The sequence below is a fragment of the Bubalus kerabau genome, chromosome 3 (genome assembly GCF_029407905.1).
Source record: "Bubalus kerabau isolate K-KA32 ecotype Philippines breed swamp buffalo chromosome 3, PCC_UOA_SB_1v2, whole genome shotgun sequence".
NCBI lineage: Eukaryota > Metazoa > Chordata > Mammalia > Artiodactyla > Bovidae > Bubalus > Bubalus kerabau.
In genome coordinates, this window is record NC_073626.1 from 182,620,101 (window position 1) to 182,691,399 (window position 71,299).

The 71,299-nt window shown below is 47.0% G+C and overlaps 2 protein-coding genes across 2 annotated transcripts in view; both read left to right on the top strand.

The window, feature by feature from the left end:
* The first annotated feature begins 12,825 nt into the window (after positions 1 to 12,825).
* IFNLR1 (interferon lambda receptor 1) lies at positions 12,826 to 36,906 on the top strand. Its single transcript, XM_055574127.1, has 7 exons — positions 12,826 to 12,946; positions 17,692 to 17,815; positions 23,970 to 24,154; positions 29,406 to 29,548; positions 31,335 to 31,494; positions 32,126 to 32,259; positions 33,454 to 36,906. The coding sequence occupies exons 1-7, from the start codon at positions 12,889 to 12,891 to the stop codon at positions 34,222 to 34,224; spliced, it is 1,575 nt and encodes a 524-aa protein (XP_055430102.1). The 5' UTR covers positions 12,826 to 12,888; the 3' UTR covers positions 34,225 to 36,906.
* An 11,039-nt stretch (positions 36,907 to 47,945) lies between these two features.
* IL22RA1 (interleukin 22 receptor subunit alpha 1) overlaps positions 47,946 to 71,299 on the top strand; it is a 25,473-nt gene continuing 2,119 nt past the window's right edge. Inside the window, exons 1-5 of the mRNA XM_055574851.1 lie at positions 47,946 to 47,988; positions 52,052 to 52,184; positions 53,325 to 53,503; positions 55,455 to 55,630; positions 67,461 to 67,599. Of these exons, the coding sequence (XP_055430826.1) occupies positions 47,946 to 47,988; positions 52,052 to 52,184; positions 53,325 to 53,503; positions 55,455 to 55,630; positions 67,461 to 67,599 (670 nt within the window). The remainder of the gene's footprint in view (positions 47,989 to 52,051; positions 52,185 to 53,324; positions 53,504 to 55,454; positions 55,631 to 67,460; positions 67,600 to 71,299) is intronic.

The window sequence follows — 71,299 nt, forward strand, 5'->3', positions numbered from 1 at the left end:
AGTCGTGTCCGACTCTTTGCAACCCCATGGAATTCTCCAGGCCAGAATACTGGAGTGGGTAGCCTTTCCCTTTCCCAGAGTATCTTCCCAACCCAGGGATCAAACCCAGGTCTCCTGCATTGCAGGCAGACTCTCTACAAGGGAAGTACGTGACAATCCTAGACAGCATATTAAAAAGCAGAGATGTCACTTTGCTGACAAAGGTACGTATACTCAAAACTACAGTTTTTTCGTTAGTCATGTACAGTTATGAAAATTGGACCATACAGAAGGCTGAGCGCCAAAGAACTGATGCTTTTGAACTGTGGTGTTGAAGAAGACTCTTGAAAGTCTCTTGGACTGCAAAGAGATCAAACTAGTCAATCCCTAAAGGAAATCAACCCTGAATATTCATTGGAGGGACTCATGCTGAAGCTTTAATACTTTGGCCACCTGATGCGAAAAGTCAACTCATTGGAAAAGACCTCAACGCTGGGAAAGATTGAGGGCAGGAAGAGAGGGGGCGAGATGGCATCACCAACTCAATGCACATGAGTTTGAGCAAACTCCAAAAATAGGGAAGGATAGGGAAGTCTAGTGTGCTGCAGTCCATGGGGCCGCAGACATGACTTAGAGACTGAAAAACAGCAATGTAGTGAAATTTTACAAAAGGAAAAAATAAAGCCCTTTCTATCTGGCGTCCTGCCCCTGTTGTCTGCTGAAAGCCGGTCAGAATTCAGCGAGCAATGGACAAGTTGAAGATTTGTCCACTGGTGGGCACATATGTGCATTCTAACAAGAACTTCTGGACACTGTGCCTTACCCATGCATTTCAGAGTCTGGTAGAGAGAAGAAAGGGAAGAATGGGCTCCTTGGGGACCAAGAAACCTTGGATCCCAGAGACAAAGAAACAGGGAACCCAAAAGAAAACTCATAACCAAGTTTCTCAGGCAGCAGAAGAAATACAGATTGCAGAGAGATGGTGTATGTGAGCATGCCTGGACCAGAGAGGTGACTGGCATGCTCAAAGTCACACAGCAGATGATGACGCAGTGGGTCTAGCATTCAGGCCACCGAATCCCGATTCCTGAGTTCTTCCCCCACACTGGCAACCTGGACTTTCAAAATAACCTCCATGCAAATGCAAATTAGCACCACAGTAAGAAAACACTATTGGCAAAAAAAAAAATTTTCTTGATGAAAGCAAAGATTGACAAAGATGTTAGGGAGAGGATAATCTCATGTATACTCCAGGTGGGGAATAGATTGGTTCAGCCTTGTGAAGAGCAATTTGCCATATCTGTTAAATTATGAAATGTACACGCTCTTCGACCCAGCAGATATATAACTCTGTGTTATCTATTCCCAGGGAACATGTGCCCAAGCATGTGTGGTGTATAAATGTGTTGTCAAGGCGTTTTGTCAACATGAATAATTTCAGTTCAGTTCAGTTCAGTTCAGTCGCTCAGTCATGTCCGACTCTTTGTGACCCCATGAATCGCAGCATGCCAGTCCTTCCTGTCCATCACCAACTCCTGGAGTTCACTCAGACTCACGTCCATCAAGTCAGTGATGCCATCCAGCCATCTCATCCTCTGTCGTCCCCTTCTCCTCCTGCCCCCAATCCCTCCCAGCATCATAGTTTTTCCAATGAGTCAACTCTTCGCATGAGGTGGCCAAAGTACTGGAGTTTCAGCTTTAGCATCATTCCTTCCAAAGAAATCCCAGGGCTGATCTCCTTCAGAATGGACTGCTTGGATCTCCTTGCAGTCCAAGGGACTCTCAAGAGTCTTCTCCAACACTACAGTTCAAAAGCATCAATTCTTCGGCACTCAGCTTTCTTCACAGTCCAACTCTCATATCCATACATGACCACAGGAAAAACCATAGCCTTAACTAGACGGACCTTTGTTGGCAAAGTAATGTCTCTGCTTTTGAATATGCTATCTAGGTTGGTCATAACTTTTCTTCCAAGGAGTAAGCGTCTTTTAATTTCATGGCTGCAGTCACCATCTGCAGTGATTTTGGAGCCCAAGAAAATAAAGTCTAACACTGTTTCCACTGTTTCCCCATCTATTTGCCATGAAGTGATGGGACTGGATGCCATGATCTTCGTTTTCTGAATGTTGAGCTTTAAGCCAACTTTTTCACTCTCCACTTTCACTTTCATCAAGAGGCTTTTTAGTTCCTCTTCACTTTCTGCCAAAAGGGTGGTGTCATCTGCATATCTGAGGTTATTGATATTTCTCCCAGCAATCTTGATTCCAGCCCAGCATTTCTCATGTTGTACTCTGCATATAAGCTAAATAAGCAGGGTGACAATATACAACCTTGACGCACTCCTTTTCCAAAACACCCTAAATATCCAACAATTAGAGATCAGTTAAATAAAACATGGCACATCCAGACCATAAAATTCTTTGTTGTTGTTCATTGGCTAAGTCATGTCCGACTCTTTGGGACTCCACAGACTGCAGCATGACAGGCTTCCTTGTCCTTCGCTGTCTCCCAGAGTTTACTCAAACTCAAGTCCATTGAATCAGTAATACCATCCAACCGTCTCATCCTCTGCCGTCCCCTTCTCCTCCCGCCTTCAATCTTTTCCAGCATCAGGGTCTCTTCCAATGAGTCAGTTCTTTGTATCGGGTGGCCAAAGTATTAGAGCTTCAGCTTCAACATCAGTCCTTCCAATGAATATTCAGGGTTGATTTCCTTTAGAATTGACTGGTTGGATCTCCTTGCAGTCCAAGGGATTCTCAAGAGTCTTCTCCAGCACCACAATTCGAAAGCATCAATTCTTATGGTTCAACTCTCACATCCAAACATGACTACTGGAAAAACCATAACTTTGTTTATAGGTGCCTTTGTCAGCAAAGTGATGTCTCCATTTTTTAATATGCTGTCAAGGTTTGTCATAGCTTTTCTTCCAAGGATCAAGCGTCTTTTAATTTTATTGTTGCAGTTGCCATCCGCCTGAAATATGAAATACTTTCAACAGTGAGAAAAAAAGAAGGTCTCTATGTAACAATGTGCAAAGTTCTCAACAAAGTCTTGTTGAGAGAAAAATGCCAGAAGCAAGCAGAGTAGGACAATTTATGGAAAACAATATATATTAAAAACCATACACAGAGACACACAATATCATATTTCTATGGGTTCATAAAAAATCACACCCGAACTGTCCAGTTACTCTATGTGTGGAGGGGTGGGGAGGTGAGGAGAAAGGACAGAGGATTATGCATTAAAAGGAAAACGTATCATCTATTGCGGGTGTAATTAAAACTTCATTATTAAGAAGAGAAACAAGATAGAGGAAAAGGGAAGGAAAGGATTAAGTAATTAAGGAAGAGAGGGAGGGAGGAGGCCCCAGGAGGACGGAGCGCACAGTCTGTCGGCCAGGACAAGCAGACGGGAAAGGGGGCGGACGGAGGAAACCGCTGGAAGCAGAGGCTCGGGCTGAGACCCGCAAATCGGGGCCGCAGGTGTCGGCCTGGCAGGCCGCCTGCACTTTCCCGGAAGGAGCAGGCAGGCCGCCGGGTCTCGGCAGGCGCAGCGTTGGGCGTGGGCAGACGCAGCGTTGGCCCTTACACGCCCCCGGAGCCCAGCACACCTGGGAACCGCAGCCGGGAAAGAGCGTTACCGGCAGGTTTGGAAGGAGCCAGGCTGTTCTTACAGGAAAAGGGAGGGGGTTCTGGGAAGAGAGCGGTCCTGCCCGTTCTCCCCCACTCCCTCTGTGCCCCCCGCAGCCGCCCGGGCGGTCCAATGAGGCAGCCCCACACTTGCAGTCCAAGGGACTGGACTGGACTCCCTTGGACAGCAAGGAGATCCAACCAGTCATCCTAAAGGAAATCGGTCCTGAATATTCATTGGCAGGACTGATGCTGAAGCTGAAACTCCAATACTTTGGCCACCTGATGCGAAGAACTAACTCCTTGGAAAAGACCTTGATGATGGGAAAGATTGAAGGCAGGGGAGGAGAAGGGGACAACAGAGGATGAGATGGTTGGATGGTATCATTGATACAGTGGACTTGAGTTTAAGTAAGCTCTGGGAGTTGATGATGGACACGGAGGCCTGGCGTGGTGCAGTACAGGGGGTTGCAAAGAGTCAGACACGACTGAGCGACTGAACTGAACTGACACTTAGAGTCTTCTCTCCTCAGGCCCCTGCGGGATCCCACCCATCTCACCCTGCTGCAGAGGAGGTTGAGGTCAGAAGGGATGAAGGAGGGGCCTTACCTAAGTTTAATGGTTGATCCAAGATCCTTAGCCATGGGCTCCTTCCAGGTTGCCATAACCCCCTGTGTTCAATTCCCAACTTCACCTCTTTCTAACTGTGTACCCTTAGGAACCCTGCTGCTGCTGCTAAGTCGAATTCACCTACCATAAAATTCACCCTTTTAAAGTGTACAGTATTTAATATATTCACAAAGTCCTTGCACATCACCACTAATTCCAGAACATTTTCATTACCTGGGAAAGAAACGCCTGGACCCACCACGAAAGTCACTCCTGTATTCTCCTGCCCTCCCCCAGCCCCTGGCAATCACTAATATACTTAATGTCTCTATAGATTTGCCTATTTGGGACATTTCGTATAAATGGAATATACAAGTAGAAACAACACGTGGCCTTTGTGTCTGGCTTCTTTTGCTTAGCATAATGTTTGCAAAGTTCACCCTTGTAGTTTGTATCAATATGCAATTCCTTTTTATTACTGGATAGTATTCTGCTGTATGGATATAGCACATTTTGTTTATACTTCCACCAGTTGTTGGAAAGTTGGGCTGCTTCCACTTTTTGGTGACTACAGATAAATGCTGTTCTGAACATTCGTATGCAGTGTTTGAGTGGAAACGTTTTCAGTTCTCTTGGCTGTATACCCCAGAGTGAAATTGCCGAGTCATATCATCGCTCTATACATAATGTTTTGAGGAACCACCAGAATGTGTTCCACAGCAGCTGAACCTTACTACACACGCATTAGCTCAGATTCTTAACCTTTCTGAACCTCAGTTTCTCACTGGCAAAGCATCAGTATTGATACTTACCTTATAGACTGGCTGTAAGAAGTAGATTTGATAAAGTAGCGAAGGCAGTTGATACATAGTAGGTGATCAATAAGTGGAATTATCATACTCAGAAAACCTGTAAGATTCTGAGCCTGTTCCTTTTGTTTCTCTTCAAAGATGAGCATCAGCTCCACATTATCCCCATTTGTTTATCTACTTCTTGAATTTCCCTCCAATTAATTTTATTGTAGAGCAAAATTCCTGCTGACTGTTCCCTCCCTCCTCTCTCTCTCTCTCTCTCTCTCTCACCATTTTAAAAGGACTGTGTGTGTCCTAAGTCACTTCAGTCGTGTCCGACTCTTGTGACCCCATGGACTGCAGCCCACCAGGCTCCTCTGTCCATGGGATTCTCCAGGCAAGAATACTGGAGTGGGTTGTCATGCCATCCTCCATAAAGAGGATTAAGCTAAGCTAAATGGAAAGGAAAAAATTCTCCCACCCTGCAACCTGTATGTTAGAGCTGGAATCCATTACTACGGTGGTTCTCAAAGTGTGGAATCCAGACTGGCAGCACCTGGGAACTTGTTAAAATGCAAATCCTCAGGCCCCACCCCAGAAACACAGAATCAGGGACTCTGGGAATGAGCCCCAGCAATCTGTGGTTTAACAAACCCTCAGGGTGATTCTATTGCACACTAATGTTCCCAAATTACAGATGAGAAAACTGAGACCCAGAGAAAGGATGTAACTTGTGTAAGCCCATGGACTGATTAAAACTGGAACCTTTGGAATCATGTGGTCCTGGCTGAAGATTGCAGCTTCCCCATTTCCAACTGTGGGACCTTGGGCCTGCCTCTCCCTACTTCAGTATCTGTCTTAGTCAGTTCAGGCTGCTATAACAGAATACCACAGATTGGATGACTTAAACAACATTTATTTCTCACAGTTCTGGAGGCTGGGAAGTTCCAAGTGAAAGTCGCTCAGTCATGTCCAATTCTTTGCAACCCCATGGACTACACAGTCCATGGAATTCTCCAGGCCAGAATACTGGAGTGAGTAGCCATTCCCTTCTCCAGCGGATCTTCCTGACCCAGGAATCGGACTGGGTCTCCTGTGTTGCAGGCAGATTCTTTACCAGCTGAGCTACCAGAGGTTAGTTCAAGATGTCAGCCAATTTGTCAGCCAATTCTGTTCCTGCTGAGAGTGCTCTTCACAGTCTGCTGACAGCAGAAGTCTTCTCCTCTTACCCCCACATGGCCAAGAGGAAAATGATCTCTCTTGTGTCTCTTCTTCTTAGGGTGCTAATCCCATTCATGAGGGCTCCATCCTCATGAACTTATTACCTCCTAAAGGCCCCATCTCACAACTGCATCACTTTGGGGGTCAGGATTTAAACATATGAATTTGGGGTACAATCATCTATTACATGGGAACAGTGTACACCTGCTCCCAAGATGGCCACGATTCTGTGTTAAAGGCAGAACGGGGGCTGGAACTCAGGCCCTCAGATTTCCAGACTGATGCTTTTACCCCTAGAAAACTAGCTGTCACCCCAACACCATCCAATAAGAAGGTTCCAGAGATAACATTTGAAAAGTTGACATGGAAAGGAGGGCTTTGTTTTATTTTGAGAGGCCCCAAAAGGAAGAGCCAGAGGACGAGTGAAAAATTACAAGGTGGTAGATCAATTTAAGAGAAAATTTCCTACATGGAACTGTTCAGAAACAGAATTGGCAGCCCCAAAGGATTCATCACTGGAGAATTCCAAGCCACATCTGAATGCCTACATTTCCAGGGTAGGAAGTTGCTGTGGATGATCTCTGAGGTCTCCTCACATGTAACCCTCTGTACTGGATATGCGCTATCTCCTCCACATCCATTCTTTGGGGAAATGCCCATTCACCACCTCCACGTGGTTGGACGGGCTGTCAATCAGGGTGTTCCATTCATGCCTCACACCCCACGGGAGGGCACACTACCCAGACTAGTCAATTAGACTGCCCCACGAGCCCCATTCCCAACCACCACCCCATTCCTATTGTTTTGTAGCTGTGTGCCGAAGAATTGATGCTTTTGAACTGTGGTTGGAGAAGACTCTTGAGAGTCCCTTGGACTGTAAGGAGATCCAACCAGTCCATGCTAAAGGAGATCAGTCCTGAGTGTTCATTGGAAGGACTGATGTTGAAGTTGAAACTCCAATACTTTGGCCACCTGACGTGAAGAGTTGACTCATTTGAAAAGACCCTGATGCTGGGAAAGATTGAGGGCAGGAGAAGGGGATGACAGAGGATGAGATTGTTGGATGGCATCACTGACTCAATGGACATGAGTTTGAGCAAGCTCCAGGAGTTGGTGATGGACAGGGAAGCCTGGCGTGCTGCAGTCCATGGGATTGCAGAGTCGGACATGATTGAGTGACTGAACTGATCCTGACCACACTGGTTGGCTCAGGGAATAGCACCTGACCCAAGCCAATCCAATCAGAATCTTTTTCTGCCAGAGCCTTCTCAAAGCCACATCCATTCTTGAATTTCCCAATCTGGTGAGCCTGCAGAATTCCCTTTTGGCTTAAGATAGTTTGGGGTTTCTGTTCCTACCATTGAAAAAATTTTAAGTAATACTACCATTAAAAGACGCTTATTCCTTGGAAGGAAAGTTATGACCAACCTAGATAGCATATTCAAAAGCAGAGACATTACTTTGCCAACAAAGTTCCATCTAGTCAAGGCTATGGTTTTTCTAGTAGTCATGTATGGATGTGAGAGTTGGACTGTGAAGAAAGCTGAGTGCCGAAGAATTGATGCTTTTGAACTGAGGTGTTGGAGAAGACTCTTGAGAGTCCCTTGGACTGCAAGGGAATCCAACCAGTCCATTCTAAAGGAGATCAGTCCTGGGTGTTCTTTGGAAGGAATGATGCTAAAGCTGAAACTCCAGTACTTTGGCCACCTGATGCAAAGAGTTGACTCATTGGAAAAGACTCTGATGCTGGGAGGGATTGGGGGCAGGAGGAGAAGGGGACAACAGAGGATAAGATGGCTGGATGGCATCACTGACTTGATGGACGTGAGTTTGAGTGAACTCTGGGAATTGGTGATGGACAGGGAGGCCTGGCGTGCTGCGATTCATGGGGTCACAAAGAGTCGGACATGACTGAGTGACTGAACTGAACTGAACTGAATACTACCATATAAAAAAATGGACTTTCTGTCCTTGTTTTGAGGCCTGCCTGGAATTGCATTAAAAAAGCAAGAGCAACAAAAACAACAGACAAAACAACAATAGTTTCAAACATTTAATATCTTTAGTCTCTTTGAAAATGCCAAAAGATATTCCAGTCCCAACACAGAACAAAAAGTTTTAAAATCTATTTTCTCCATCTCTCTCATCTCATAGTCACCACGACTGGCTCCTAAATTTGCTTCTTTCTTCTCCAAACACCTAAGCCCAGTTGGCTCTTAGCTTTTTCCTCCTCATCAGCATTTTCCAATGTCCACAGATCCTGATCCAACCTTGCTGGATCCTGGAAGCAGGAAGGAAAGAAGAAAGGTGTAACTCCTTGTACAGTAATGTGGATTTATGCAAATCAGCGTCAGAGTCAATAGAAGAGGTGTGATTATAAAATCCCATCTATGGAGCAAGGCATGACTGTGAAATCATACTTTCAGAAGAGATACTGAGGTCTTTCAATTATGAGTCATATGCCAAGTACAGCTTAATGAACATTTATAGAGTAACTATCATGTGCCAGCTAAGAGCCAGGAGTGGGGCTGAATTGTCTCAGGCATCTGGAAATGTGTTGCCTGAACTCCAGACATTAAAAGTCTGTTTGTGAACAAACTTATGGTTGCTGAGTGGGGAAAAATGGGGGGAAGGGATAGTTAGGAAGTTTGAGATAGACATGAACACACTGCTCTATTTAAAATGGATGACTAGCAAGGACCTACTGTATAGAACAGGGAACTCCACTCAATGTTATCTGGCAGCCTGGGATGGAAGGGGAATTTGGGGGGAAATGGATACACGTATATGCATGGCTGAGTCCATTTGCTGTCCACCTGAAATGATCACAACATTGTTATAAGCTATACTCCAATATAAGATAAAAAGTTAAGAAAAAATAAAGCCTGTTACTCATCATTGAATACCTACTATGTGCTAAGCTGTGAGGATATATCCAGGCAGAGAAATATTAAAGGTAGAAAAATGATTTCTATGAAATGGTGATTAGTACTGCCAAAGGAAACACGTTTGAGGACAGAACAAATCAAAGTCAGGGGTTAAGGAAAGTTCCCTGAGAAAGTGACTCATAAGCTGAGACAGGAAGCAAGAATAGGAACTGGCTAAAAGAAGACTAGAAGACTCTAGGGGAGATAAGCTGGGGAAGGGAATCCTGGGCACAGTATTTGAAAGATGAGAGAGAGTGAGAATGAGAGTGAGAGCGAGAGGAGGAAGGAGAGAGAGAGACAGAGAGAGGCTCCAGGAGGACTCTCTGTGTGGGTGGAGAACAGAGAACCTGAGGGAGGTTCAAAAGATCAGTGGAAGCTCCCGCTGTAAAAGCGTTTGACTGCCACGTAAGGGATCATGAGTCTGGAGCAGAGACTTCAACACGATCCCTATGGGCCACTTAGGTCTTGAAATATGGTTTGTTCAAACCATGGAGAAGCTCAGTTCTTGTTCTTCCACCCACCCTGTGTTGTGTAGAAGCTGGCTACCACAGACTCAGGAGAGCCCACAGTGTGCATTTCTTCCCAACTTTGTATTCAGCGACGTCAAACTGAAATTGACCATGATGGAGGTATTTATACCACAGAAACTGGCAAGTGCTACCAAGCAGGGCTTTCCCCTGTCCCAAGAGACCCAGTCCTTAAACATTTACCAGCACCTCTGCTTTCACCAAAGAGGAAGCTGGTATCCCAGCACTGGTAAGTTTAGTGCTAATGATCTTTGCAAATCAGGAAGTGACCAAGATCAGGGCATTTTATTTTCGTCTGCCCTTAACCACCAGGAGGCTGAGTAGAAGAAGTTTTAAACCCACAGGTCAGACTGAGATCCAAATGCCAGCCCCATCACTAATCCGCTGTGTGACCTTGGGCAAGCAGTGCAAGCTCTCAGTTTCATCAGTTAAGAGAGATATTGACACCCACCTCATGGGATTGCTGTGTGTACTAAAGACTATAATACATGTAGACTGAAGTGCCTCCTGCATAATAAGGACTCCAATATAGTAATGCTATTGAATGCTGTTTTAGGTAAAGAGATCTCGATAGAGACACACTCAGTTTACTCCAGAATGGACTTATAATCAATGTTTGAGATACTGGAAAGACACGGAAGCAGCTCCCTGAGGACCTACATAGAGGCTAGGTCGTGGTAACTAGCTGAGATTTTCTCTTTCATCTTTCTTTTTTCTCAAGATGAGGTCTTTTAACATTTTGAGAGATGCAACTTACCCGACCTCTGTGGTCACAAAATGTCCTTTCGAACAGTTGCAGCAAGGCATTCAGACACACAACTTCCTAATTTGAAATTATGGGGTGGGGAGAAAGAGAACAAGGGAAAGCAAGCATGTGGCAGGTTTTGTCAAAAATAACAGGTGCCAGATTCAGATGAGCCACACATGTGGAACAGGTGGCAAAGGAAGACACTTCTGTGCCCTCTGCTAAACTGCTTCCAGTTCAGTGGGGTTCTGGGTCTGAAAGAACTGCAGTTGGTCAGATGAAGCCACAGTTCCAGGGACAATTCAAAGATACTTAAGTATGCTCCCAGATGAGACTGCTTCTATCTTGCTCACCTTTGAGGTCTGGACATGGCTTCTGTGAACCCATGTTAAGAAGTACTGATTGAATTCAATGCATGATGCAAATCCCAGAAGTCTCCTGAAATGTCTGAACATCTGCACCCAGGGACAAATACAGGGCAACCAAGTCCCCAGAAGATGCATTCTCTCTCCCAAGAACTGCTGGAACACAATCAAATGAGCCCCAGAATTCTCTGTGCAACGTCATTGGTTCTAGTTCATGGGCTTGGTCACAACTGATCAACAGTTACCAGGCCCCTTACTGAGACCCAGAGAATGAACAAAGCAGTTACCCAGAAGCAGTATAGCCATGGAGTCAGACAGGCCTGGGACTGAATCCGGAGTTCAGCACCTGTGTGAGCTCTCGGGGTTCTCAGAATGGCAGATTCCTCATCTGTAAAGAGGAAACAAAACCTCCTTTATTTATGGAAGAACAGAAAACAACAGAGTTCATAAAGGAGAGGTATGGTTTTTCTTTAGAATACAAGTGACTTTTCTTGTTGGAAAAGCAATATATATTAATTAGAAATTTGTTTTGGATTAATTTAATTACTTAACTTTAGAAGTTAGACATAAACAGAAAGAAGAAAACTTAAAAAAAAAAATCCTCACCATTGAGAGATAACAAAGGCTAACATATTGGTGCTCAGTACAGTTCAGTTCAGTTGCTCAGTCCTGTCCAACTTTTTGTGACCCCATGGACTGCAGCACACCAGGCTTCCCTGTCCTTCACCATCTCCCAGAGCTTGGTCAAACTCATGTCCATTGAGTCAGTGATGCCATCCAACCATCTCATCCTCTGTCATCCCCTTCTCCTGCCTTCAATCTTTCCCAGCATCAGGGTCTTTTCCAACGAGGTGGCCAAAGTACTGGAGTTTCAGTTTTAGCATCATTCCTTCCAAAGAACACCCAGGACTGACCTCCTTTAGAATAGACTGGTTGGATCTCCTTGCAGTCCAAGGGACTCTCAAGAGTCTTCTCCAATACCACAGTTCAAAAGCATCAATTCTTCGGTGCTCAGCTTTCTTTATAGTCCAACTCTCACATCTATACATGACTACTGGAACATATTGGTGTTATACCCTTCCAAATCTCTCTATGCCTATGTGTGTATTCCTGCTCAGTCATATCCGACTGTTTGCAAACTCATGGACTGTAGCCCGCTAGGGTCCTCTGTCCATGGAATTTTCCAGGCAATAATACCAGAGCGGGCCATTATTTCCTACTCTAGGGGATCCTCCCGATCCACGGGTTGAACCTGAGTCTCGTGCATCTCCTGCGTGGGCAGGCAGATACTTTACCACTCGTGCCACCTGGGAAGCCCACAAATGCTTACAGGCACACAGTTTTTTAAAGCACTCATATTTTGGTACTTGCTTTTCTGCTACTGAGTAAACATCGCCGAGTGACTACATATGTCTTGGCAACATCTTTTTTAATGACTGTAGACTCTTCTGTGGTGAGGCTTGTTCCATTGTCTTGAAGCGATTACTGTTCCAGTGACAGGTACCACGCCACAGGCTTTGGCATCAGAGGGACCAGTGTTCCCGGGAACATGCCCAGGAAGCTCTGGAAGCTGTCACTCCCGCGTGAAGGATGTAGAGAATAACAGAACAGACCCCGCTCCCCCCCCACCCCCGATTGTCGCTGGAATTAAAGTAAATAACCGGCCAAAGTGCTTGACCTGGAACCTGGCACTTGGTACGCGCCCGGATACAGCCAGTGGTGTCTGAGGCTACGTTCTTAAACTGGCCCTGAACTAGTTCGTCCTGTTTCAAGTCCCGTGTTGAAATTCCTGTGGTTATTAACTATGAACAGTTTTCCTCTTCTCCCGACCCTCCATAGGCGGATTTACTGATAGCCCCTCCCAACTCCAACCCCTCTCCCGGATCGGGTAGAGGCTTTAAGGAGCTCCTGGAGGGTTTGAGCGGGGCGGCCCCAGGGGAAGCCCCTAGAGCCTCCCAGGCTCCGCCCCCGGAGGGGCGGGCCCGCGGCTCGGCCTCCTATTGGCTGCCGGTCGCATCACCTGCCGGGTGTGAACCAGGAGGCCAGAGGAGTGGGAGGCCTACCCGGTCCCACCCGGGGCCGCGGGAGGACCGGCATGACGGGGGCCCGACGCTGGGCCCCCCTGCTCCTGTGTCTGCTGCAGTCCGCTCCAGGTAAGGGCGGGGGGCCGCCGGGCAGGCGCGGGGCCGCGGGAGCGCTCCATCCGGTCTGCACCCACCTTCAGACCGACCCAGGGAGGGAGTGGCCGGGCAGAGGTCTGTGCGGGGTAACCCTGGTCGTGCGAATCGGCAGAGCCTATTCTCCCCGCCTCCCCCAACCCGCCACCACCAGTTTTCTTCTAACCGGGGACTGAACTCGAGTCTGAAATTCCTTTACGGGAAGGACTTGATCCAGTTTCCTAGTGCCAGTGAAGCCCCAGGTGAACAGAGAAAAACAGATACAGTTCAAAAGTCAGCCGCATTTGTTTATAAAGCGCTTTTTAAGGTTTCCTAAAAGCCCTGTCCCCTGCGTGAATACCACCACACTTGACCCTCATTGGACAGGAAACCAAGCAGAAGGGCCCTGCCCTCGCTGGCGGGGGGACAGGCGTCGGGGGTGGTGGGGGGGGTGTTGGGGGCTGTGGAGGGGTTGGGGGGGTTCCCTCCCCTCCCCTTCCTCCCAACTCAGGGTGTCAAAAGTTCCACCCAAGCCTGAGGGGAAGGACCACCCGCTTAGTCTAAGCTGTGCTACCGTTTTAACAAGTCACCTTTTTTTCCTGCACCCTCGCTAGTAAATAAGGTGACAGGGTACAAAGTACCTTGGGTGGTTGGGATCCAACCACCAAACCCCAGCCAATCCAGGGAGAAGGACCCCAGATTGGCCCCAGGATATCGCCCTGATCTTAGACTAATAGTTTAAGAGCTTAGAAGGGCCCTTGGACATCATCTAACATTAATGTTAAAAGCCAACATTTGTCTGAGCATCTTCTTTGTGCTGGGCACCACATTATTCTACTTAAGCGCCACAACCCAACTGTCCTACAATGTAGGTAGTATTTTCTCCCTTTTCAGATGGGGAAACTGAGGCTCAGAGCAATTAAGGGAATTACCCCAGAAGGGAGGCATTGGTGAGACACACAGAACAGAGAAGCCTGAGGCTGAAGTGGGCATGGCCAGCTTTGGCTGTGGGGCAGGCGGCTGGTCTTTCTACCCGGGTCAGTTCAGGGACGCCCCAGCTCCTGGTTTCTTCACAGCGGTGTTACGGCAGCTGATGAGGAATAGGGTACCTACGTGGTGGGAGCGGAGGGGGTCCTCTGTACTCCCCTTTTCACCACCAAACTCAATAGTTCTGCTGTCTAGCCCTAGCTCTCCTTACACTCGATGAATATTTAATGTACAGAACACAAGCTGTGGTGTGAAGGTTTAGGGTGAAGCAAAGCTGAATCCAGGTTCGAATCCTGGCTCCTACACATAATGGGTGTGTAGTCTCAGGCAATTGGGTCGTGACACTTAACTAGAATAATGTGGTGCCCAGCACAAGGAAGTTGCTCAGACAAATGTTGGCTTTTAACATTAATATTAGATTATATCCAAGGGCCCTTCTAGCTCTTAAATTATTACCGTGTAATGGGTGTATAGCCCCTTCTGTCTCAATGGGTGTATAGCCTCTTCTGTCTCTATGGAAGGGGAATGACGCTTACACCACAGAATAGTTTGTCCTGAGGACTGAATGAGGTTTTCATTGAATGAGGTTTTGATTGAATGGGGATTTGACTGAACTCCACCCTTGTGCCTGGCACCCTTTGAAGGCTCAGTAGAGGGCAACTGGGATTGCCAGGGGCTCAGTGGTAAAGAATCTGCCTTCCAGTGCAGGAGACACAGGTTTGATCCCTGGGTCGGGAAGATCCCCCAGAGAAGGAAATGGCAACCCACCTCCGTATTCTTGCCTGGGAAATCCATGGACAGAGGAGTCTGGCAGGCTACAGTCCAGGGTCACAAAGAGTCAGACACCATGGAGCGATGGAGCCACTCAAGGGCAACTACTGGCTGCTATTTCTCCACTGTGGCCAAGCTCAGACGTGAGGCCTGTTCTCAAATAAGCCACTTGTAGACAGATTTTGGCCTCCTGTGGGCCACCTGCTGGAAAGTCCAGAAACTGGGAGCACTGTCTGCATCAGCATCCTGGTGATACAGTTCCAATGAGAGGACGCAGGTTGGGGTGAGAGCAGGAACCCAAAAGGGCGGGGGCATGGAGCTGAACCGAGGGCCATCAGCAGAATGGGTCCCTCCCTCCCTGCTGCCCTTCTGTAAACTGTGTGGATTTCTATCACGGCGCATGTGACCCTTTGGGTCACTGAATTCTCCATGGGCCCATGAGCACCTAAACGGCAGGCCCTCTGTGAAACCTCTGGCATGCAGCGATCGAGAGATGTTCTTGACCAGTAATGAGCCACAGATGTTGGAAGAATAATGCTGAACGTAGATGAAAACAGTGGAAACAGTGGCAGATTTTATTTTCTTGGGCTCCAAAATCACTGCAGATGGTGACTGCAGCCACAAAATTAATAGACGCTTACCTCTTAGAAGAAAAGCTCTGAAAAACCTAGACAGCATATTAAAAAGCAGAGACATCACTTTGCCAACAAAGGTCCGTCTAGTCAAAGCTATGGTTTTCCCAGTAGTTATGTACAGATATGAGAGTTGAGCTCACATAAAGAAGGCTGAGCGCCAAAGAATTGATGTTTTTGAATTGTGGTGCTGGAGGACTGTTGAGACTCCCTTAGACAGCAAGGAGATCAAACCAGTCAATCCTAAAGGAAATCAACCCTGAATATTCACTGGAGGGACTGATGCTGAAGCTGAAGCTCCAATACCTTAGCCACCTGATGCGAAGAACTGACTCATTTTTCAGATAAGACCCTGATGCTGGGAAAAACTGAGGGTGGTAGGGAAAAAAAAACAACAGAGGATGAGATTGGATGGCATCACTGACTCAGTGGACATGAGTTTGTGCAAACCTCGGGAGATATGACAGGGAAGCTGGGCATGCTGCAATCCATGGAATCGCAAAGAGCTGAACATGACTTCGTGGCTGAAGAACAACAGGCCCCATGAGAACCTAGGGGAGGAAGTGTGATCAAGAGCTCAGACTTTGGGGGTTTCCCTGGTGGTCCAGTGGTTAACAATCCACCTGCCAGTGCAGGGCACATGGGTTCAATCTCTGGTTGGGGAAGATTCCACATGCTTCGGAGCGACTGGGCCAGTGCACCTCCACTGAAGCCTTCGTGCCCTAGAGCCAGTTTGCCGCAACAAGAGAAGCCAAGGCAATGAGAAGCCCGCTCACCACAGCAAAGAGCCCAGCCCCCACAACTACAGAAAGCCCTCCCAGAGCAATGAAGACCTCAGCCAAAAATAAAAATAAATTAAAAAAAAAAAGAGCTCAGACTTTGGGATTGACTAGGCCTGGATGGATTTGAATTCCATTTCTGCAACTTATTAGCTGAGGGGGCCTCAGTTTCCTCATCTGTAATGTGATGCTCACAATTAGTACCTGCCTCCTGGAGATGTGGGGCGGATTGAAGGAGAAAGTGCAGATAAGATAGTTTTCATCGTGCCTGGCACACAGTTAGGACACGGTACACATTAGCTGCTGTCCCTAGCAGCAGCAGCGTCGCCACCACTTCTGAAAGATGTCAGGAAGACTGCCCGGAGGAAGTGACACTTGAATCAAGTGTTGAAAAGATTAGATGGCGAATATCACGCTGTCAAGGACGCTTGGGTTCAAGGACACACAGAGGAATGGAGTGGTTTGAGAAGGGCAGGAAGGAAGATTGGTTGCAGCCTGGTGAGGTGTGTTGGTGAGCTGTCAGGAAGATGTCAACGAGATGGCCAGGCCAACCTAGGCAGGGCTTCACACACCCTGATAAGGAACATGGACTTTATTCTGAGAGCAAGGGAAGGGCAGGAACTGGGCAGCTGTGTAAGCAGATGCATATTTCAGAAGATGAGCAGTGAGAAGGAAGAAGTGCCAAGGAGGGAAGTTAGGGGCAAGTTAGAGGCAATCAGGGAAAGAGCCACTGGGACAGTGACATCTGAGTAGAGATGTGAAGGAAGCAAAGAAGTGAGCCAGATGGAATAATCAGGGGGAGAACAGTCTAGGCAGAAGGAACAGCTTGTGAAAAGGCCTGGAGGTGAGTGCAGGCCCATCACGCTCTAGGAACAGGAAGGGGCCAGTGTGGCTGGAGGGGACAGAGTCCTGGGGCGTCCTGGGTCGGACTGGGTAGGGTCCTGTGGGTGACGGCAAAGACTTTGGTTTTACCTTGAGTGAAACAGAAGCCACTGAGGCTTTAAAGCAAAAGGGTGACATGATCTGACTTTCATTTTAACCCTTGCTGCCATATGCCATATGGATTGAGGGGACAAGGCTGGAAGCAGAGACAGCAGTTAGGCGGCCTTAGGGATAATCCAAGTCATCACAGTATTCATTCATTCACTCAACAGATTTTCACTGTGCACCTACTATGTGCATAGGGACCTTTGCAGGCACACGCTGGGGACATGGCTGAGGACAGGACAGAGCCTCCATTCCATGACACCCTCAGGGCCATTCCCTCCTGAAGTCCAGGGATCTATCAGATGGTCCTGCTCTGTGCTGTTTTGCTGGAACCCTCAAGTGCCAGGGTGGGCTTTGCAACCTGGCACAGATGGGCTGCTGAGGTCTAAGGAGGGGAAGGGGCTGTAGGTCACACAGTTATAACTGGAATCATGCCCCCTGGGTCCCCAGCCTACATCACATCCCGTCTGCTTCAGCCACCCCAGATAATGCCTGGTTCTTAAACTGAGCAAGCACCCGATTGCCTGCCATGCCACTCTTCAGCTCAGAAGGGCTCCAGGCTTCATGACCTCTTTCTTCTCCACAGGGCGGCCCCTCCTGGCCCCTCCCCAGAATGTGACACTGCTCTCCCGGGACTTCAGTGTGTACCTGACGTGGCTCCCGGGGCCTGGAAACCCCCAGAACGTGACCTATTTTGTGGCCTATCAAAGGTGGAGGGGTGCCTCTGGGCTGGTGGGGTGGAGGGTGGGCCTGAAGAGGTGGGCAGGGGCCGGAGGGGCTTCTCTGCAATAAATAGCTGCCTTCAGTGTGGACAGTACCCGCTGATTCTCTGAGTCCCACAGGTGACAGCATGAGGCAGGTATTGGGAGAGGGTATCATGAAAGTTCTGGAGGTGGGGGTGATGCTGAATGGAGAACAGTGCCCAAGTGATGGGCCTGCCAGGAGCGAGGCAGCATCTTTGAGAAAAGTCAGAGCAGGGCATGGATGGAGCTGTGAGGGCCCAACAATGGAATTCTTGAGGGCCTGGGTAAAGTGCTTGACACTATAGCAGGTAAAGGAGGCAGAGATATCTCTTGCAGAGCTGTGTTAGGCATGGTGAAATGACCACCCTTTTCCCCACGGAGCCTGCACAGAGCCTTGGGGTCCTCCTCATGTTGGCAGCCCAGGCATCCATCGCTGATGCAGAGGAGTCTAAAAGTCTAAAAGTCAAAGCAGATTTGTCATCTTTGCACATAGGTGGAAGTCATCTGAAGATCTTTCATTAGAGAGTAAGCTAATAAAAGCAGCTACTCAGCAGCATTAATCTAGAATTGGTGGGAAGGAGAAGGCAGGAAGGAGAAGAACTGCCATATACTCAGGACTCTTCCTGTGCCAGGCTGAGTGCAAAGAGCCTAGCTTGAGTACCTCCCTTCTGCCTCCCTGTATTGCCAGGCAGGCTCTGCATTTACCCTGCGTTAGAGGTGAGGAATAACTCAGGCCGTGACTTGAGTAAGGAAGTCAGTGATGGAAGCAGAAGAAAAACCCACATTTGTCCGACCCCAAAGCTTGTGCTCTTCCTGTTCTATCACGGTGCCTCCATCTGTAGCCTCCAGATGTGAATGGTGGGGGCCTGGCTTGGGAAAGGACAGACTGTAGAGAGCTTTCCAAAGAAAGAATGGGAACTGCCCTGGTGGTCCAGTGGTTAAGAATCCGCCCGCCAATGCAGGGAACATAGGTTCGATCCCTGGTCCGGGAAGATCCCACATACTGCAGGGCAGCTAAGCCCGTGGGCCACAACTATTGAGCCTGTGCACCCTAGAGCCCATGCTTCACAACGTAGAAAACCACCAAAACTGAGAAGTAGCCCCAGCTCATCACAACTGGAGGAAGTCCACACGCAGCAACGAAAACCCAGTGCGGCCAAAAGAAAGAAAGAAAGAAAAGAAAAAGAGAGAATGACGCAGAACTGTATCAGGAGGCAGAAAATACCCAGCGTGTTCTGCGTGTTGGCTGTGTGTCTGCACGTGTCCGCACAGGAAACATATTTATTCTCACACTGCGCTGCGAGGAAGGATTCAGGGACTCTGCTCTACCGGGGAGGGAATTGAAGCACTAGGGGGGTGTTTTGCTCAAAACCACACAGCTAGGCATGGTGGAGGTGGGATAAAGTGATTAAAGAATTGAAAGCCTAACCTCAGACCTTTATGATATTTTCCTGTCCTTTTACACTTTTGAAACACCTGTGCGGATTCCAAAACTGTGATGTTCTCATGGTACTATTTTTTCATTTATTAGCTAGAATTATTTTACAAAGAGATGCTTCCTTTCAGGTAGTATTTGATATTCAGTGGTACTGTTCATACAGGCAAGACAGAATAAATGCTTGAAATTTTTTTCTTTACCAGTTTGGAAGATAATGAATTGGTTCCCTATCATGTCCCAAAGGTGATTGCCTTGTTTTTTTTTTATTATCACCAACTCAAGTAGTTAAACATATCTAATGGTTTAGTTCATTGCAATTGATTCTACTCATTGAAGCTTGAATTGTCTCATCTTTGGCCAACGAAAGTCTCTTCAGGTTGGCTCCTGAGTCCTTTGAACTTGACCCTAGTAAGTCTTGATATCTTTATTGTCCTTTGCTGCAAACAGATGTTCCAGACTCCTTTGCACAATTCCTGACCTAAAACCTGAAATCAACCATGTCTCCATTTGGTAAAAAATGGTTTTAAAGAACACTGCGTAGCTGTCTGATCACTACTGCCCTATTGCTTAGAGATTTTTTCAGTGAACAGAACTGGGTGATATGTATAAAAAATCCCATCTCTATTTCTGGCTTCTACTGAGATGGCTGATTAAATCCGCAAGTCACACTCATGATCTCTTTATCAAATGATTTTCCAGCCACAACTTTGGTGTTCTCGCCAGAACATGCTTTCTTATTTTTTTGCAATATCCATAGGCTGAGAATTTTCCTAATCTTCAAGTTCTGGTTCCTTTCAGCTTAGCAATTCCTTCTATCTGTCTCTCTCTCTCTCTCCTCTCTCATTTTACTGTAAGGAGTAAGAAGAAATCAGGTTACATCTGCAGCACATTGCTTAGAAATCTCTACAGCTAAGTAACCAAGTTTATCACTTTCCACTTCTGATTTTCCATAAAAACACTAGGATGTAATTCAGCCACACTCATTGCCACTCTATAACAAGGACCAATTTTCTTCCAGTTTCCAATAAGATATTCCTCCTTTCCATCTGATCACTCCCAGAATCACATGTTGTTATAGCTCTTAACCATGATTCATCCATCTTAGGTGACCCTGCATGGCATGGCTCATAGCTTCGTTGAGTTACATAAGCCCCTTCACCACGACAAGGCTGTAATCCATGAAGGGGATCTATATTCTTACCAATAGTCTTTTCAAGGCAATTTAGGCTTTTGCTCACATGAACTTCAAAACCCTTGCAGCTTCTACCCATAACCCAACTGCAAAGCCACTAACTCATTTTTAGGTATTTGTTACATTAGCACCCCTGAGGCCTTTCTCAGAAGATGGTCACCTCCCTTCTCTCTGTGTCCTCATCTGGCCTTTTTTCCGTGTGAGAGCAGCCATGGTGTCCCTTCCTCTTCTCCTAAAGGTGCTAGTCTTACTGGCTTAGGGCCTCACCCTTAGGACTGTGTTTAATCTTGCTGCTGCTGCTGCTGCTGCGTCGCTTCAGTCATGTCCGACTCTGTGTGACCCCATAGATGGCAGCCCACCAGGCTCCCCCATCCCTGGGATCCTCCAGGCAAGAACACTGGAGTGGGTTGCCATTTCCTTCTCCAATGCATGAAAGTGAAAAGTGAAAGTGAAGTCGCTCAGTTGTGTCTGACTTGTAGTGACCCCATGGACTACAGCCTACCAGGCTCCTCCATCCATGGGATTTTCTAGGCAAAAGTACTGGAGTGGGGTGCCATCACCTTCTCCTGTGTTTAATCTTAATTACCTCTTTAAAGGCCCCGTCTCCAAATACAGTCACACTGGGGTGTTAGGGCTTCAACATATGAACTGGGACGGGGTGGGGGGGGTGCCGTACAATTTAGCCAATGATACTGATAAACTGGATTTCAGTAAATTTAAAACTTTTGTTCTTTAAAAAAATAAAATAAAACCCCAAAGAAAATGAAAAAGTCAGTCATTGAGAAGTTATATTCACAATACATACACTGACAAAGAACTTATATCCAAAATAGACAAAGAACTCCTACATCTCAGAAATAAGAAGATGAATCACCCCAAAATATTTGAATGGTCACTTAACAAAAGAAGATATGTAAATGGCCAAAAAGCATATGAAGAGATGTTCAACATCATTAGTCTTTAGGGAAATGCAAATTAAAGCTACAAGGAAATACACACGCCACTAGAATGGTTAAAATTAAAAGATGTGACAGTACTAAATGTGGACAAGCGCGTGGAGGGCATTTCGTTGTTCAGTTGCTAAGTTGTGTCGACTCTTCACAACCCCAGGGGTTGTAGCCCACTGGCTCCTCTGTCCCTGAGATTTCCCAGGCAAGAATACTGGAGTGGGTATGGAGGGCATATGGCCCTCCGTATTTGGAGGTTTTGCAGCCACAGGTTCAACCAACCATGGAACAAAAATATTAAAAAAAAAAAAAAATTCAGACAGCTCCAAAAGACAAACTTGAATTTTCCACACAGTAGCAAATATTTATGTAGCATTTGCATCATATTTACAATTATTTACATAGTGTTTGCATTTATGTTTAATATCATAAGTGATCTAGAGATGATTTAAAGTATATGAGAGAATGTACAGGTGTTGTATGCAGATACAAAGCCCCTTATGTAAGGAAACTTAACTGCAGATTTCTGTATCAGTGAGGGGGCACTAGAACCAATCCCTTGTGGATACTGATCCACAACCAATCCCTTGTGGATATATATTGTTGGCGGGAACTACAATGATACAGTCACTTTGGAAAACAGCTTTACAGTTTCTGGTAAAGTTACACATTCAGTGACCATGTTTCCCAGATTTCACTCCTAGATCTATATCCAAGAGATGTGAAAACATATGTCCATATGAAGACTTGTATGTGAACTTTCATAGCAGCTTAATTCATAATTCCCTGTTACAGACTGAATGAATTGTGTTCCACCCCTTAGTCACTCATGTGTTAAAGCTCTAACACCCTTGGGACTGTATTTGGAGACAGAGTCACAAGTATACCGCATTTAGGATGTAAGAGGCAGTTAAGATTAAATGCAGTCCTAAGGGTGAGGCTCTTAGCCAATAGGATTAGCACCTTTATGAGAAGAGGAAGGGACACCAAGGCTGCTCTCACACAGAGAAAAGGCCAGGTGAGTACACGGGGAGAAGGAAGGTGACCATCTCCTGAGAGAGGCCTCAGAAGACAGCAAATCTGCTGACACCTTGATCTTGGATTTCTCGTCTCCAGAACCGGGAGAAATCAGTGTATTTGTATCATTTAAGATTACACATATAAGTGACTTCATATGATATTTGTCTTTCTCTGTCTGGCTTAATTCACTTAGTATGACAATCTCTAGGCCCATCCATGTTGCTGCAGATGACAACTACCACCACCATATTTCATAAATGAAGAATAAATTAGAAGAAATATAAGAGCAAATCAAAACAGCAGGTAATGCCTTAAAAGAAACAGAAGGTGAAAAGAGAGAAACTTTTAAAAATCAAAGAGAACTGGAATGTAAATGCTCAAGTTATAAGACTCACATAAGTAAGCACAGGAAAGGATCTTCATGGCCTCGAGTCAGGCTCACATTTCTTAGGACACCGAAAGAAAAGAAAGCTGAAGTCTTAGTCTGCCAGGGCTGCCGCAACAAAATGCCAGACTAGGGGCCTAAACTCAGTTTAAACACTGGCTTATCACAGTGATATTTTAAAAACATAAACTGGATAACCTCAGTTCCCCTGTTCAGAACCTTCCGGCGGTTTCCTATGACATACGGAATAAAATCCAAACTCCAAACCAAGACGGTGAGACTCCGCCTGCTCTGCCCATCCACCTCCCTCCTCATCTCCTGTCTGCCCACCCTCTCTGTTCCTTGTCCACTGGGCTTTGGCCACCCTGGTCTTGCTTTTTTCCTGGACTAATCAAGTCGCTTCCCATCGCAAGGCTTTTGCTTTTGTGATTTCCTTCCCCCCACCCCATCTCCTGGCTCCCTTCTCAGCATCCCAGCCTCAGCTTCAGCACTGTCTTCCCGGCCTTTCCTGAGCTGCCTTCAGAAAGTAGTCACCCCACCTTCCCCTGTTATCACTGCACTTACCAGCTCCTGGATTTATCTTGTCGATGTGCCGATGGTGGGAAAGCCCCTCCCTCCAGAGCATCAGTTCCTGAGGGCGAGACCTGTCTGCCATGAATTGTAGATTCCCCAAGAACAATGCCCAGCAAGCGGGTCCCTCCTTTGCACCTCAGTGTTCTCAGGAAGTTGGAGGCATGGACTTGGGTGTCCCCTCTGACATCCACGTAGCACCCAGCACTGAGTGGAACACACAGCAGGGGGCCTGTAATGGCCTGAATGAATAAACGTGGTGGAGAATGGTTACTAGCAGAACGACCCTTCGAGGGAGACATCACAAATGAGGATACTCAGCCTTAGGGGCGTTAAGGTCCCAGAGCTAGTGACGGGCAGAGCCCGGGTCCCACCCTCATCTGTCATTCTTGAGCCCAAGCTCCTAACAGGATGGTCCTTCTTCTTTCTCAGCCGATGGCTGGCTGGCTGGACAGATAGATGGATGGATAATCAGGTGGGATGGAGGGGCAAGTAATCATGTATTCTCCAAGTTTCCTCACCCCAAGAAGCCGAATCCATGACCCACACTCTTCTGTCTCCTCCCTCAGCTTTGCACCCCCCAGACGGTGGCGGAGAGTGAAAAAGTGTGCAGGAACCAAAGAGCTGGTGTGTTCTCTGATGTGCCTGGAGAAGCAAGACCTGTGCAACAAGTTCAAGGGGCGTGTGCAAGCAGTTTCACCCAGCGCCAGGTCCCCCTGGGTAGAGTCCAAGTTCATGGATTACTTCTTTGAAGGTAGGGAAGGGACCTGTGAGAGGGAGGCTGTCTGCCCAGGAGCTCAGCTCAGTGGCACTGCTGTCTGTCCTAGCCATCTGCCCTCCACTTCCCCAAAGCAGTGGACAGCTCTGGAGTCATCCACCATGGGCCCCAGCCTGTAGTCCAAGTAGTCTGACTTTGCAATCAGGCATCAGAGTTCGCCAGCCCCAGCAGTTCAGTCTGTGTGTGTGTGAGAGAGAGTCGCTCAGTGGTGTCTGACTCTTTGTGACTGAATGGACTGTAGCCCACCAGGTTCCTCTGAGCATGGAATTCTCCAGGCAAGAATCCTGGAGTGGGTAGCCTATCCCTTTTTCAGGGGATCTTCCCAACCCAGGGATCAAACCCAGATCTCCTGCATTGCAGGCAGATTCTTTACCATCTGAGCCACCAGGGAAACCCAGTTCCGCTTCTACCTCCAACTAATGAGGTTCATGGTCTTCTACTGTGTACAGCCTTGGTTATGAACTACACAAGGCATTTTATGTATTCCTATTTTTGTTAATGTTCAGTCTCTCTTTTTCAGAAACAATTTTTAAAAAATTTTAGTTGTAAAAATAACTTGTGTACACCACAGAAATTTCAGGGGAGAGAGAGATAAGAATAGGGAGGAAAACATTCCCCATGCTTATAACCTTCAGGAACCACCACTGTTAACATTGAGTGAAGAGGGCAGTGTTTTCTACAGTGTATTTTATTTCTGATCCTCACAATAGGCCTGTGAGGTTCATTTTAATCCACCCATGTTTTTAAAAAATTAAACAATTAAAACTCAAAAAAGTTAAGAAACTTACTGGCTAGTAAGTGATAGAGATGTGATGTGAAATGGCTCTTTCTGATCTTGGACAAGATGCTGGATTGGGTTGAGAGTAAGAAAGGGAGTATAAATACTCACACAATAGCTTCATGGAACTACAATCTGTAATTTATCACTCAGGCTTCTCAAAATGTTTGAGGACAAAATAGGGCTTGAAGGGAGGGGAGGAAAGGATTGAATGAAGGATGGCAGGAAATAATGACAGAGAAGGAAGAAGCGGTGATTGGGATGGGAGGAAGCTGGCAGGGTGGCTGGACAAATGGACAAAAGGATGGATGGATGGATGAGAAGAAAGGAAGTGTGGAAACGATAGGGAGGAAGCGATGGATGCGTGGAAAGGAAGAGGTTAGAAGGATGGAGAGATGCTTACAGTGAAGGAGCTAGTATGGGTGGAGAAGTAACAGGATACGAACGAAACTCAGATGGCTGGGTCAGTGGCTAGAGAGCATAGAAGGAAGGCTGGGTGCCTGGCAAGGGAGGGAAGGGGGAGAGGGAAGGAGAGGCAAAGGAGAAAGGAAAAGCAAGAAGAAAAGATACATGGAAAGAAAAAATAGATGGATAGGAAGGAGGGGGGATAGCAAAGAAGGCTGACCGGCTAGATGAAAGGAAGAAAGAAAGTATAAATGATTAGGAAGACAGGATGGATAGGAAGGAAGAAATGTCAGCTGGAAAGAAAGCAAGGTAGGAAAATTAGGAAGAAGGAAGGATGGCTGAGAAGGATGTGTGGGTGGGAAGGAAAAGAAGCATAGTCACGAAAGATGGATAGGTGGATGGAAAGGAAAAGAAATCTGGGAAGGCAGACAGAGAGACTGTCTGCCTAGAAGAACGATGGATGAATAGGAATAAGAATTAGAACAATAAAGGGACAGATACAGAGAGGTGCTTACTTTTTTATTTTTTTAATTATTTTTGTTGTTGTTGTTTCTTCCTCCCTAAAGCTCTTCTGATTCTCTTAGACCACACCTCAAGCTTGAATGATCCTTCCTGCCTTTTTCTGCCCTCAACTGTGACCCTGGTCACTTTCTCTCTTGAGTTTTTTTAGTTTGAATATTTCATTTCCCTCTAATTTCCTCCAACTCCTTGAGGTCAAAATTTATGGGGGCCTCGTCTCCCCAGTTCTCTCAGCTCCCTGCCCAAGGCTTAATACATATCAGAGTCCAGTGGGTGTTTCCTGAACACATAAGTGGTGGCACCTTGCAGAAGCCCCATGCTTTCCCTGAGCACAAACACAGAGCAGGGAAGACCAGTGTGGTCAGGGCTCCTGCCGTTTGGTACTCAGGGAAGGCTGCACGGAAATAGTGGCATTTCAGCTGGACCTGGAACAATGGTATATTAATTTTCTCTTGTTGCTTTATTCCTTGTCACTGCCCCCTCCATCTTCAAACCATCAGTCAAACCTAGATAACCTTGATCAGACTGTCCGTAGAAATGGACATTAAAGATTCTGCCAGTGAGGGCTCAGAAGGAAGTGAAGAGCATCACAGAGGAAACCTACATCCCCTTCAGGTATGTGTGTGTGCTCAGTCACTCAGTCATGTCCGACTGTTTGAGACCCCTTGGGCTGAAATCCACCAGACTCTTCTGTCCATGGGATTTTCAAGGCAAGGATACTGGAATGGATTGCTATTTCCTCCTCCAGGAGATCTCCCCAACCCAGGGATCGAACTCTCGTCTCCTGCCTCTCCTGCGTTGACAGACAGATTCTTTACCACTGAGCCATCTAGGAAGCCATAAATCTCTTTTAAGAATAGTTAAATCATCATGAGCAGACTGTTAGTAGAAGTATGGATACTAAAGGTAATGCCTCACAGAAGGAAGTGAGGAATATGTTACTGAAAATTTCGGGAAGGGGGATGCCTCTTATATACTGGAAAACTATGAGCAAAATTGTGTCTTGCATGTACATGGAAAACAGAACTTATAAATGATTAATTTGGTCATTTATCAAGGAGATTTCCAAGCAAAATACTGAAGGCATGATCTGGTTTATCATTGGCAACTATAGCAAAAGGCAAGGAGGAAAGAGAGAAACTGAGGAAAGAGCCTAAACAAAAAGGAACCAGGACTCGAACGTCTGGAAAATTCTCAGCCTATCCAGATGGCAAAAGATACTAAAATTAAGAGTGTGACTCAGAGAAATAGCCAAGGATGTGATTGTACACCTGGACTTCCTGGAGGCGCTAGTGATAAAGAACCCGCCTGCCAAGGCAGGAGACATAGGTGATGTGGGTTTGATCCCTGGGTGGGGAAGATTCCCTGGTTGAGGGCACAGTAACCCACTCCAGCATTCTTCCCTGGAGAATCCCCAGGGGCAGAGGAGCCTGGCGGGCTACAGTCCACAGGGTAGCAAAGAGTTGGAAGTGACTGAAGCAACTGTGCACTCACACACCCACACGATTGTACAACCATTTACTAAAACCTCAGAAAGATCCAAGTGTTCGGTCCAGAAAAAAAGGCTCTTTGAAGAGATTTAAGGGTATGACATACAGTTCCCTTTAATCAAGAAAGCTGAAGTGTTATCCCTCAGCCAGCTCAGCTAAAGCCAAAAATAGAAACGGCTCTTCTCAAAAAGATATGTGGAACTGGCTTCTGTCGAATGCAGTAGGTCCCCGTGACATCTGTAGGAGATCCATAAGCTTCTTGAGAATTTTATATCAGCAGAAACAGTGTCAGTTTGGATGAAAAGGAGCAGAGAGAATATGAAATGAAAGAAAGTTATTGGTCCTCCAATTTCTACTGGAAAGAAGCAGACTGTAAACTATTTACCTGCAAATATCTTTCATGAAAAAGAAGGATTATTCAGAGAGTGGAACCAAGATCCCAGAGGGCAGTGTTGAAAGCCAAGGAGATGTAGTTCCCAGGCCCAAAAATCTAACACAGTTTGTGTAGCTAGATTTCAAAACTGCTTGGGCTCAGTGAGTTTTTTACCTCCTGTTTCCCCCTATTTGCACCAAAATGTCCGTGATTATTGTCCGCTGCCTATCCCACCTCCTTATATTGGGAGCAGATAACTTGTACTTTATTTGCACTGGTCCACAAGTGGACAGGAATTGAGTCCAGGAGTCAAGCCGAATGCATTGTACCCAGACTCTCACCTGAACCTGATTTAGATACTTTAGAAGATGAGATTTTGAAATTTGAGTTGATGCTGTAATGGGATGAGACCCTGGGGGCCTTGGGATGGGGTGAGATGGCTCAATGGTAAAGAATCTGCCTACCAGTGTGGGAGATGCAGGAAATGCAGGTTTGATCCCTGGGTTGGGAAGATCCCCTGGAGAAGGAAATGGCAATCCCCTCTAGTATTTTTGCCTGGAGAATCCCGCGGACAGAGGAGCCTGGTGGGCTACAGTCCATGGGGGTCACAAAGAGTCGGACACAGAGGAGTGACTGAGCCTGCACGCACAGGATGGGGTGAATGTATGTTGCCCTTGAGAGAGACAGGAATTTCAGTCTGTCTCTCAGGAGTCAGACGGAGGACCACGATAGGCAGAATGACTCCCCCCAAAGATGTTCATGCTTTAATCCCTGAACCTCTGAGTATGTTAAAAGTTAATATTAGATGGCAAAAGGTATTTTAATTAAGTTTATGGGTGTTAAAATAGTGAGATTATCTTGGATTATCCAAATGGGCCCAGTCTAGTCCCTTGAGTCCTTAAAAGCAGAGACTTTTCTCCAGCTGGAGGCAGAAGAGGTATAGAAGAAGGGGAAAATCAGAGAGTTGAAATGTGAGAAGGATTCAATGTGGTGTTTCTGCTTTGAAGATGAAGGGGAAACATGATTAGAAATGCAGGTGCTGGGACTTCCCTAGCAGTCCAGTGGTTAAGACTCCATGTTTCAACTACAGGGGACATGGGTTCAGTCTCGGGTCAGGGATCTAAGATTCCCACAATGCTATGCAGTGTGGCCAAAAATTTTTAAAAGAAGAAAGAAGCGCAGGTGTCTTCAGGAGCTCAGAAAGGCTCCCAGCTAACAAACAGCATGGAAATAAACCTCAGCCTCATAGCTACAGGGAACTGAAATCTGCTAACAACAATAATGAGTATGGGAGTGAATTCTGCCCCCAAAGATCCCAGAGGAGAGCCCAGGCCGGCTGACACCTTGATTTCCACCTAGCGTTGAGAACCCCATCAAGCCCACCCAGACTCTTACCTCTAGAACTGTGACATGATAAATCTGTGTTGACATGAGCCACTAAGGTTGTGGCAATGTTACGGCAGCAACAGAGTACTGATACAGACGGGCAGGATGCTGGCAGACCAGTGACAGGCGAAGGGCACCCAGGGGGAAGGGACAACGCGAGTCAAGGCAGGTGAACTGTCTCCGCGCTGGGTGAGGAGCAGGCCTGCCTGGAGGCAGGGGCATGCGTGCTCTGTGGCCTGCGGAAGGTCCTGACAGGTCCCGTTCTGTTTCCTCCAGTGGAGCCAGCCCCACCTGTCCTGGTGTTCAACCAGACAGAGGAGATTCTGATTGTCAATGCTACATACCAGCTGCCGCATTGTCTGCCCCAACCAGATATGAACTATGAGGTGAATTTCTGGAAGGAAGGGACTAAGAACAAGGTGAGAAGCCCCTTTCATGCCCCCACAAACTGAGTCCCCTTCCTCACTCTCCCAGCAGATCCCCGTGCTCCTCACCCTCCAAGCTTTGTCCCTGAATGCCTCCTCCAGGAAGCCTTCCATGCCTACCCCTCACTGCGGCAGTCAGCCCCTTGGCTTTGCAGTGTGATTGGCTTGTGGCTCACCTCTGCCCCAAGCCCCCACCCAAGGGGCCAAATCCAGGACATCCTTCACCTGCATATTACAGCTAGTAACAACACAGCAGTTTTCTTTTTTTTTTTATTATGAAACTTAAAAAAAAAATCTGATTGAAGTATGATGGGCTCTGGGAGGCCTACTTGCTGAGGCACCAGATTCATTAGGAAAAAAAAAATTAGAAAATTCAGATAAATTCTAGGAAGAAAACCAAAAGTATCCAAAGATGATTTCAAATATCTCTTTGGTATATATACAATTTCAGACTTGTTTCTGTGTATGCATGTGCTTATGTCAGTATCTATTTGTTTATGGCAGGGGTTAGCAAATTTTTTCCGTAATTGGCCAGAGAGTAAATATTTTTGACTTGGCAGGCCATATTGTCTTTCACATCTATTCAGCTCTATCTGTAACACAAAAGGAGCCATAAGTAAATAGGTAAATGAAGAGGCGTAGCCATGTTCCAGGAAAACTATTTTCAAAGAAAGGTGAGGTTAAAGTCTATGGACCCCTATTCTTGTTCATTCTGTCTTTTACTGAACCCAGACTCTCACCCCTGACCTCTGCACACTCTGGGTCCCAGATCTTCATCTGATGTGGTCCTTGCCTTCAAGAACTTCACAGGTGTTCTTGTGTTCTTTCTACTGTCCAGTAGAAAGATAATGTAGAACATATCGTGTCGTTTAAATGTTCCGCATTCAATTAAGTAAAAAGAAACAAGTGAATTTAGTTTTCATAGTAGATTTTATTTCATTCACTAGAAGGTAATCATCTCAACATGTAGTTAATATAAAAATTACTGAGATTTTGGTTGGTCTCCCATGAAATTTGGTATGTATTTTATACTGGAGCGCATCTTGGTTGATACCAGCCATGTTCCAAGTGCTCAGTAGCCCCATGTGGCCGGTGGCGACTGTGTTGGACAAGCAGCCCTAGAGTTTTCTGTGTCTGTAATGGCTAAGGGACTATCCCAGTGTTGTTCTTTAGTCACTAAGTCAGGTCCAGCTCTTTGCAACCCCATGGACTGCAGCACACCAGGCTCCTCTGTCCTCCACTATCTCCCGGAGTTTGTTCAAATTCATGTCCATTGAGTCCGTGATGCTATCTAACCATCTCCTCCTCTGCCACCCCCTTCTCCTTTTGCCTTCAATCCCTTCCAGCATCAGGGTCTTTTCCAATGAGTCGGCTCTTCGCATCAGGTGGTCAAAATTAGAGCTTTCGCTTCAGCATCAGTCCTTCCAGTGAATCTTCAGGGGTGATTTCCTCCACCCTAATATTTTGACATGCCCTAAGGGTGGGAAACCTGAGACATCTGTCCCCGAAAGTGAGGACCCCTGGGCCTTGGTGGGGTGTGCCTGGGAGTGACCCTGAGTGGCAGGGCTGCTTTTGAACCCAGACCATCTCTACCTTGAGACTCAGTGAAGAAGAGAAGCCAGATAGTGTTGGGAAGTGCTCTCTGAATACTTAAGCCTTAATGCAAGTAAAGAAGTGGTGGGAATCCCAGCTGTGCCATACCTGCCAAGCCCACCCCATCCTGACTGCATGGAGCCAGTTCTCCCTGCAGGTCCATCCTCCTCTTTCTCTCTCCACACAGACCCAGTTTCCAGACACTCGCCATGGCCAGCCAGTCCAGATTCCTCTCCAGCCAGACACCAGTGGGCACCACTGCCTCAGCGCCAGAACCATCTACTTCTTTGGCAACCCTAAATACAGCGAGTTCTCCGAGCCCACCTGCTTCTTCCTGGGGGCCCCGGGTGAGTGCCAGGTGGTACAGAAGTGAGGACTTTCCCCCTGGGCCTTAGGATCTTCATCACATGGTGGTTAAGAGCCCAAGTCTAGAGACAGACTTGCCTCCATTAAAATCCCAGCTTCACCTCCACTTGCTATGTATCTTTGGGCAATTTACATAACCTCTCTGAACCTTGCTTTCCACCGTCTGTAGGATGGGTTTAATTGTTTTTTTTTTTTTCTTTTTAAGTTTTATGTATTCATTTATTTTGGTTGCACTGGGTCTTCACTGCTGCTAGAGGTTTTTCTCTAGTTGCTGCAAGTGGGGGCTACTCTTTGTTGGGGTGCAGGAGCTTCTCGTTGCGGTGACTTCTCTCACTGAGGAGCACAGGCTCGCGAGTGTGGGCCTCAGTAGTTGTGGTGTGCAGGCTTAGTTGTCTCGAGGCATGTGGGATCTTCTCAGACCAGGGATTGAACCCGTGTCACCTGCGTTGGCAGGCAGATTCTTAACCACTGGATCGCCAGGGAAGTCCTGGGTTTATTCTTATGAGAATTAAACAGGATGATGTATGTGAAGCCTCAGCTCAGATGCAACTGATAGACAGGAGCCCCGTTTTCTCTAGTCGTTTTCTCTAGTCATTATTTTTTTCTTCCTAGGATCCAACTGGGCCCTCCTGTTGCTGCTACCATTTCTGCTTCCACTGCTGTTGGCTGTTGCCATAGGGCCTGTGATGTGGAAGACCTTCAGGGGGAACCCCTGGTTTCAGCAGACAAAGATGCCACAGGCCCTGGTATGGCAAATCTGGGGACGTGGGACAGAGAGGGAGGGTTACCCAAGAGGAAGGAAGTGGAGCTAGACTTGGTAGATAGTTCAGGTAGAATATTAAGATGGCCTAGACTGCAAAACGTCTATCTACCCATCTAAATTTTCACCATTAGTGATTCATTCCTTTGGCACCAAATTAAAATAGCAGATATGCCTGGGAGGGACAAGTGCCTTAAGTCCCTTTTTAAAATAGTTTCATCTCTGCTAAGGATTTGTCAAGTGCCAAAAGCAGAACCCCCAGCCTTGGGACTCAGGAGAGATGCCGGGAGGGGAGGCGGGGAGGGTGGGATCAAAAGGAGACATCTTAAAAAGGTCCCAGCACTTTGTTCACCATCTAACTGAGGGTAAGTCTTGCACAAGCAGATCCTGCAATTTCTTCATTGATCTGCTGGCTCACTCACTTAGAACCTGGGGCCACAGGGACAAGGGAAGCCTGGAGAGGTCAGATCTGTTCAGTGAAGGCCTGGAAAAGGAAGCTGAGTCATACATGGGGCTCGGTGCACACTTGGGTTGGGTGGGAACTTTGAGGATGGGCTCTGAGGGTTTGCCAGACGGAAGTGTTTGACATTCCTGGACCTGCAGGGAATTCCCACTAACTGGAGGACTGCCTCTGTGTTAGACATATCCACACCTGCCCCATCCCTCTACCTTCCCGAGCATGCATGCGTGCGAAGTCGCTTCAGTCATGTCCGACGCTTGGCGACCTTATGGACCATAGCCACCAAGCTCCTCTGTCCACCTTCCCATTACATGGTAGATCACCAGCTCGACCTCCTGAAGCCAGCACCTGCAACCTGGACGCTTTCTCTGGCCTCTGGTGCCCTCTGCCTGTGCACATCACAGGCTTCGTGTCCCAGGGAGTTCACGCCACCACCCTCTCCATCCCTCCTCCGCTGGTGCTCTGAGGCCCGAGTCCTGCAGCGGCTCCGAGTCCCCAGCAAGGCTCAGCTCCAGCTGCCCTCGAGGGGACCTGACTCATCATACCCCGCTACGGGCTGCTGTGCTTTGCTGTCTCTTCCCGGCATCACTTCCCAGAGAAACGACTTCCATTTGAATCCCTTGTCTCTTTCCTTGTCTATTTCCAGGGGAACCCAAATTAGAATAGTCATGCTTCCAGAAAGGCTGAATCTTCTGTTCTTCTCTCCTCTCCCCAAATCAGAGCTTCTCCGGACACAGACTCTACTGGGCAACCTTTCAGCCCAGTGGCCCAGAGTGCCTGCACGACTTGATCGTCTGTCCCCAAAAGGAAGTGACCAGAAGGGTCAGGCTGACCTCTAGAGTCAGGGCCCCAGCCCCCATCCAGGCCGGACCAGAGAAGGACAGCGCTGAGGAGAAGGACGGTGAGGAGAGCACAGATGAAGAGGACCCGGATCCTGGTGTCAGCTTCCAGCCCTATGTTGAACCGCCGCCCTTCCTGGGGCAGGAACCCCAGAGCCCAGGGCCCGCCGAGGCAGGAGGGCCGTGGACTCCTCTGGTCCAGGGGGAAGGCTCCTCTGCCTGCAGTTCTTCAGGCAGAAGCTGGGTCAGCACTGCGGGGTCCTCCTCCCCCTGGGATGAGGCTGGATCCTCAGGCTATTTGGCCAAAAAGGGGCCAGGCCAGGGTCTGGGTTGGGGGGAACACCAGAAGCCTCTCCCACCACCCGAGGACTCCAGTTCCCTGGGAGAGCCCCCCAAAGACAACCTCTCCTCCTGGACCAGCTGGGGCTTATCATCACCAGGGCTGAATCTAACCCCCAGAGAACCCCCGGTTTCTCTTCGGACACTGACCTTCTGCTGGGACAGTAGTCCTGAGGATGATGAGGGGGAGGAAGAAGAGGAGGAAGAGGACTGGAGGGAGTCAGAAAGTGAGGACAGTGGTGCTGGCAGCTGGGGGGCTAAGAGCCTCCAGAGGACCGAGGTCAGACCCCTGGGGCATTACTTGGCCAGGTGAGCTGTGCCTCCGAGTCTGGTTGCTGCTGAGCTTTCTGGGGACCCAAGACATCACCAAGACTTGAAATCCCGGGAGCATCATTGCTGGGGCAGCAGAGGGTCCTCAGAGCACCTCGGAGAAGCCCAGCTATTAGAAGCCGTCCACCAGGCTGAGCCGTCAGAAGCGAGCCGTCAGAAGCCACCCGCCCTATGACCTGCTTGCTTTGCACCAAGCACCAGGAGGGGTGGAGACAAGAACGGGTGGAGGTCAGAGGTTGGTTGGGTGTAGATCACCCCACTGCCCCTGGGGTGATAGGCCAGCTGGAAAGATTATGTCTGGACAATGTGAAACGGGCAACGTCAGGTCCCAGCAGACATGAAGGCCGACAGCACAAGGGCCCATCTGGCTTTGGGGAGAGAAGGACTTGGAGCACACCTGGTAGAGCAGAGACTCGCAGCTTTCTCCAACATCCGCTGGGCTTCCGCCTCCGCAGAACTCAGCCTTCTGGTTTATGAGTTCCCTAGGGTGGGCCCCGGTGAAGAAAAATCTAGTTGGCCGAGGGTGTTGGAGAGGCAGAGGAAGGGGAAGGGTGTCATCATTGAAGGCCCAGTCTCTGAGTCACGCGTTTCACAATCTAGAATATCAGACAGACCTGGGTCCAGATCCCAGCCCTGCCATTCACCAGTTGTGTGGCCGGCGGGGAGACACCCTCCTCCTCTGTGCCTGAGTCTCCCCTCCGCAGCTACCCCCTGGGGCATGGCAAGAGGTCCGACAGACACGTGATGCCTGCCACATTGTTGGCACGCATCACGTGGTGACCAGTAGGATTCTCCCATCCACCCAGGCTCTGGGCGAGTGGAGGGACCACTGGGCATCTCCCACCTATGACCCCAAACTCAGAGTGACTGGATTCTCACTCCAAGTCTCCCACCTACCTCCTGCCCTCACTGCCCCCCGTCCTGTAGTCAGGAAACTGAGTTCTCAAAAGCTGAAGCCCAGTCAAGGGGGTCCCTGGTCCCTCTCCCTTTTCACGGCAAAGAAAGAACCAAATGGTGCACTGTCTAGGGAGTCTGATTAACTGGTGGTGGGGAGCAGCCCAGCAGGGAACTGGGCCCCGGGCCTGTGATCCCCAGCTTAGCACTTTAGACCCTTCAGCTGCCCATTGTGGTTGTAAAGGTACCCCATTTTCCTTCTGATTTTGAGAAACCACTGTCTCTGGAAATAGATTCTTGCCCGGGGGTAGTGATGGATGTTCTCAAACAACTGATTCGGTAACCTAATTTTGTCAGCTTTGTGGCCCTGCAAGAACCACAGAGATCAGAGCAAACCTTGGCTCTGCCATTTCACCTGCCAGGACTTAATACATTTTTCCATTGATGCAAAAAGCATCTTCATAAGCTTTGTACCCACAGGGCTGTGCTGTTTAGAAGTCAGCATAAAGGTATAGCATCGAGAGAATGATCTGGAAAAGCTTCTCAAGCTTCCAAGGCTTCTCAAACTGTGCTCCTGAAAGACCCTGGGCTTCACGGGAGGAGGAGTCTCAATCTCAGGGGAAGCTAGAGGTTCCCCCATGTTCAACCAGAGCAGCCTCCCCAGACCCCTCATTTTTCTCCAGCACTCTCCACGTACAATGGTGCTTGGGAGTCTCCACTCCTAAAGAAAAAGTTAGCAAACCCCCTTTGAAGTTGAAAATCCTGTCTTCTGTTTCAGATGAGGAAGCGGAAATGTTGACTTCACTGTATACATCGCTAAGAGTGAGGTTGGGTCTCTGGCCCGCCTGGGCAACCCTGATCCCCTTGGCCATGTAAACAGTACCAAGGTCTCGGCAAGGGGCACGGGGTTGCAGGGGCCTTCCCCACTGCTGGGAGGCATGCACATGCCTGCATGCCCAGGCACACACACGTGCCTGTCTGCAGGGGTTTCTCTCCCATGAAGCTTGTCTACATCCATCACGCAACACAGGAGAAGAAAAACGAGCTGTGCCCGTGGCACTGGGGAGGGCCCAGGGCCAGTTCCCAGGGAAATACCCAGACCAAGCCCGGTGTCCTTTCTGGAACCTGTCGAGCTGCTTCAAGGAGGTAATTCCAAGTCCCTAAAAGCTATCATCACCGCTGTCTTAAGCTGGTGTCAAGTAACTAACCGCTGTATTCTGAAACCTTGTGTGTTTTCTAAGTATTTTTTTCAAAGTTTAATTTCTGACATAGGCTGAACCCTCCTTGAATTCTAAAAGTCCAGCTCCTTCATGGTCATTAAGTTATAAACAAACAACTATGGGCAGCATTAGGAAAGAACATGCTGGCCAGTATTATCATTTGTTAGGTGTAGTCAGCACTGAACTGTTGACAAAGCCCTTTCATAAACTCATTGGCCAGGAACTGCATAGCTTGAGCTCCAAAGCCACATGTGAAGGACAACGGGGGTGGAGTAGGCAATGCCCTAAGTAAAAGCAACATTCCGATTCTTTAGGGTACTGAGAAGTTTATATGTTGCTCTGAGATAGTTGTATTTATTTCTAGCTTTATTTTATGTTTATATCATATTTAAATAATTTCCTAATGTTTGTTGGGACCTACCCTAAACTGTTTTAAATAAAGAGCTCTATTTTTAGAGAAAAAGGCAAAATCAAATGGAAAAGTGTGTGCTCTTATTTCTCAAAGTCTTTTCACCAGTCTTGACTGTTAAGACTAGAGTAAGTCCCCTACATATGAATGTGTTCCATTCTGAAAGCACATTGGTAAGTCCAATTTTTTCATTAAGTCCAAAGAAGTTAGCCTAGGTACCCAGCTAACACTATCCGCTATACTGTACTGTAATAGATTTATAATATTTCTCATACAAATAATGCATACAAACAAACACAAAAAAATAAAATATATTTCACCTTACAGTACCTTGAAGCTTCCCGAGTGGCACAGTGGTAAACAATCTGCCTGCCAATGCGGCAGACCCAGAAGACGAGGGTCCGGAAGATCCCCTGGAGCAGGAAACGGCAACCCACTCCAGTATTCTTCCTTAAAGAATGGACAGAGGAGCCTGGTGGGCTACAGTCTATGGGGTCTCAAAGAATCAGACACAACTGAGAACTCATGCACAGTACCTTGAAACGTACAACTGCTGGCATACAGGGCTGGCATCGAGTGGACAGGAAAAAGAACTGACTGGAAGAGAGAGAGGAGATGGGAGGTGGTAGAGCTGAAGGATTGTCAGCAATAGGCGATGGAGGGCATGCTGCAGTTTCGCTCAAGTCTGACGCTGATGGCATAGGTTCTGGTTCCTTGCTGGAATCAGATGCATGTTCGCAACTTTGAAAGGTCACAGTTTGAAGATTCATATGTAGGGGCTTTCCTGGATAAGGTCTTCGGTTGGGTCCCCAGCAGCAGACCAGAGACAAGGACTTGGGGGTATACAGCAGTGCGGTGATTTCAGAAAGCAGCAACAGGAGAGTGGAAGAGAGGGAGGGGAGGCGGCCAGCCCGGGCACAACCACACAGGTAAGGCCTCTGAGCAAGTGGGACTCAGTCTTCCCAGGGAGCTTTGTGAGTTCAGTATTGGGCCCTCTAGTTTTGTTCCACTACCAGGGACAGGAACTAGGGAATTTATCCACCAACCCCCAACAGTCCTGTGTAGAGAGCCACTCCCTCCCAGAGAGGTGCGGGTACTTGCAATTGGAATCCATCAAACTGAGTGCACAAGAAAAGTGCTACAGTACAGCCAGAGCTGTGCCTTCCACCCTGGCAGCTTACCTTTTTGCAACAATGGCCTATGGAAGGATATAGAATACCCTACGTGGCAGCGTTACGAGCCCAGACTCATTCTAGTAGCTCTCTACTGGGGAAGGGTCTCCCAGCTCCCACCAATCCCTCAGGGTAACTTCGGAAAACCTTAAAAAAAAAAAAAAAAAAAGGCCTGTCATTTTACCAGCTAAATGGATTTATTCAGAAAGAGCAAAGAATTGCCATTTATGACATGCGATCCGTGGTGAACAACAAGCGAGTCCAAAGAACCAGGAGAGGAATGTTCCTTTATAGGGGAAAGAAGGGCCACTATAAATCATCTATTGGAGGAAACTGGGAGTTCGAAGGGTAGTGGCTCTTCACTGGCTGAGTTAGGACAGTCTCTCATTGGCTAGGCTGTTGCCAGGCAAAGAGAAATTCCTCCTCCTGCTGGGTAGTAACATAGTAGCCCTCTTCCTGTTGGGCAATGCAAGGTTATGTCTCTTTCTGGGGAGTCTGCAACTGACACCAAGAGGAAGAGCAGGAGAGTTCTCCCTGCTGTCCTCCCAGGATTAGTCACTCAGTCATGCCAGGCTCCTCTGTCCCTAGAATTCTTCAGGCAAGAATACTGGAGTAGGGAGCCATTCCCTTCCCCAAGGGATCTTCCCAACCCAGGAATCAAACTCAGGTGTCCCACATTGCAGGCACACTCTTTACTGTCTGAGTCACCAGGGAAGCCCTTAATCCCCTACCTGTAATCTATTATTTTCTGTAAACTTAGCATCTATGACTGTTTGTTTACAGCTTCCTGGAGTTCATTCCTGTGTGCACAAAATCAAGCTAAAGTGATGGGAGTTTGGGGGTTTAAAAAAAAAACCAACAACTTCCCTGCTGGTCTAGTAGCTAGGACTCCATACTCCCAATACAGGGGTTCAATCCCTGGTCAGAGAACTAGATCCCACATGCCACAACTAAAAAAAATACCCCATTATGCCACAATGAAGATAGAATATCACACATGCAGCAACCCAAATGCAGTGCAGCCAAATAAATAAATATATATATATATATAAAAAAAAACAGATGAGAAGTTATCAGTTCAGTTCAGTTGCTCAGTCATGTCCAACTCTTTGTGGCGCCATGGACTGCAGTACACCAGGCTTCCCTGTCCATCACCAACTCCTGGAACTTACTCAAACTCATGTCCATTGAGTCAATGATGCCATCCAACCATCTCGTCCTCTGTTGTCTCCTTCTCCTCCTGCCTTCAATCTTTCCTAGCAACAGGGTCTTTTCTGATGAGTCAGTTCTTCGCATCAGGTGGCCAAAGTATTGGAGTTTCAGCTTCAGCATCAGTCCTTCCAATGAATATTCAGAACTGATTTCCTTTAGGATGACTGGTTGGATCTCCTTGCAGTCCAAGGGACTCTCAAGAGTCTTCTCCAATACCACAGTTCAAAAGCATCAATTCTTTGGCGCTCAGCTTTCTTTATAGTCCAACTTTCACATCCATACATGACTACTGGAAAAACCAAAGCTTTGACTAGATGGACCTTTGTTGGCAAAGTAATGTCTCTGCTTTTGAATATGCTCCCTAGGTTGGTCATAGCTTTTCTTCCAAGGAGCAAGCATCTTTTTATTTCATGGCTGCAGTCACCATCTGCAGTGATTTTGGAGCCCCAAAAAATAAAGTCTGTCACTGTTTCCGTTGTTTCCCCATCTATTTGCCGTGAAATGATGGGACCAGATGCCATGATCTTAGTTTTCTGAATGTTGCTTTTTAAGCCAACTTTTTTACTCTCCTCTTTCACTTTCATCAAGAGGCTCTTTAGTTCTTCTTCACTTTCTGCCATAAGGGTGGTGTCATCGGCATATCTGAGGTTATTGATATTTCTCCCAGTAATCTTGATTCCAGCTTGTGCTTCATCCAGCCCAGCATTTCTCATGATGTACTCTGCTTATAAGTTAAATAAGCGGGGTGATAATATACAGCCTTGACATACTCCTCTCCCTATTTGGAACCAGTCTGTTGTTCCATGTCCAGTTCTGTTGCTTCTCGACCTGCATACAAATTTCCCAGGAGGCAGGTCAGGTGGTCTGGTATTCCCATCTCTTTAAGAATTTTCCACAGCTTGTTGTGATCCACACAGTCATAGTCTTTGGCATAGTCAGTAAAGCCGAAGTAGATGTTTTCCTGGAACTCTTTCGCTTTTTCGAAAAGTTATACCTCTGTCTAAATGGGTCAGTTCCATGAATCAGTTACTCAAGAGATACTGGTTAGTGCTCAGGCCTATTTCTGCCCAGGGAGCCGCACCCCTTGGCATGTGATGTGATGATATAGGATGCAGAGGTGTGACTATACTGTATGAATTATCAGCAGTCTGTTTTTTCCCTTACTGTCTCTTTAAGTGGGCTTGGGAGAAGAAGGTGGCGATCCCAAAAGAAGAATGCCTCAGAGTACACGGTCCTGGTGGGACAAACCATCAGCAGGGAATGGGAGGCTGCTCTCCAGGAGCCAGTGCCTCCAGGGTGAGTCCCATCCATTCTTTTAGGTTGTTCAGCATATCCCATCCCACTCTGAGCCTTGACTTCTCTGGGCACTAAATGGATGTCTTGGAAGCCAGATTCCAACGGGGCTCAGACTCCACAACTCCAACTCCTATCTCTGAGTTCCAGGCCCTTTCAGGGGATGCATGCTAAGCTGCTTCAGTTGTGTCCAACTTTTTATGACCCCATGGACCATAGTCCACCAGGCTCCTCTGTCCATGGGATTCTCCAGGCAAGAATACTGGACTGGGTTGCTGTGCCCTCCTCCAGTGGAACTTCCTGACTCAGGGATCAAATCTGCAACTCTTATGTCTCCTGCATTGGCAGGGGGGTTCTTTACCACTAGCGCCACCTGGGCAGCCCTTTCACGGGATGTGTGCAGGCGTGCATGCTCAGTGGCTTCAGTCGAGCTTCCTCTGCTGCTGCTACTGCTGCTGCATCGCTTCAGTCATGTCCAACTCTGTGTGACCCCAGAGACGGCAGCCCACCAGGCTCCCCCGTCCCTGGGATTCTCCAGGCAAGAACACTGGAGTGGGTTGCCATTTCCTTCTCCAATGCAGGAAAGTGAAAGTTAAGTCTCTCAGTCATGTCCGACTCTTCCGCGACCCCATGGACTATAGCCTACCAGGCTCCTCCATCCACGGGATTTTCCAGGCAAGAGTACAAGCCTCCTCTACATAGCTCTAATCCAGCCTCAACGCCTAAACTGCAGAATGCAATCCCTTACTTCTCCCATCTCTGGAATTTAGCCTCACAAACTACTGCCAACTCAACCTTCTAAGTGGATATTTATGACTGTCCTGATTGCCACCTCCTGGCATCTCCATGCCTACATACCCAGGAGGCTGGTTTTTTATGAAGGTTTTTAAGGGTCCTCTCTTGATCCTTGGTTCCTCATTTTGTAACAGAGAAGACTCATTGCAGGAAGTGTCCTCCGAAACTGCCCAGAGACATCAGCTTGTTTAATCCTCCCAGCATCACTGAGAGTAGAGGCTCTTTTTCTCTTTTGTAAATGAGAAAGCTCAGGGTGAGAACTTAAGGTACCTGCACACTGCAAGCAAGTGGCAGAGCTAGGGTTTGAACCTAGGTCTGTCTGCCCAAGGCCCATATTCTTTTCACTTCCTGACTCCCAGGGTATGTATAAACCTGTTTCCCCAATCCTGGCATGTGATGCAGGGTATTCTTAATGTTTTATGAGGAAGCATGACCTTGTTAGCATGTAATAAGCTGCTGGAACTCCTTACCCTGAGAGAGACAGCTAAAATTCTAAGCAGAGTCAGTGACTGCTGAGCTGAATTTGTGTTTGTGGTCACTGACAACAACTGGATAAGGAATTCCAGGATGTCAGGAGAGGATTCCAATGTCAAAGTGACATAGAAGCAGAGGCTATTTGAGCTCCAGGGGCCCTTAGAGGACTCCTAGACCCCAGCCTCCTTCATAGACAGAGGCCCAGAGAGGGACCAAAGTCTACTCAAGGTTACCTGGTCAGGTGCAGGGGTGGGAGCAGACGCAGGCTCCCAACTCGGAGCATCTACGTCAATGTCCCTGATTAACACAGCCAGGCTTGGAGGCGAATGGCTCCAAAGTGAATATGATGCTTCTTTTCTTTAATAAAAGGCTCTGGGGTGAATTGTCAAAGATTCATTCCTGGCTCCTCCCATCCACGAGTGGACAGGGACCCCTTTCAAGCATTTCACTGCTGAATCACCATGGAAACAGCACTCCCCTCCCCCAAAGCACACCCCACTCCCTGCTAATGTTCTTGCTTCTACAGAACAGGTTCTGGCATCCCCGGGTGTTCAGAGATGGGACAGAAGCAGGTCATATCCCTGAGTGTCATTTTAGGAAATGCTTTTTCCACAGCTTAGGGGTATTCCACAGCCAGTATTGAAGCCCTGGCCAGCTCCCTCAGCACATTCATTCATCCGGCAAATATTCCTGGGTATCTGCTTGGTGTCAGCTCGTGCAGGATGCAAGTTACATGCTCTGTCCCCCAAATGGTGAGATACGTACCAGGTTGGAGGAGAGACAGGGGGCCATGGGAGCTGTGCCTCCTAATCTACCCAGGTGAGCTGATCACATGGGGAAGGCTTCCTGGAGGAAGTGAGCTTAAGAAGCAGTCAAGAATGAAGAGGAATTAAAGTGGGATGGACATGGTGTTCTGAGCAGTGGGTACAGCTTGTGCAAAGGCTCAGAGGCAGGACAATGCAAGGTGTAATTGGAAAATTTTATCAGAGGGAAAACAAGCGCATTTTTCTGGCTGTCTAAGTCAAAGAGCTAGCAAGGGCAATCTGCTGAAATAAAGGTCAGTTCTGTAAGTCGGTGCTGGAGAGCTGCTCTGTGAAGGATACAGAGAGAGTACAGAGGAGGCTGCCGAGAAACACAAGGGGTGCTCTGTGCGCTCAGAACATTTTCTTCCTCACTGGGGAGACAACACCTTAAACCTGAGAGGCCAGAGAAGGAGGTCATCTAGGGGGCATCTCCCAGTGCCCTACCTTCTCACTGAATACCCCCAGCAACCAAGTGCTGCCCATCACAAAATCAGCCACACCTTCATGGGGAGAACTGCTTCCTTAAACTGAAAGGAACTTGCCTCTTTAATACGTCCCCTTACTCTGTACTCTGGTTTTCCTGTTTGGAGGTGGTTACCAAAAAGGGGCTCAACCCTTCTCCATGCAGCAGCCTGTCTGATATTTGAAGATGATGCTGGCACCCCACTTTGCCCTCACCAGAGCCTCTTTTGTCCAGTCATAAACATGAGCACAATTCAAGAATAATATTGGACAATGCCAAGTACACAGCAGACCAGAGTTCAAGAAGGATTTTTTTAATTTTTAATTTTGTATTGGAGTAGAATTGATTTATAATGTTCCTTTCTTTTTTTTATATAGAGTGTTGCTTTCATTTCAGGTGTACAGTAAAGCAATATAGCTATACATACACAAAAATCTCTTCTTTTCCAGATCCCCCTCTCGTATAAGTCACCACAGAGTACCGAAGAGCCACACTGCAGAGTTCCTCGTGGGATATAGTATGTCCCTGCTGATCATCTATTTTATATTTAATAGTGTGTGTATGCCAAGCCCAACCTCCTAATTTATCCCTCTCCACCTTTCCCCTTTGGTAACCATAAGTTGGTTTTCTAAATCTGTGCATCTGTTTCTGTTTTGTAAAAAAAAACTTTATTTGCATCATTTTTTTTAGATTCCACACGTAAGTGGTAGCATATGATATTTGTGTTTCTCTGTGTGTCTCCACTTGGTAGGTAATCTCTGGGTCCATCCATGAGTTATTTCACTCTTCTTTAAGGTTGAGTAATATTCCATTATATGTATTCATATATATACCACATCTTCTAGAAGGAGTTTTTAGAGTGAATCTGTGATAGTCTGGAGCTGTCGTGAGCAGAGGAGAAACCATCCCAGCTGGCTGTGAAGCAGGGGGTCTCTGGTTGAGGGAAAAGAAATCCCAGAGACAGGCCAGCCCAGAGAAAGGCCCTGCTTCAGTGGCCACTTGCATTGTGCTGCCACCGTACTTTTCCTTAATATTTTGTTGTTCAGTCACTCAGTCGTGTCCAACTCTTTGTGACCCCATGAACTACAGCACGCCAGGCCTCCCTGTCCTTCACCATCTCCCGGACTTTGTTTAAACTCATGTCCATTGAGTCGGTGAGGCCATCCAACCATCTCATCCTCTGTCGTCCCCTTCTCCTCCCGCCTTCAATCTTTCCCAACATCGGGGTCTTTTCCAATGAGTCAGCTCTTCATATCAGGTGGCCAAAGTATTAGAGCTTCAGCTTCGGCATCAGTCCTTCCAATGAATAGTCAGGGCTGATGTCCTTTAGGAAGGACTGGTTTGATCTCCCAGCTGTCTAAGGGACTCTCAAGAGTCTTCTCCAGCACCACAGTTCAAAAGCATCAATTCTTCGACCCTCAGCCTTTGTTATGATTCAACTCTCACATCCATACATGACTATTGGAAAACCTTAGCTTTGACTAGATGGACTTTTGTCTGCAAAGTGATGTCTCCGCTTTTTAATATGCGTCTAGGTTGGTCATAGCTTTTCTTCCAAGGAGAAAGCGTCTTTTAATTTCATGACTGAAGTCATGCTGCTGCTGCTGCTAAGTCGCTTCAGTCATGTCCGACTCTGTGCGACCCCATAGACGGCAACCCACCAGGCTCCCCCGTCCCTGGGATTCTCCAGGCAAGAACACTGGAGTGGGTTGCCATTTCCTTCTCCAATGCATTAAAATTGAAAAGTGAAAGGAAAGTCGCTCAGTCGTGTCTGACTCTTAGCGACCCCATGGACTGCAGCCCACCAGGCTCCTCCGTCCATGGGATTTTCCAGGCAACAGTACTGGAGTGGGGTGCCATTGCCTTCTCCGGCTGAAGTCATAAAATAATATATTTCCTGTGAGAACTTTAGAAAATGCAAATGAACAAAGGAAGGAAAATAAAAATACATTTAATTCTACTACCAGCCAGAGATAATTCCGTGAATGTTTTCATATATATCTTTCAGACTGTTTTCTCTACGTGTGTATGTGTTTTAACAAGCCTTATACTGTGCATAGTTCATGCCATGCTTCTTTTTGGCTGGTTTACGGGATGTTAGTTCCCCAACCAGGAATTGAACCAGCACTCTTAGCAGTGAAAGCGCAGAGTCCTAACCACTGTACAGCAAGCAATTCCCCAGGCTTCTTTTCATTTAGCAAAATATGGTGACCCTTTACCTGGGTCGCAAAACAGTTTTCTCCAGCATTGTTTTGACGGCCGCATTCATCCTGCATTGGATGGACTTAACAGTTACGTGTTTAACCAAACCCCTAGAGTCAGATATGAATGCTGTTCTCTTTTATTTTTTACTATTAGAAATGATGTCTGGATGTTCTCAAGTTCTTTAACAATCCAGGTGTCTTCCTTGTCATTAATAGTCCCATAATCATAGTCCCGCCTAAGTATGGGGGGCCTAGTTCTCGCACAGGTTCCTTCTTCCAGGTGTTTCTGAGAGTCCCCAGGAAGACTTCACTTTCCACAGACCTTCAGGCTTGCAGCCTGTCCTCTCATCCAACCAGCCCAGATTATTCCAGCGACTGCTCCTCTCCTGACAAGCCCTTCTTGGCATTTTTGTAACCTGTTTCTCTGACCGTGATCTCCCCACACCCCCTTGTCCCTAAAGTCACCAAAGACCCTACAGCCATCATAGTCCACTCAGGAGCACAGAAACCTCTTGAGTCTTTCAAACCAAGAGACTTTCACTTAAGGGAGTTGGTTGCCCAGGTGATGAAAGAGCTGAGAATTCACTCAGGAACTGAGAAGCAGCCCAGAGAGGCACCACAGCAGGAAGTTGCTCCATCCTTTGAACTAAAGGGGAAAATGGAAGGAGATGTTATCAGAGCCCAGGCCACCTGATGGAAAGATGGTGGCGGCTGCCTGGCTGGAGGCAGCAGGAGCCCCAGAGGAGACACTGTCTTTGGGGGAGGCCACTCAAAGCAGAGGAAGAAGGGGAGAAATCCCCTGACTTCTATCCTCCAGCTCACCTGTCTTCCTGCAGTGCCTCCCAAGGCACTGAACCTAGCAGGAAGCCGTTGGCAAAGGAGTCTGGGAAATGCAGTTTCCTGCAATTAACAGGACAGGACTGGCACAGTTCAGTTCAGTTACTCAGTTGTGTCTGACTCTTTGCGACTCCATGAACCGAAGCACTCCAGGCCTCCCTGTCCACCACCAACTCCTGGAGTTTACCCAAACTCATGTCCATTGAGTCGGTGATGCCATCCAACCATCTCATCCTCTGTCATCCCCTTCTCCTGCTGCCCTCAATGTTTCCCAGCATCAGGGTCTTTTCAAATGAGTCAGCTCTTCGCATCAGGTGGCCAAAGTATTGGAGTTTCAGCTTCAATATCAGTCTTTCCATTAACACCCAGGACTGATCTCCTTTAGGATGGACTGGTTGGATCTCCTAGCAATCCAAGGGACTCTCAAGAGTCTTCTCCAAAACTACAGTTCAAAAGCATCAATTCTTCTGCTTTTTTTTCACTCAGCTTTCTTTATAATCCAACTCTCACATCCATACATGGCTACTGGAAAAACCATAGCCTCGACCAGACGGACCTTTGTTGACAAAGTAATGTCTCTGCTTTTTAATATGCTATCTAGGTTGGTCATAACTTTCCTTCCAAGGAGTAAGCATCTTTTAATTTCATGGCTGCAGTCTCCATCTGCAGTGATTCTGGAACCAAAAAAAATAAAGTCACAAGCCATACCTTAATTCCCCCAGAACACACCTCAACTGTGGCTGTTTAGTCAAACAAATTTTGCCAAGGACTCAGAGCTGACAGAAAACAAGTACAACACAGAAAAGAAAAACTTAAATACAGATCCCTGGCCATCACAGCCAACTACATCCTAAAACCAAGGCCTCTAACCCTCCCTGAGGACCCAGCTGTCCCTGCTACAGGACTCAGCCAGCTGTTGTGTGACTGGGGCAGGCCAAACTCTCCACAGAGGTAGAGATCTCTGATAATGTCCACCCTAACCAGAGTCCAGGCCCCTTCAACCTTTTCTTGAGGCCCAATGAGAAGGGGAAAATCATTGCCTAAACACTCATCCCAGTGGGTATCACGTAATCCCTATAGATCCAGCTGCACATGGTGAGACATCTTGGGTGAGCAGTTTGAATCTTCATGGTCCACAGTCAAAAGCCCATTCCTGAGTTTTGCCCCCATCTCTAGCATGGTAGAAAGAGTCACTGAAATCTCAGATCCTTTTTTTCCCCCTAATGTTTTCCCCCTAAGTCCAAAGGCTCAAGGTAGGAGGGCCTGGGCTTCTCACCCCCAGCAGCCTCTCTGGGTGGAAAGCTGTTCCCAAGCCCAGCATACATCATGGCGGGCCAGCATCAATACACAGCACAAGACACAAGCAAATACATTTATCTCTTCTTGCCAGAACAAAACCAAGGAGTCTAGCTTTTCCTCTGCCACAAGGAACATTCCAGAACATATCTTCTGCTCCTGCCTCTGCTCCAGTTGCTTTCCTCAGGGTGAATCCCTGTGGATGGAATCACTGGGGCAAAATGTGGTTTGTAAGTTGCAAGCTTTTGATACCCAGTGCCAACTTGCTCCCAGATAAGGCTGTACATCACGGATTATTTTTGTCTTTTCTGCCTATCAGTTCCCTAATAAAGCACTGAAGAGTCTTAGGATGAATCAGCCACCGGACCAGATAAACAAGCCAGTCTGTCACTGTTGCTGTTTTCTGCAATTAGGAAGGGAACTCCCTTGGGTCCCGCCCAGGACCTGGAATTCTGAAGCGCACGGACCAGGCACCTTTGTACCCAGCGCCCCACTGCCCAGGTCCCACCTTTCCTCCTTTCCCCGCCCTCGTGCCTGGGTGGAGCCAGCTGCCAAGGCGCCAACGCTTCTCAGCCCTCCCTCTGGGCTCAGTCTGGAGTGGAGACCGAGAGAGGGCCCTGTGCCCGGCCCCGATGAGGACACTACTGGCCATCCTGGCGGCAGGATCCCTGCTCGGTGAGTGCCCATCACCCTGCGGTCAGACGTGCCCCTACCCAGGAGCTGATGATCAGGGCTATCCACCCCCCCAGAACCCCATCCAGCCCCAGCATGACCAGTTTCAGTTTCTTCTCTGCTGGGCTGCACTGGGAGTTTCTGGGGAGAAGTAGATACCAGCTCAGGTTGCTGGGTCGGCGGGGAAGAGGGGGTCCCTCAGCTCTTGGGTCACCCGTCTGAATCTGTGGATGCTCCCACCCCAGCGGATGGAGAACTAGCTTGAGGGAGACGGACATCCTTGGACAACTCACATCTTTCTGGTAGAAGTTGTGCTTCTGTTCCTCTGCTCTGGCTGGCGCTGGCCTGACATGGGGAGGCGAGGAAGCATCAGGATGGACAAAGCTTGAGTCTGGCCATTGCCTCCTTCCATGCTCCCCAAGGGAGCCTCTGCCAGCCCCTTGTGCCAGACCTGAAAGAGCCCTTTCTCACAGAGTGCTCAGGTCTATTACACTAATAGGTCTTCAAACACCAGCGCTCTTAAGAAAACAGGACTCAAGGGCATAGTCTTCACAGCCAATAAAGTAGATTCTTTGATGTATGGTTATGGAGAACTTCAGGACCAATGCTTGAGATCCTAGATTGTCTCTCTGCTCCCTGAGATGTTTAATAAAATTCAGGGAACTTTCTGAGAAAGTGAAAGCATAGTCCCAGTTGAAGAAGGGGGAGGGGTGGCTGCTGCTAGGTCCCTTCAAGCTCAAGTGCAGGGTGAAGGCCATAAAGGGCTGGAAGTTCCAGCCCCTCCAACACTGTGCCCGCTGTGTGCTGCGTGGATCCACTGGGCTTCCAGCTGCTGTCCCAGCCCTCCAGTTCACCCTCCCTGGGCATCAAGCTGGGCAATCCCAGCACACTGAACTCATGATAATTTCAGGAGACTTGATGCTTCCCCCTCAAGAGACCCCAGATCTGTCCCTCCAGACCCTCATCCATTCTGGCTGGGGGCCATCAGCCCTTCACAATGTGGGAGTCAGGGGTACCAGCCTTTAGGAAGTTGTTAGGAGTCTGTAAGTTCACTCTGGAGAGACGCCTTCTTTGGAATTCTTTGGCTGATTCCAGAGCAAGCTGAATTGCTTTTGCTTGTTTGTCCTTAACTTCCCAACTGATTGACGTAGAATTGTTTTTCCTAGGAAATGCAAAATCTTCCTTTGATCAGATCTCCCAGGCTGTCAATCTCTAGACAATACACGTCTCCCCACGATTTCACAACGTAGACTTTTACCCAGGAAGCACAGAGACAATGTGGGCTGAGGAGCCGATGATGAATTTGAGAGGGAAAAGGAATGAGTAGGCAGGAGAAAAGGGGGAGATCTTGTTATCCCTCAACAGCCCCTAAAAGAGGGAGGATCTGCCAAGGTCCACCCACCTGACTTCAGGAAGCCAACTTCACTTCCCTCTTGGAAATGAGTCCCCATCTCCGTCCAACCTGGGCCCTTCACCTCCCTAGCATGTCCCAGCCTCAGCCACCTGCCTCCTCCAAACCCACATGGCCCACCCAAGATACCGACTCCAACCAGCAACCCTCCCTCTGCAGACCATAGCTGAGCCCACCCCCGGGCACACCCTGCCCTTCTTGCAAATCCCTCTCTCTTGCCTGCTCTTGACCTCACCACCTTGCCTGAAGTCACCCTTGAGTTCTGACGTCAAGTGGGCTCCCTGCCTCAACTTAAGACCCGGTTCTGAATCCAGGACCCCTCCCTTCAGTGAGTGCGTGCTCAGTAGCTAAGTCATGTCCCACTCTGTGTGACCCTATGGACGGTAGCCTGCCAGGCTCCTCTGTCCATGGGATTCTCCAGGCAAGAATTAGAGGAGTGAGTTGCCATACCCTCCTCCAGGGGATCTTCCCTACCCAGAGATCGAATTTGCATCTCTTCTGTCTCCTGCATCCGCAGGCGGCTTCTATACCGTTAGTGCCATCTGGGAAACCCTCGCTCCAGAACAGACCCCAGTTCTGCCAAGACTCAGATCCAAACAAGATCCCAGCCACACCGTGGGACTCAGCACCATATCCATCACATTGGCTAGAGGCAGGAAGAAACCCCTGGCCCCTAAGACCCGAGTCTGGGGGCTCTGAGAACACAAAGAATTCTGCAGTTGCTGGGCCTGCCTGATCCACCCAGATTCAAAGAGGGATATGGCCTTAGATTTAGCAGACGGATACACAGCAGAGTCGGGCTGTCCTGAGATACTTTCCTTTCCCCACAAATGCCTCCCAAGCCCATGGACCCCTCTTGCAGAAATCCTGTATGTAGACTGGGAGTAGAGGAGTAAATAACTCTCCACTCCCTCACTCTCTGGACCTTCTGGCGGTCATCGTCATTGACTGGGTTGGGGGTGGGGAGAGGGCACACATCACATCAAAGACATGTACACACAGGCCTCAAGGCCTTGACTCAGCTGGGTCTGCACCTGTTTATTTTTCTCCCTGGCCAACCAGGCCCTCTGAGCATGCGCAGAGCCAGCTGCCGCTCTGGTCGCCATTTTCCTGTGCTTTCCTCCTTTCCTCAGACCAAGCTGGGAGGGCTGAGAGGAGATCTATTTGTAAGTCAAGGGCTCTCATTTACAGTGAAGATTTGCTTCAGGGTCAGTGCCTCCTCCTGGGTCCTCTTCTTGGGGCTCTCGCCTTTGCTCCGCCTTCCTCGGCCCATTGTATCTGCCCCCAAAAGCAGGCTAACTGCTGTGACAAGTATTGCACCCTGCTTCTCTGAGCCTCAGTTTTCCTCATCCATAAAATGGGCATAACCTGCCTCATCAGGTGGTCAGGAGGACTGGAAGAGGAGACTTAGCCCAGTGCCTAGCACTTGACGTGCATTTCAGACATGGAAGCTGCTGCAGTGGTCCAATTATTTCCATTTTAGAGCTGAAGGAATTGAAGTTCTAACGGCTTAAACAGCTTCCCCAAGGACACACTGCCTGTTCAGTTCAGTCACTCAGTCGTGTCTGACTCTTTGCGACCCCATGAACCTGTATGTGGCCTCAGTCAGCATCCTGCCCGTATGAAACCCATGGAGCTGGGGAAGGCACCTTTGCCCTCCTCAGCAGGTGTGTGGTGGGTGGGCAGGGACTGGACCCACCGACAGAGAGGCAGGGATTCACAAACATCTTCTCCACCCTTGCTTGAAATTACTGGTTCTAGGAAAGTTACTTTTTAGACATTAGTTGAGTACCTCTAAAATATTCCCTTGGTGAGAACACTGATTTCATATGGTGCTGAGAAATGAATGAACACAATAGCAAGTGTCGACAAGGATGTGAAATAACCTCACCCACTCAAACATCGCTGATGGGAATGTGAGATGGTGCAGCCACTTCTCCGGAAAACAGTTTGGCTGCTCTTCAAAAGTTCAACGTAGAATCACTGTAGGACCCAGAAATCCCACTCCTACCCAAGGGAACCAAACACTTATGTCCACTTAAAAAACTTGTGCACAACCATTTGCAGCAGCATTACTCAAAATAGCCAAAAAGTGGAAACAACCCCAGTGCCCAGCAGCTGATGGAGGATAAACAGAATGTGACCTATCCACACGATGGAATACGATTCAGCAGCAAGAAGGAAATAAGTGCCCATCTATGTAATACGGATGAGCCTTGAAAACATGATGCCAAGTGAAAGAAGCCGGACACAAAAGGCCAATTGGACCACTTCATTTATAGAAAATGTCCAAATAGGCAAAGTCATTGAGACAGGAAGTAGATTATTGGTTGGTTGCCTGGGGCTGGGAGGAGGGGAGGGGTGGGAATGACAGCTCGTGGATACAAGATTTGTTTGGGGGCGATAAACACACCCTAGAACTAGACCTATATATTTAGAATACCACGGGACTGTATGATTTTAAGTGGTGAGTTGTATGGAATGTGAATCATAGCTCAATAAAAAGGAAAAAAAGAAGTGAAGGGGAGCAGGAGGGTCGGTTAGCACCGTCTCCTGCTAAGTGGTTGCTGGCTCACCCCCTCGGTGGGCAGCTCGAAAGGGGGCTAGGGCAGGGTCTATGCACCCTTCTGCTCACCCTGCTCCCACTTCTGGCAGCTCACATCACTGAGGACACCTCAGATCTCCTTCAGCACGTGAAGTTCCAGTCCAGCAACTTCGAAAACATCCTGACGTGGGACAGCAGGCCGGAGAGTGCCCCTGACACCGTCTACAGCGTCCAGTATAAGACGTAGGCTCCCCAGCAACATTACCCCTTTGACTCTGCTCTGAAACCAAAGAAAACCCTCCCCTCTTCCATATGTCCCCACGTCCCCCTCAGACCCAGACTGGTGTCACTCAGCAACTCTCCCCCAAGACGTGGCTTTGTTCCTTGGTGTTTCTTCTGCAGGGAGAGGTTAGAATGATGGTTACAAGTATGGGCTCTGGAGGCAAACGCCAGCCCCTCATCCTATAACCCTGGGCAGGTAGATAAATTCACCAAGCCTCCATTTCCCATCCAAGAAGTAAAGATAGCAATAAGACTTTCCTCCTAGGGTTGTTGGATGGGTTAAATGAGTCATTAGCATGTGTTCCTGGCAAAGAACAAACGCCCAATCATTGCTTTATTATTTGGGGAAGACTAGGTCAACAGCCAGGTAGCGCTAGTGGTAAAGAACCTGCCTGCCAGTGCAGGAGACATAAGAGACGCGGGTTCAATCCCTGAGTCAGGAAGATCCCCTGGAGGAGGGCATGGCAACCCACTCCAGTACTCTTGCCTAGAGAATCCCATGGACAGGGGAGCCTGGTAGGCTGCAGCCTATAGAGTTGCACAGAGTCAGACACAACTGAAGCGACTTAGCATGCATGCACGCAAGTCAACAAAAAGTCATGTTCACCCCCTCCAGCCCCCACCCAGCCCCATTCCCGCTCATCTCCCTTCCCAGGCAGGAGACGGGGGTTGCATGGGCTCAGAAATCTGCACACCTGGGTGCCATTCCTGGTCCTGCCACTTCATCCTGTGGCAAGTCACTTGCCCTCTCGGAGGCCCAGGTCCCTGGCCTGTAAATGGGCCTAACAGTGCCCAGAACATGAACTCAAACCGTCTGAGTTCACATCCTGGCTCCCTGCATGCATGATGCAAACACCTGGGCAAATTTTACTTCCTTAAGCCCCAGCTTCCTGACTTGAAAAAGAAGGAAGATATTAATAATGTGTGAGCCTCACAACACTGTTGTGAGGTTGATCTGAAGACTAACAGATCATCTGCATAAAAAGCCTGGGACACATGTGCTAAGTAAATATTCGATATCGTTATCAATATTAATAAACCACAGGCTGGCTGCCAAACCTGTTCATGAAAGGTGTGCTCCAGCCCCTCCCTTGCCCACAGGTATGGAGAGGAAGAGTGGTTGGAAAAGGAGGGCTGCCAGCAGATCACCCGGAAATACTGCAATCTTACTGTGGAGACAAGCAACCTCACTGAGCTCTACTACGCCCGGGTGACTGCCACTGACGGGGCAGGCCGGTCTGCCACCAAGATGACCAACCGCTTCAGCTCACTGCAGCACAGTGAGTGGGGCCCTCTCGTTGCACGGGATGCGGGTGGGAGGGTGGCCTTTTCCCCTCTGGAGTGGGTGGAGCGTCCAGAAGGGCTCTGCCTCTCGGGGCCAGTTAAGGATGTGGCTTTTAAGGAAGACATCCCAGATTGGACAGCATCCCCCGTGTGGTTCTCTATCTTTCTCCATCTCTAGACCTCTTGTATGCAGACCTTCACCTTGCCACTTGAGCGCAACCAAGGCCTCCTAACTCCATCCACCTACTCCTTCTTTGACTCTTTTTCAATCCTCAGTCATGGTTTCAGTTTCAACATCACCTCCTAAGTGAACATCCCCATCCCACAGCCCCAACAACTCCCTTGTACTATACAGGTCATCACCTGCTATTTTCCATCACCACAAACTATTCACTGACTTCAAAGCTCAGATCATAACCTGTCTTTATTGTTTGCATGCATGGATATCATCTGAATTGAAATGTGAGCTTCAAGAAGGCATGCATGGGCATGGGACCCATTGGATTCCTAGTCCCTAACATAGCACCTGGCACATAGGAGATGCTCCATACGTAACTGATGAAGGATTTAGATAGATGGGTGGATAAATGGATGAGTCGACAAACTCCTCACACAAGTTAAGCGGGTGATGTTCACTAACTGACTTAAAAGTCACATGGTGTTTTAAGAAAATAAAAAATAAAATTCAGCAAGTTATTTTATACTGTCTCTCAGCTTGTTCAATTAATGCATAGTTACTGTAGGAAATTTGGAAAATATAGAAATAAGCAAAGAAAAATAAAACTAAGTCCAAATAATCTGAACACTTAAACATAACCGCAGTTACTAGCAGCTGTATCTCCACTTTTGTGATCTGGTGGTTTGTTTTTCATATCATGGTATCATGAACATTTACCCATGTCATTAAATGCTTTTCGACATCATGATATCTCACAACTACAAAAATGATCCATTCTATGCAGGTACTTTAACTGACTTCCCTGATTCCCTTTTGGAAGGAATCAGGATTTTGTTGTTTTTAAATAAATAACTGAAGCAAACATTCTTTTAGTGCAGATCGTTTTAATCTTGGTGGTCAATGGACCCTGGAGGACTTTTTATAAGTTAGCTTCAGGGGGAGACATGAATCCCTGAAATTGTTTGCAAGATTTTTGTATATGTACATGTTGGGGGAGCAAAGAACCATAGCATTCACCAAATTTACAAAAGGTTCTATAAACCAGGAAAGGTCATTTGGTTAATTTGGAAAATTCATCTTGAGAGAGACTGAAGTCTTAGGCCTTGCCTTTGAGGCTACACAATGATATTGGAGAAGACAATGGCACCTCACTCCAGTACCCTTGCCTGGAAAATCCCATGGATGGAGGAGCCTGGTAGGCTACAGTCCATGGGGCTGCTAGGAGTCGGACACGACTGAGCGACTTCCCTTTCACTTTTCACTTTCATGCATTGGAGAAGGAAATGGCAACCCACTCCAGTGTTCTTGCCTGGAGAATCCCAGGGATGGTGGAGCCTGGTGGGCTGCCATCTATGGGGTCGCACAGAGTTGGACACGACTGAAGTGACTTAGCAGCAGCAGCAGCAGCAATGATATTGGAATCCACAAACATTCTTCAGGATGCATAGTTGAAACATCACTCCCCAAAACTCTCATTGCCAGTAGACTGGGGGTGTGTGGAGGCTGAGGGATGTGATCAGCCTGAGGGGACGGGCCCCTCTCCCTGGGCTCTTCCCACCACCCTTGGTTACCTCTTTGCCAGCCTTACGCCCAAGCACCAGTCGCTTCTCTTCTCACTTGTTAACTTAGGTGATGCTTTCAGAAGCATGGCTGGGGTTGGAGTGGGAGGCGGTAGGAAGCAATCATTTCCCAAGGTCCACGGCAGCCTCTCAGACACTTCTGGCTGATTCCAACTGTTTCATTTCTTTTTTTTTCTCTCCCTTTTCTAGCTAGCATCAAACCACCTGATGTGACCTGTATCCCCAAGGTAAGATCCATCCAGATGATTGTCCATCCCACCTACACACCAATCCGCGCACAGAATGGCCACCAGCTGACCTTGGAGAACATCTTCCAGGACCTACTCTACCACTTAAAGTTGCACATCAACCACACCTATCAAATGGTAAATGAAGGGTAAATATACATGCCACCATGGTCCTTCCCTGCCTCCAAAACCCATTTTCCTCTCTGCATTGCTTTAAGTAGAAGTGAGATGTATTATATAAATCAGGATTTCCCAGAATACATCTACAGCCTACTCTTGTAGATTCACACACAAAATAGCATGCTAAAGACTCTGGAAAGTCCTGCAAACTCAAGACTCCAGTTTCAGTTTGTTTAATACAACTGTTCCCACATGTATTTGATCAGAGAAAGTCCCCTTATTTTCATTACATGTTTTGATTTGTTTTGCCTAATGCCTTCTAACATTCTGAAGAACATCTTCTATTAACATTCTCACATGTCCACTTTGGAAAATACTGGAATCAATTTCTTTTGTTGTTCAGTCCCTAAGTCATGTCCAACTCTTTGCAACCCCATGGACTGCCCCACAGGATTCCCTGTCCTTCACGATCTCCTGAAGTTTGCTTAAACTCATGTCCACTGAGTCAGTGATGCCATCCAACCATCTTACCCTCTGTCATCCCCTTCTCCTCCTGCCTTCAATCTTTCCCAGCATCAGGGTCTTTTCCAATGAGTCCACTCTTGGCATCAGGTGGCCAAAGTATTGGAGCTTCAGCTTCAGCATCAGTCCTTCCAACAAAAATTCAGGGTTGATTTCCTTTAGGCTTGACTGGCTTGATCTCTCTCTTCTTGCTGTCCAAGGAACTCACAAGAGTCTGCTCCAGCACCACAGTTCAAAATCATCAATTCTTTGGCACTCAGCCTTCTTTATGGGTCAGTTCTCACATCCATACACGACTACTGGAATCACCATCAGTTCAGTTCAGTCACTCATTCGTGTCCGACTCTTTGCAACCCCATGAAGTGCAGCACGCCAGGCCTCCCTGTCCATCACCAATTCCCGGAGTTCACTCAGACTCACGTCCATCGAGTCAATGATGCCATCCAGCCATCTCATCTTCTGTCATCCCCTTTTCCTCCTGCCCCCAATCCCTCCCAGCATCAGAGTCTTTTCCAATAAGTTAACTCTTTGCATGAGGTGGCCAAAGTACTGGAGTTTCAGCTTTAGCGTCATTCCTTCCAAAGAAATCCCAGGGCTGATCTCCTTCAGAATGGACTGATTGGATCTCCTTGCATTCCAAGGGACTCTCAAGAGTCTTCTCCAACACCACAGTTCAAAAGCATCAATTCTTCGGCACTCAGCCTCCTTCACAGTCCGACTCTCACATCCATACATGACCACAGGAAAAACCATAGCCTTGACTAGACGGACCTTTGTTGGCAAAGTAATGTCTCTGCTTTTCAATATGCTGCCTAGGTTGGTCATAACTTTCCTTCCAAGGAATAAGCGTCTTTTAATTTCATGGCTGCAGTCACCATCTGCAGTGATTTTGGAGCCCAAGAAAATAAAGTCTGACACTGCTTCCAGTGTTTCCCCATCTATTTCCCATGAAGTGATGGGACCGGATGCCATGATCTTCGTTTTCTGAATGTTGAGCTTTAAGCCAACTTTTTCACTCTCCACTTTCACTTTCATCAAGAGGCTCTTTAGTACCTCTTCACTTTCTGCCATAAGGGTGGTGTCATCTGCATATCTGAGGTTATTGATATTTCTCCTGGCAATCTTGATTCCAGTTTGTGTTTCTTCCAGTCCAGCGATTCTCACGATGTACTCTGCATATAAGTTAAATAAGCAGGGTGACAATATACAGCCTTGATGTACTCCTTTTCCAATTTGGAACCAGTCTGTTGTTCCATGTCTGATTCTAACTGTTGCTCTTTGACCTGCATACAGATTTCTCAGGAGGCAGGTAAGATATTCCCATCTCTTTAAAAGTTTTCCACAGTTTGTTGAGATCCACACAGTCAAAGGCTTTGGTGTAGTCAATAAAGCAGAAGTAGAATGCTTTTCTGGAATTCTCTTGCTTTTTCTATGATCCAAAAGATATTGGCAATTTGATTGCTGGTTCTTCTGCTTTTTGTAAATCCAGTCTGAACATCTGGAAGTTCTTGGTTCATGTACTGTTCAAGCCTAGCTTAGAGAATTTTGAGCGTTATTTTGCTAGCGTGTGAAATGAGTGCAATTGTGTGGTAGTTTGAGCATTCTTTGGCACCTCCTTTCTTTGGGATTGGAATGAAAACTGCCCTTTTCCTGTCCTGTGACCACTGCTGAGTTTTCCAAATTTGCTGGCATATTGAGTGCAGCACATCAATAGCATCCTCTTTCAGGATTTGAAATAGTTCGGCTGGAATTCCATCACCTCCACTAGCTTTATTCGTAGTGATGCTTCGATGTCTGACTCTAGGTGATAGGTGAGTGACCACACTATCATAGTTATCCAGGTCATTAAGACATTTTTTGTACAGTTCTTCTGTGTATTCTTGCCACCTCTTCTTAATATCTTCTGCTTCTGCTAGGGCTGTTTCTGTCCTCTATTGTGCCCATCTTTGCATGAAATGTTCCCTTGGGATCTCTAGTTTTCTTGAAGTTCAGTTCAATCTAGTCACTCAGTCGTGTCCGACTCTTTACGACCCCATGGACTGCAACACGCCAGGCTTCCCTGTCCATTACCAACTCCCTGAGCTTACTCACACTCCTTAAAGATATCTCTAGTCTTTGCCATTCTGTTGTCTTCCTCTGTTTCTTTGCATTGCTCACTAAAGAAGGCTTTCTAATCTCTCCTTGCTATTCTTTGGAACTCTGCATTCTGTTGAGCAAATTTTTCCCTTTCTCCTTTGCCTTTCACTGCTCTTCTTTTCTCAGCTATTTGTAAGTCCTCCTCAGAGAAACTTTTTGCCTTCTTACCTTTGTTTTTCTTGGGGATGGTTTTGATCACCACTTCCTGCACAATGTCACAAACCTCCATCCATAGTTCATCAGGCACTCTATCAGATCTAATCCCTTGAACCTATTTGTCACTTTCACTGTATAATCATAAGGGATTTGATTTAGATCATACCTGAATGGTCTAGTGGTTTTTCCTACTTTCTTCAATTTAAGTCTGAATTTTGCAATAAGGAGTTCATGATCTGAGCCACTGTGGGCTCCCAGTCTTGTTTTTGCTGACTGTAGAGAGCTTCTCCATCTTTGGCTGTAAAAAAAAAAAAAAAATCAATCTGATTTCAGTATTGACCATCTGGTGTATCCATAGGTAGAGTTGTCTCTTGTGTTATTAGAAGAGGGTGTTTGTTATGACCAGTGCATTCTCTTGGTAAAACTCTGTTATTCTTTGCCCTGCTTCATTTTGTACTCAAAGAATCAATTTCTACTGCTGAAATTCTTTTTGCTGACTCTCCACTTTTTGAGGGAACTATATACAAGCAGTGTCTTAAGATCAGTAATAATGAAAGGTGGAAGGCAGGTGAATAAACTGTCAAATGTTACACATTTCTTTTTGTATTCAGAAAAAAAAATATGAAGTATGTCCCCCTACCCCCTGCAGTGTGAGCCACTAATCCATAATTCCATTGAATAGCTATTCCTGCACTCAAGGAGTTTATAATCCAATGTGTGTGGCAAGAATGAAAGCAAGAATTTATACAGCTAGAGGTAGAGGGAAACAAGAGTGTGTGAGAGACAGGGCAGCTGGACTGAGAGAGGAGGTGTTGGCGCAGAGAGATGGGAAAGAACCTCTAGAACAGGGGACTTCTTGTGCCAGTACCAGTTTCTGAGGTGTAACAGGTAATATATGCTGACTGTGTCATTTATTCCTCATCGCAACACTATAAAGTAGGTGATTCTAGCTCCATTTCCTGATTGAGAAAAAGGAGGTTCAGAGAGGTTAAGTCACTTGCTCAAGACTGGTCAGCAAATAATAGCGTAGTCAAGACTCCAACCCAGCTTTTTTCTAAGCCCACATTCCTCCCCTCCCCCTTGCACTGGTCTACCTTGTCCCACTATATCAGAGAGAAAAGCAGGGAAACTTAGGGTAGTGTTGGAAAGCGCCAAACTACCCATTTGAGCTGAATCATAGGGATATGTAGAACAGTTTCTCAATAAATAAACCTGGCCCCAAATCAATGGCATCACAATCTCCTACTGCCTTGGTTTAAAATGCATATTCTTGGGCCCCCTTATAATCTGCTTCATCAAATTCTAGAGTTTCACCTCTGGGATCTGAATTTTAATAGGAACCCAATGATCACTACTCACCCTAAAGTTTAAGAACCGCTGATGGAGAGGAACAATGCTAACCCCAAAAAGACAGGCTGGGGCCATGCTATAGATGTCTGGAAGGCAGACGGAGGAATCAGGAGTCTTTATTTGCTTTAGTCATCAAGGGGAGTGAGTAGCGATTACTGAGCAGGAAGAGGCTTTATCATAACTCATTTTTGGCAAATATTTGGGTTTGAATGAATATTTTATTGTTACTGATTTACAGTTTAATTCAGTTTGTGACCAGAGAACATATTCTGTATGAGTTCACTCCATTATGGAGACTTGTTTTATGGCCCAGCATATGGTCTATCTTGGTGAATGTTTCACATGCCCTCAGAAAGAATATGTGTTTTGCGGCTGTTTCGTGGAGTGCTCTACAAATACCAATTAGATACAGGTGGCTAAGAGTGTTAATCAAATCTTCTATGTCCTTCCTGATTTGGGGGAGCTCTATTGTTCTCTTAATTGCTGAGAGTATTACAATCTCCAGCTTTGATTATAGATTTGTCTCTTTTCCCCTTTAATTCTGTGCATATTCGAAACTTTATTATCAGACAGTTACAAACATGGTTGTTATAGCCTCCTGGTGAATTGACCCTTCCATCATTATGAATTGTTCCCTTTTATCTCTAGTAATACTCTTTTTATTGAACTCTACCTTATCTACTATTAATATAGTGACTCTAGCCTTATATTTAGGGCTTCGCTTGTGGCTCAGCGGTAAAGAATCTACCTGCTAATGCAGAAGATGTGAGTTTGATATGTAGTTTTTTCATATATTAAAGAAATTTTCCAAGCATCACCACTATCTAATTTTGTCTGTTCTATTGATCTGTTTTCAAGTTCTTTGATTCTTCTGTCATCTCCAATCTGTTGTTCAGACTATTCAGTGGGCATTTTTATTTTAGATTTTTTTTTCAGTTCTGAAGCCTCTAGTTTTTATAGTTTCTATATGTTACTGAAAAATCATTCATTCATTATGAGCACATTTTCCTTAACTTCCTTAGGCACACTTCTATTAGCTGGTTGTCTGAGGAGGCCTTATAAATAGCTGAGAAAAGAAGAGAAGTGAAAGGCAAAGGAGAAAAGGAAAGATATATCTATCTAAATGCAGAGTTCCAAAGAATATCAAAGAGAGATAAGAAAACCTTCCTAAGTAATCAGTGCAAAGAAATAGAGAAAAGCAATAGAATGGGAAAAACTAGAGATCTCTTCCAAAAAAATACAGATACCAAGGGAACATTTCATCCAAAGATGGGCACAATAAAGTACAGAAAAGGTGTGGACCTAATCAGAAGCAGAAGATATTAAGAAGAGGTGGCAAGAATACACAGAAGAACTATACAAAAAAGACCTTAATGACCCAGATAACCACAATGGTGTGATCACTCACCTAAAGCCAGACATCCTGGAACAGGAAGTCAAGTGGGCTTTAGGAAGCATCTCTATGAACAAAGCTAGTGGAGGTGATGGAATTCCAGCTGAACTATTTCAAATCCTGAAAGAGGATGCTCTTAATGTGCTGCACTCAATATGCCAGCAAATTTGGAAAACTCAGCAGTGGCCACAGGACTGGAAAAGGGCAGTTTTCATTCCAATCCCAAAGAAAGGCGATGCCAAGAATGCTCAAACTACCACACAATTGCACTCATTTCACACGCTAGCAAAATAACGCTCAAAATTCTCTAAGCTAAGCTTGAACAGTACATGAACCAAGAACTTCCAGATGTTCAGACTGGATTTACAAAAAGCAGAAGAACCAGCAATCAGATTGCCAATATCTTTTGGATCATAGAAAAAGCAAGAGAATTCCAGAAAAGCATTCTACTTCTGCTTTATTGACTACACCAAAGCCTTTGACTGTGTGGATCACAACAAACTGTGGAAAATTTTTAAAGGGATGGGAATACCAGACCACCTTACCTGCCTCCTGAGAAATCTGTATGCAGGTCAAAGAGCAACAGTTAGAACCAGACATGGAACAACAGACTGGTTCCAAATTGGGAAAGGAGTACGTCAAGGCTGTGTATTGTCACCCTGCTTATTTAACTTATATGCAGAGTACATCATGAGAAATACTGGGCTGGATGAAACACAAGCTGGAATCAAGATTGTCAGGAGAAATATCAATAACCTCAGATATGCAGATGACAGCATCTTTATGGCAGAAAGCAGAGAAGAGCTAAAGAGCCTCTTGATGAAAGTGAAAGAAGAGAGTGAAAAAGCTGGCTTAAAACTCAACATTCAAAAAAATAAGATCATGGCATCCGGTCCCATCTCTTCATGGCAAATAGATGGGAAAACAATGGAAACGGTGACAGACTTTATTTTCTTGGGCTCCAAAATCACTGCAGATGGTGACTGCAGCCATGAAATTAAAAGACACTTGCTCCTTGGAAGAAAAGCTATGACCAACCTAGGGAGCATATTAAAACCAGAGACATTACTTTGCCAACAAAGGCCCATCTAGTCAAAGCTGTGGTTTTTCCAGTAGTTGTGTGTGGATGTGAGAGTTGGATCATAAAGAAAGCTAAGCGCTGAAGAACTCTGCTTTTAAACTGTGGTGTTGGAGAAGACTCTTGAGAATCCCTTGGACTGCAAGGAGATCCAACCAGTCCATCCTAAAGGAAATCAATCCTGAATATTCATTGGCAGGACTGATGCTGAAACTGAATCTCCACTACTTTGGCCACCTGATGTGAAGAACTGACTCATTGGAAAAGACCCTGATGCTGGGAAAGATTGAAGGCAGGAGGAGAAGGGGACGACGGAGTATGAGATGGTTGGATGGCATCACCAACTTGATGGACCTGAGTTTGAGCCAGCTCCTGGAGTTGGTGATGGACAGGGAAGCCTGGTGTGTTGCAGTCCATGGGGTCGCAAAGAGCAGACACAGCTGAGAGACTGAACTGACTTTAAAATCATTGTCTGCTAATTCAAACATTTTGGTTATCTTGGGGGTAAGTCATAATTAACTGTCTTTTCTCCTGAGTATGGATTACATTTTCTTCTTTTCTATATGCCTAAAAATTTTAGAAAGCATCCCAGACATTGTGAATGATATGTTGAAAGGACTGGGTTCTCTTATGTTCCTCCAAAGAATACTGATTTTTGTTTGTCTTGCTGCTGCTGCTAAGTCGCTTCAGTCGTGTCTGACACTGTGCGACCCCATAGACGGCAGCCCACCAGCCTCCCCCATCCCTGGGATTCTCCAGGCAAGAACACTGGAGTGGGTTGCCATTTCCTTCTCCAGTGCATGAAAGTGAAAAGTCAAAGTGAAGTCTTTCAGTTGTGTCCGACTCTTCACAACCCCATGGACTGCAGCCTACCATACCAGGTTCCTCCGTCCCTTACGCACTTAATTTGGCTGAACTTCAAGCTCCAAAATCTCAGCTATGTAATGTTCAGTTCAAACTTTACCTGGACTGCTTGGAGTCTACTCCATTAGTGCATACTTTAGGTATCAGCCAAAAATTTGAACAAAATTTATACATAGAATTCAGGCCTCCCTCTCTAGGAACTTCTCCTATCTGTGGTTTCTCCCCTCACTTTCTAACTTTCATGACTGCCCTAAACTCTGTCTTCTGGTTATTGAAACTGGTAAGATTACAAGGTTTTGTCTAGCTGTTACCCATCCCACATGGTATAAATGGGGGCCTGTCCTCAGGCCCAAAGATACTAAAGAGAGAGAGAAATTCATTCAGTGCCACGCCTTTCTCCTTTCTCCAGTATCTGCCTGCTTTATACACTTTCCAATACCTAAAAGTAATTTTTATTTTGACCAGAATTTATAGTTGTTATTTTAGGGGAGACTGGTCCAATAGAAGCTGTAAATTACTGAGAAAGAAGAAAGATCAAACTTAGAAATGCAAGAGTGATCAGGGTGGGAAGTCAGAAGGCTATCACAGTGGTACATGCTGGATATGGTAAGGGCCTGAACCAGGATGGAGGCAGTAAAAAACTGCAGAAGGAAGGACTCTTTGGACCTTGAAAACTCTACTGGAATTGTATCACATGATGATTTCAACCATATGCGTTCCATAAAATAATAACCTGTTAAATCCTTATATGTGCTTCTTCACCCCCTTCAAAAGAAAAACCATAAATACCCTAAATCTTGGCCTCCACATGCCTGGAAAAGGGAAGGCATAGCTGAAAGGCAAAGAACCAAAGAAGAAAATTCTTGGCCTTTAAACTCCCAAGAACATAGGTCCTAGACCTTTAAAGAAAAGTTTACGGATTGTTTCAGGGCAATTATATACAAAGGATATGAGAGAGCATTTGTCAAAAAATGGCTTTAAGATCTATGCTTTGGACACTAGAACAAGAAAGACATTATTAACAGATTGAAGACAGGAGAAGGGGACTACAGAGGATGAGATGGTTGGATGGCATCACCAACTCAATGGACATGAGTTTAAGTAAGCTCTGGGAGTTGGTGATGGACAGGGAAGCCTGGTGTACTGCAGTGCATGACTGAGCTACTGAACTGAACTGAACTAGGGAATCAAATACAGTTGCCAGTTTGGGGTTGGGGATAGGACAGACCCCAGAGAGAGGAGATCAGGATGTTTAGACATGTGAAGTTAGAGAAGCCCACAGACTGATGTTCAGGAGAGAGCTGGCACTGTGCCCCAGGAATTCCATAGATCTTACTGAGATCAGTTTGGGGGTTATCCACACATTGGTGATCACAGGAGCCACAGATCAAGAAAAGTATTAACAAAAAATACTTGGTGGAAGAAGAAAAAAAATAGATGAAGACTGAAACTTTCAGAAAAATACACTGAGGGGCTGAAAGCAGTAAAAGAGCAATCAGAGAGGTAGGAAGAGAGCCAGAATGAGGGAATGAGGCAGCCAAGGAAGGAGTTCAAGGTCAGAGAGTTTCGAGACATACACGCTGGTAAGAACTGAAAAGCAGCTCCAGCAGGAGGATGGGCAGACACAAAAGGCAAGGGCTTGCTTCCGAAGCAAAATGTCTGCAGGAGTGGCAGGCATTCAACATCACCAGAGGCTAAAGTACCAATTAGGTGAGCTGTAAGGAGAGATGAGTGAACAAGCTGGGCAGGGACCAGGGGTTTTCACTCTGTAATATGACCTAGACCATCAGAGGATTTTGAATAGAGGAGCTTTGCAATTATATTAATTGTTTAGAGAGATCGCTGTGACACAAGGTTAAATTTGGAAGTGGACAGGGCCGAAACCAGAGACGCGTGACTAGTAAGGAGGCCACCGCAAGAGTCCAGGGCAAACATATTGAGGTCCAGTCAAGACAGAAGCAATGAGGAGTCAAGGTATTGATGGATAGTCAAAGGGTTTTGTTATTTTATTTAAAAAAAAAAAAAAAGGAGGAAAAGGAGAACGAGAAGAAGGAAGAATGGAGAGGTGATGGTGGTGGTGGTGGTGGTTCAGTTCAGTTCAGTTCAGTTCAGCCGCTCAGTCGTGTCCGACTCTTTGCGACCCCATGAATCGCAGCACACCAGGCCTCCCTGTCCATCACTATCTCCCAGAGTTTACTCAAACTCACATCCATCGAGTTGGTGATGCCATCCAGCCATCTCATCCTCTGTCGTCCCCTTCTCCTGCCCCCAATCCCTCCCAGCATCAGAGTCTTTTCCAATGAGTCAACTCTTCACATGAGGTGGCCAAAGTACTGGAGTTTCAGCCTCAGCATCAGTCCTTCCAATGAACACCCAGGACTCGTCTCCTTTAGGATGAACTGGTTGGATCTCCTTGCAGTCCAAGGGACTCTCCAGAGTCTTCTCCAACACCACAGTTCAAAAGTATCAATTCTTTGGTACTCAGCTTTCTTCACAGTCCAACTCTCATATCCATACATGACCACAGGAAAAACCATAGCCTTGACTAGACAGACCTTTGTTGGCAAAGTAATGTCTCTGCTTTTGAATATGCTGCCTAGGTTGGTCATAACTTTCCTTCCAAGGAATAAGCGTCTTTTAATTTCATGGCTGCAGTCACCATCTGCAGTGATTTTGGAGCCGAAGAAAATAAAGTCTGACACTATTTCCAGTGTTTCCCCATCAATTTCCCATGAAGTGATGGGACCAGATGCCATGATCTTCGTTTTCTGAATGTTGAGCTTTAAGCCAACTTTTTCACTCTCCACTTTCACTTTCATCAAGAGGCTTTTGAGTTCCTCTTCACTTTCTGCCATAAGGGTGGTGTCATCTGCATATCTGAGGTTATTGATATTTCTCCCAGCAATCTTGATTCCAGCTTGTGCTTCTTCCAGCCCAGCGTTTCTCATGATGTACTCTGCATAGAAGTTAAATAAGCAGGGTGACAATATACAGCCTTGACGTATACTGAACTCCATGTCCAGTTCGAACTGTTGCTTCCTGACCTGCATACAGGCTTCTCAAGAGGCAGGTCAGGTGGCCTGGTATTCCCATGTCTTTCAGAATTTTCCACAGTTTCTTGTGATCCACACAGTCAAAGGCTTTGGCATAGTCAATAAAGCAGAAATAGATGTTTTTCTGGAACTCTCTTGCTTTTTCCATGATCCAGCAGATGTTGGCAATTTGATCTCTGGTTCCTCTGCCTTTTCTAAAACCAGCTTGAACATCTGGAAGTTCACGGTTCACGTATTGCTGAAGCCTGGCTTGGAGAATTTTGAGCATTACTTTACTAGCATATGAGATGAGTGCAATTGTGCGGTAGTTTGAGCATTCTTTGGCATTGCCTTTCTTTGGGATTGGAATGAAAACCGCCCTTTTCCAGTCCTGTGACCACTGCTGAGTTTTCCAAATTTGCTGGCATATTGAGTGCAGCACTTTCACAGCATCATCTTTCAGGATTTGAAATAGGTCCACTGGAATTCCATCACCTCCACTAGCTTTGTTCATAGTGATGCTTCCTAAGGCCCACTGGACTTCACATTCCAGGATGTCTGGCTCTAGCTCAGTGATCACACCATTGTGATTATCTTGGTCGTGAAGATCTTTTTTGTACAGTTCTTCTGTGTATTCCTGCCACCTTTTCTTAATATCTTCTGCTTCTGTTAGGTCCATACCATTTCTGTCCTTTATAGTGATGGTGGTGGTCGTGGTCGTGGTGGTCATGATGGTGGTGGAGGTCGTGGTCGTGGTGGTGGTCATGGTGGTCATGATGGTGGTGGAGGTCGTGGTGGTGGTGGTGGTCATGGTGGTCATGATGGTGGTGGTCGTGGTGGTGGTGGTGGTCATGGTGGTGATGATGGTGGTGGTGGTCATGGTGGTGGTGGTGGTCATGGTGGTCATGATGGTGGTGGTCGTGGTGGTGGTGGTGGTCATGGTGGTCATGATGGTGGTGGAGGTCGTGGTCGTGGTGGTGGTCATGGTGGTCATGATGGTGGTGTTGGTGCCAGTGGTGGTGGTGGTGCCACCCTGATGGTGGTAGTATAACAGCAACTAGTATTTATGGAGTGCATACTAAATGCCAGACGCTGTTCCAAGTGAAAGTACACTGAGCTTGCAACTCACTGGCTTAGGGAGAAACCAGAAGTTGGGGGACTGGGAGTGGAGCACTGCAGACTGACCTACCAGTGTATGGTTTGAGCAGCTGGTCGTGCCATTTTACTAAGCGCAATGACCCTGGCAGAGCTGTAAGCAGGCTCCTTATGGAGGTTGGTGTATAAGAGATGTTGCTCTGCGTTCTCTGTCAAATTCAGCACCTTGAAGGGAAGCAGAGAAAATTTGAGTTTGTCGGCCTGACCCCTGACACGGAGTTCCTTGGGACCATCATGATTTGTATTCCAAACTTGTTCAAGGAGAGCGCCCCCTACGTGTGCCGAGTGAAGACGCTGCCAGGTAAGTTCCGCGGAAGCCAGAGGGAGGCGGGACTGCTGAACTCACACCTTGACTCTGTGCTTTCCGCCTGATAACCCAGCTGAGGCTCGAACGCACTCTTAAAAAAACACACACAGAAGGACGACTAGTGTATTATTAAAGGCAATCTTTGTTTATCCATAAATGAGTTAGCTGGTGGGTTATTATAGCAAATGTTTACCCTCCAGCCTACATCCGAATTTCCTCTCTCTGGCAAACTGCATGTGTATCCTGGCGAAGCAAATTCAACTTTATATTAACTCAAGTGAGACATCCTGGGAAATAATCTGCTGATGGGAGAGCAGAAAAGATTAAAAGATCCCTCGTTACCTTCCCAGGTCAAATAAAAATAGCAGTGATTATAATAGCATGTCTGCAGTGCCAGCCAGGGACCAGACACTACAAAACACAATTCTCATGAGCTATGTATGAAGCATCTTGGTTCCACTGAGAAAGCGGAGGGGCAGAGTGGTTAAGTAACTTGCCCTAAACTGCACAGGCGGTGACAGACAGAACGAGGCCTAATTCCAGGGAAGACACGCTCATCACTATGCTTCTATAGACATAGTTTTGAGTCACTGGCTCAAGGAGGTGGTGTCCCATGTTCCTTTCCTCTAGCACAGTGAAACTCGACTCTCATTGTAAGCATCATGATACTTTTATTTGTGTTTATTTTCATAGAGATAGAAATGCAATGCTGTAAGTTTAGAGGATGAAAGCGATAGCACTGGATTGGGTGGATTTGGAAAACAGCTTCCACCCTAGTCATCATCTTCAGGTTAATGATGTCAGTGGGTGACTTCTGTTCTGATGGATAGAGGCCAGGCAGCTTAGAGGCTGGACCCAAGGGTATAACTGCAGCTTGGTAGAATCATCATCAGTTAGGTTCTGGTCCTCAGCTTTGTTCAGAAAATCAGCTCAACGGTTTCTCCAAGATCCTGTAAGAGACTGACTTCTCTACCCGAGTCCCAGTGCTTTAGTTTTCCTGGGAAGATATGCGTGGTAGACCAGCCAGCTCCGGCCACTTGCAGGAGGTGTGCCCTTCCTGGGGAAAGGGCCAAACGAAGACGGGAATAGAACTTGGCAACGGAAGAACTAGAAAAAAGAAACCCATGTCACAGGCACTGAGCTGGGAGTGTATATATGATTTGTGAGCCTCTCCTCGGACCCTACTGGATGAGTCTCCTCCATCCCTGGCTCGCCCCTGTCCTCTTGCTTATTGACAGCTTGCAGACCACTCCACCGTATCCTTCTGATCTACCCATATCCTACATGATCTAACTCATGATATCGTTTTCTTCTAAGACTGTAGCTGCTTTTATATGAATCATACTTTTTGGTGACTGTTTCTTGGTGACATATAGAAGGTGCCTTATCCTTTATAATCAAGAATATTAATAAGAAGTCCTACCATCTATTAAGCACCTACTCCAGTGCCAAACTCTGTGCAAAATGCTTTACATATATTATCTCATCGAATCCTTACAACAATCCGGCCACTTGAGTTACCTCATCCCCATTTTACAGAGGAGGAACTCTGGCTCTGAAAGGTTAGGCAACTTGCCCATGATCACACAGCTGGTCAGTGAACCTAATCAGGTTCATCTGATTTTAAAGACTGGGCTCTAATCACCACTCTACAGTTTTGTTTAGAGCCAGTCCTCTCTGCTGTACATTTATTCCTCTTACTTCCATTTCAGGATGAAACATCCTGCCCTTGACCCTGTATCCAGGAGTTTGTCTAACCCCAGAGCCCAGGACCCCTCCTTTATCTACCTCTCCAAATGTCTTGGACCATCATCCCAGCATCCTGATGCTGGAAAGGGGTCTAAGGGTCGGCTCACCCCAAATTTAATAGACAAGGAAACAAAGGTATCATTGTGTAGCAGCTGTGAGGATGAGCTTTGGAGTTATACATGTCAACCCTGGCTTCGCCACTGAGTAGCTGTGTGACCTTGTTCAAGTCACCTAACCTCTCTGAGACTCAGCTTCATTATCTGTATGGAGGGGGCATACCTAGCCATCTGTTTGGTAGGATAGCATTGGTAGAGCACTCTACACAGTGCCTGGCATGTAGTAAGAGTTCAGTCATCGCTGGTTACTGTTATTATTAATAATAAATCTTAGACTGGAGAGGGTCATGCAGAAGAGAGTAGGCTCAACACATCAGTGACTGAACCAGACCTCTAATACCCCACTTTCCAGTGCTGTTTCTGTCATGTCTTCCTACTTCCCCATGAGTGAGATGGCAGAAATGTTCCAAGTCCCTGTCCTGGCACAAGGAGCTGCAGTTTTCCAGTCACCTTAGGCATGTCATGTAGAATGTCATCTCCTGTCCTCTCCCCAGTAGAATGATGGGAGTATCACGTGGCAGGGGACAGGTTATCGCTCAAGTGGGAAGCTACCCAGAGAGGCCCAAGCCACAGGGGCTTGGGAAGGAGTGAGGAGAGGGCTGGAAGAAAAGTCTCCAACCATTCCCAGGGTTCACAGTCATTGCCAAGGTCACTGGCAACTGATGATCACCCAAGCTGAAGCCACACAGGGGCCAGGAACCGGAGGAGGGTGACTTGGAAAGCCAAGACCACTGGGTAATCCAAATCACCAGCTTTTTGTGGTTTGTTCTGGCCGTGCTGGGTCTTCGTTGCAGCGCACAGGCTTTCTTCACTTGTGGCACAGTGGTTTAGTTGTCCTGCAGCCTGTGGGAGCTGAGTTTTCCAACCAGGGATCAAACCAGCGTTCCCTGTATTGGAGATGGCTTCTCAACCACTAGACCACCAGGGAAGTGCCAAATCACTAGTTTTAACAAAAACCCCAGCTACCTCTTCTTTACCAAGCTACTTCCCAGTCCCACTTGGGTTGGTGACAGGAAGTGTGTCATGCCAAGAACTGGCTGCAGGCACCCATTCCAAAGACACAGGACTGTAGGGAGGAGGCTCAGCACTAAAGCCCTCATCTGTCCTCTCCTGCTGCTTTAGAAAGGGTGATGCCTCCCAGGCTCCTTCCTGAGTGAGGTCTTCCCAATACCCAGCTCAGACCTTGATTGAGATGTGGGCAAGTCAGGGCCCTCTCATTGTCCATCCCCCCTCCCGTAGCCTCTTTCCTAAGCCCCCACCAGAAAGGCAGGACTTCTTTTAGACCCAGACGAGAGGGGCCCTTGTAAGGTCCTGCTCCAGCCCTGCCCTGGCCATGGCCCTCCCCACAAGATGAAGGGTCCTTAAGTCCAAGAGGGCAGATCCCCATGGACTCTGTGAGCCCCAAAATTCCCTGCATCAATGGCCGGAGCCTGTGTCCAGTCTCGGCAGGTCTCCTCCTTGGGTCTTTCTTCCAGAGGACAAGCCCACAGCCCAAAGGGTGGCCAAAGGATGGGCATTGTAGGGGCCATGGATGAACTTGAGCCCATATCCTTGTGCATGAGGCCCCTGGCAGGGTGGACTGGAGCCAGGCTGGGCTTGCAGGAACTCCCCCCTGCACTTCCTTCTTTCCACTCTGCACCCCGAGGAGTCCAAGAAGCAAGCTTTAAGCCTTCCAGGTTGTTATGAAAAGTATATTTGTCAAGGAGGGGGCACATAACATATTTTACTTAACAATGCAAAAACACGATTTATAAATTTTTAATATTTAGACATATGGTGTGTGGCCCTCTATTTGTGCCCTCACCCTGGCCCTGTAAGTCTTGGGGGTA

Excerpts from the sequence above, each read along its gene's own strand:
- IFNLR1 (XM_055574127.1), top strand. The coding sequence starts at position 12,889 with ATGACGGGGGCCCGACGCTGGGCCCCCCTGCTCCTGTGTCTGCTGCAG. Across the intron at positions 31,495-32,125 it reads CTTCTTCCTGGGGGCCCCGG|GATCCAACTGGGCCCTCCTG; the intron begins GTGAGTGCCAGG and ends TTTTCTTCCTAG. Across the intron at positions 32,260-33,453 it reads CAAAGATGCCACAGGCCCTG|AGCTTCTCCGGACACAGACT; the intron begins GTATGGCAAATC and ends TCCCCAAATCAG.